At 37.4% G+C, this 72,089-nt stretch overlaps 1 pseudogene; it reads right to left on the reverse strand.

Moving 5' to 3' along the window:
- Positions 1-28,158: 28,158 nt before the first annotated feature.
- LOC101318630 (enolase-phosphatase E1 pseudogene) lies at positions 28,159-28,808 on the reverse strand (annotated as a pseudogene).
- Between the last annotated feature and the right edge of the window lie 43,281 nt (positions 28,809-72,089).

Raw genomic sequence — 72,089 nt, forward strand, 5'->3', positions numbered from 1 at the left:
AACTGCATACAACTCTGACCAGTTTCCTGTGACTCTCATGGGCCATGCTGCAGCCTGAACCAAGCACCCACTCTGACCCCATGTGCTTCACAATGCAGCTCCACACTAGGGCAAGGGCTGCCATATCTGAGGGGAGTGCTTATGTGTGAGGTACAGAGCCAGCCTGGACACAGAATAATATCTGAACGTGGTGGGGCCAGCCATTACTGGTGCTTACAGAGGCAGTGCATCAGAAGAACTTCCATACTCTGAGTGCAGCTGGAACCATGACAGCCCATGCTCAGACCCACACCAAGTGTCCACCCTATCCCCTCTTCCTCTAGCACTGTTACCCTCTGGGAAGGGTGTGCCTTTATTGGAAGTGGGAGAGCACACACTTAGAAGGAAAAGAGCCAGGTCAGACCTGATCCTCAGAGCTTCTGGCTCTAGCAGCTTGGGACCTGATCCCACCCCTAAAAGGTAGTGTTGGTCACTGAGCAGAGAAGAAGCCCTGGCTCACACCTGGCTCTGGGTCTAGCTCCTCCATCTCAGCCCCACCTCCTACCAAAGTGATAGCTACCAACAAACCCTGGGGAAAGACATGACTCATGTTCATGTCAGATCCAACTCTCCCACCAAGACTCATGAAGACTGTAGGACACTTCCACACAGGCACACCATTTAAAGACTGCAACAGTTAACTGTTTCACCTAATTTCACAGAGACAGGGAAAGTTAAGAAGACAGAAGAATTTGTTTCAGTTGACAGTGTAAGAGAAACCCCTGAAAAAACAACTAATGAAATAGAAATAATTTACCAGATAAAGAGTTCCAAGCATTAGTAATAAGAATGCTAACTGAACTGGGGAAAAGAATAGATGAACAGTGAGAATTTGAACAAGGAACTAGAAAATATAAAAAAGAACCAGTCAAAACTGAAAAATTCAATAAATGAAATGAAAAATACACTAGAAAGAACTAACAACCAACTAGATGAGAGAGAGGAACATATAAGTCATCTGGAAGACTGAATAATAGAAATTACCCAATCAAAACAGTAAAAAGAAAAACAAATTTTAAAAAAACAAGTAGCTCTGAAACATCAAGCACACCAACATTCATATTATAGGGGTTCCAGAAGGAGAAGAGAGAAAGGTGTTGAAAACGTATTTGATAAAATTACGGTTAAAAACTTCCTGAACCTGGAGAAGGAAAGAGATATCCGGGCACAGGAAGCACAGAGTCCCAAACAAGATGAACTCAAAGAGACATATCAAAACTAAAATGGCAAAAGTTAAAGATAAAGAGAAAATTCTAAAGACAGCAAGAGAAAAAAAGTCATATACAAGGGAACCCATGTATGGTTATCAGCTCACTGATGGGACCACATTTTCTATGCCCTCACCCAGGCAGCTGGATGTTGATGGCCAACACAAACTTCAGGACACCCCAGACTCCATACCCAAGTGTTTTAGGAGCCACCTTCCCAACCAATGACCTGAAACAAGCTCAGGCTCCTTAGACCCTGAAACCAGAATCCAGGACGTGGCTCTGCCTGCCAGTAGTCCAGCACTAACCCCAGGACCTAGCTTCACCCATTAGAGGGTAGGCAACATCCCCAGAGTCCTCTGGACCCTGACTCCACTCAACAGTAAGCCAACATCAGCACCAAGACCCCTGGGGTTCTGCAGTCAGTCACTTGGTGACCCAGTCCTGCCAATTAGTGGCTGGCAACCTCCACACAAGGCAGGCACTGACAATCAACTGGAATGGTGGCCAACTAAGCCTTCCAGACCACCCACATATTCAGCATGCCACATCAGAAGGACCCATACAGCCAAGGTGGAAACCCCTAGAACATACAGCTCAGGTGACGAGAGGGAAGTGCAATGCTGGGGACACAGAGGAAGTCCCTTACAAAAGGTCACTTCTACAAGATTGGGAAACATAACCAAACTATGAGATGCATAAAAATAAATACAGCAACTTATACAAAATGAGGTGACAGAGGAACATGTTCTAGACAAAGGAACAAGATAAAACACCAGTAGAAGAACTAAGTAAAGTGAAGATAGAACCCCAGAAAAGTTAACACCTATACTTCTTGAACTATCAAAAACATTGCTGAGGAAAGAACACTCTGAAACTCATTCTATGATGCCAGTATCACCCCTATACTAAAAGCAGAATAAGACATCACCAGAAAAGAAAATTACAGGCCAATATGACTAATGAACATAGAGGCAAAAATCCTCAACAAAATACTAGCAACGTGAATCCAACAATACATTAAAAGGATCATACACCATAATCAAGTGGGATTTATTCCAGGGATGCAAGGATTTTTCAATACCTACAAATGTGACACACCACAGTAACAAATTGAAGAATAAAAACCATATGCTCATCTCAATAGATGCAGAAAAACTTTTGAAAAATTCAACATCCATTTATGATAAAGACTCTCCATAAATGGGCATAGAGGGAAAGGGAACATGGCTTCAACATAATAAAGGCCATATATGACAAACCCACAGCTAACATCATACTCAATGGTGAAAAGCTGAAAGCATTTCCTCTAAGATCAGGAACAAGAAAAAGATTTCCACTCTCACCATTTTTATTCAAAATAGCTTTGAATAAAAGTGGTGAGAGTGGACAGCAGTCAAAGAAGAAAATGAAATAAAAGGAATCCAAACTGGAAAAGCAGTAGTAAAACTGTCACTCTTTGCAGATGACATGATACTATACATAGAAAATCCTAAAGATGCTACCAGAAAGCTATTAGAGATCATGAATGAATTTGGTAAAGTTGCAGGATACAAAATTAATATACAAAAATCTGTTGCATTTCTATACACTAATAACAAAAGATCAGAAAGAAAAATTAAGGAAACAATCCCATTTACCATCTCATCAAAGAGAATACAATACCTAGGAATAAACCTACCTGAGTCAAAAGACCTGTACTCTGAAAACTATGACACTGATGAAAGAATTTGAAGATGACACAAATAGATAGATTTACTGCATTCTTGGATTAGAACAATCAATATTGTTAAAATGATCATACTATCCAAGGCAATCTACAGATTCACTGCCATCTCAATTAAATTATCAATGGCATTTTTCACAAAACTAGAACAAAAACAATTAAAATTTGTATAGAAATACAAAAGATCATGAATAGTCAACCTTGAGAGAGAAAAATGAAGCTGGAGCAATCAGGCTCTCTGACTTCAAACTGTACTACAAAGCTACAGCAATCAAAACAGTATGGTAATGGCATAGAATTGTCACAAGGACTAGAATTTTAAAGCTCTGAGTAGCTTTTGTGTGGTAGCACATAAAGATAGCTACCACAGTCATTGCCTTGCCTCTACAAACCAAACATCACAGTCATTGTTGCTGAAGGCCAGAGGTTCTCAAAGTTGGATATTTCAACAAGCAGTGTGAAAATTACCTGGAAACTTGTTAGAAATGAAAATTGTCAGGCCTCAATCTAGAAGCACTAGATCAGACACTCACAGAAATGGACACAGTTATCTTGTTTGACAACCGCTCCAGTGATTCTAACGCATACTAATGTTTGAGAAACACTGCTATAAGATTTGAGTCAACTGCTTCTGCTCCTCAGTGCAAGTGGGAGTTGTGGGAAGGGGCAAAAGATCCCATAACTTTAATGTTGCTCTTCTACAACCTGCTTCCTACCCTACATTAATTAAGAGAAGCCGGCTCTTTTAATCAGAAACTGCTTCCTCCTGGAAGCTAACAGTGATGTTTTCAGGTACAAAGACAGAGGCTTTCATCATCATGACTAAGGATCCCGTTTAATATTAGTGTCTAAGAAGTTTTTTTAAATGAATGATGATGAAATGAGTCAAATGCATTTCCTTCTCTATTAATATGCTATGATATTCTCCTTTAATCTATGAATGTGATAAATCACACTAGTTGATTTTCCAATGTGAAACAAACATACAAACTTTGCTTTCCTGGAATAAAAGCAGGATTTTAATTTTGATATAATTAATATACTGCTAGATTATGTTTGTTATTTTATTGAGGAATTTGCCTCTATATTCACACGTGAGACTGATTGGTAGTATTTCTTTCTCATACTATTCTTTTTAGCCTTTGTTATCAGGCTACTTTCTTTTCCTATTGTCCAGACAAGTTTTGCATATGGAATTATTTATTCATTTAATGATGGTTTAACTCACTAGTGAAGCCCTCTGAGTCTGGCATTTGCTCTGTGGGGTTTTAGAAAGGGAAGGGTATGGATTATGCCAATATTATTCCAGGAATCTTTCTTTCCCTTACCACCTGGGCCAGGTAAGGGGAAAGTATGGAAGATAATGATGAAATATATAAAAAGCGTGTGTTTTGAAAGATGCATTCTCTATAGCACTGAAAGACAGATAATATGAGGCATTAGAAACTTGGCCACTTTGAAAATGAAAACTTAGCAGAAAAGTGTTTGAAATCATTTTAAATATCACTGCTTTAGCATTTCTTGCCATATAGGTATATGAAATACCTGCTTTAGTTGGAATAATATTGACATTTCTGCAAAAGAATTCATTTTATATATATGTGTGTGTGTGTGTGTGTGTGTGTGTGTATGTATATATATACATTTTTAATTCAAATATACTGTGGCGTTTGTGGAACTCTGCCATCTGGTATACAACCTGTCTCTTTTCACTTGTGAAGATGAAAATCAAAAAGAGAGATTGTGAAACACATGACTGACAGTCTAGGTTATTACCATGATTTTCATCAAGGAAGAAAAGAAGTATTACTCATGAGAAGCATGACAATGAGAGGATAGCCTCATCATTTTTCATGATCAAGAAAGGTATTATATGAGATTTATATTTTTATTTATTTTCTCAGTCCCTAAACCCTTCAATAAGAACTTAATCAAATGTCATCATTTGGAAATTATGTTACTGTCACATATAGAATTCTCATTAGCTTAAAAATGACTTAAAAGTAATACTTATGGTATATTTTTTAAACCTCTAAACAATTAATAAAATTTAAAAGTAGTCATTTTTAATTTTAACATTTGAAACATTTGGAGGGATTTAATACACTTGCACCTGTTTCCTTTCTGTCAAAACTAGTGTAGGCTGAGATCAACAATTTTCTTTCCAGAAACGTGTGAACATTTTGTGTACTGGGCAAAGTGAAGCACTGGAAAACTGATCAGGCTGGCACTGTTATCATTACCAGACTTCCACTGTGTATCACAATAGCAAAATTCACACACACACACACACACACACACACACACACACACACACACAGAATAAATATTGAGCAAGACTCCAAATTTTGCTTTCTTAGAAAGACATTCTTATGAAACCCATAACTCTTACATCAAAAATGATGATCAGGGCTTCCCTGGTGGTGCAGTGGTTGAGAGTCCACCTGCCCATGCAGGGGACGTGGGTTTGTGCCCCGGTCCGGAAAGATCCCACATGCCGCGGAGCGGCTGGGCTTGTGAGCCATGGCCGCTGAGCCTGCGCATCCAGAGCCTGTGCTCCGTAACGGGAGAGGCCACAACAGTGAGAGGTCCGCGTACCGCAAAAAAAAAAAAAAAAAAAAGATGATCAAGACACCAATTCTTTATGGACTGATGTGCCTGAAACACGGAATAGAGTGTCTAAAGACTGTCGTCGACCCACAAGAAATTCTCCTGTCTTAGAAGAAATAAGAATGTCTGAGGTGCCCTGGAAAGAGGTAGATTCTTGAACAGATGCCTGAGTTTCATTCCGAATGGCAACAATGTCCCACTGCAAGAAATAAGTACGGGTCTTGTCTTCCTTAACAAAACTGGTTTGTAATGTGTGGCAATACCTGGTGCTGAAATGCTACCCTAAACGGGAGAAGCATTATCCACCTTTTCTCCCAAATCTCTGAGCATCTGATATAATAGGTTATGGTTTCAGCACTTGCAGACAATACAAGAGAAAGAATACTATAAGAAACATGACGTATAAAGTAGACTAGACTATAGAATTTTATACTAGTATTAGGACCGGAAGTAAATAATAAGCCCCATTTAGATGTCATATATTACCAGAAAATAATTTAAGCAACAAGAAAAAGGGAGGCCCTATTTAAAAAGTCCAAACCTGTACTTTTATTATGTGCTGCTTCCCATATAGTCAAATTATTCTCAGACACCCCCAAAACATCATTAAATGCTATTCTCTCTGCAGGATGACCTCAATTATGTGAGGGGAGAGATTTCTTTCTCAGTTGTTTATGATGTCTGAAAAATACTATTAGAAGATAAGCACCCAGGATGGAGTGAGCCCACTTAGTCTATGTCTACCAATAATTACCACTAAAAGTTCCAGACAAAATGCAGAAAGCAACAACCAGGGGTCACTGAAAAGTAAATAAAAGCAGGCCAATTAGGGACCTGGGCCTGGAAAAGATTTATCAGGACACTAAACACACAAAATATAAGGGGAAAAAAACTATAATTTTAGAAAAAATTTGGTTTTATCAAATTTAAAACCATTTAGTCCTTGAAATGCTTGATTAAGAAAACACAAATGCAAGCCAGACTGGAAGGAAATATTCACAGCACATATGTCTGATAATAGACTTGCAACCAGAATATAAAGAAATTTTACCACTTAATAATAAGACAAACAGCTCAATAAAAATAGGCAAAAGATTTGAATAGGTTTTCACAAAAGTAAATCTACAGATGGAAAATAAGTACATGAAAAGATGCACAGCATTATTAGTATCAGGGAAATGCACATTAAAACTAACATGAGATAATACTATACACTCACTAGAATAGCTAATTAAAAAAAAATCACAAAATTAAATTCTGGTCAAAATGTGGAGAAACTGGAATTCTCATACACTGCTGGAGGAAATATAAAATGGCTCAACCCCTTTGGAAAACTTTTTGGCAGTTTTGTAAAAATTGAAACATATGTTTAGCATATGACTCAGCCATTATACACCTATATATTATGCTACAGATATAAAAACATATATACACACACAGAGACTATATATATATGTGTATATATATGTATATATACACAGAGATGGTTTTATTTACAATAAAAAAAATTAGAAACAGCTCAAATGTCCATTAGCAGGAGATTGAATAAACAAAACAAAAATACAATGGAATGATAATTAACAATAAAAGCTAATGAATGACTGACACACACAAGCATATGGATGAACCTTAAATTATTTATGCTAGTAAAAAAAAGCCAGATTAAAAGAGTAAATACTATATTATCTTTTTTATATAAAATTATAGAATCTACAAACTAATCTATAGAGACATAAAACAGACGTGGGGTTGCCTGGGGCAGAAGAAAGGATGGACTGCAAAGGGGCACAGAGACTCTATATCTGGGATGACTGAAATGTTTTTTGTCTTAACTGTGATTGTGGCTTCAGTAGTTATACAACTCTCAAAACTCATTAAATTGTACACTTTAAATAGATGCCTTATAAGAATTAACTGAACTTAAAAGATATTACTGTAAATTTAATTCTAGGAAACAAAAGTTGCAGTTTATTTCAATGTTACTGTATTTATAAATGAGATTATGGGTATTATATAAATGAAACACAATCATAGAATATCGAGAAAGATGACATAATGAAAGTGTACACTTACATGTAAACTGAGATCAAACATATTGATCATAATAATACACATAAATGGGATTAACTACCTTATAAAATAATTTTCAAAAGATTTCCAGACTACCTAGAGGAGCAAATTTATTCTTTAGCCTACCTAAAGCTACTTTTATTATAGAGTCTCTGTTTTTAATAAACCACTATACTATTTATGCAGTGAATACATCTGCATTTTGGTGTTCAAATGACTCCCCAAGCTGTTTACCCTACCTTTACTTAAGAATGTTTATAGTTAAAAATGTAATTATAAAAATAGTCTCACTTGCATGGTTAATATTTTCTTCCCCCTGGGTATCTCTGAATTCTATTTGTTTCTGTAACTGACAATCATATGTTATATTATGCTCCTTTCAGCATGACAGAGCAAGCACACCTGGGAAACACCAAGCTGGGTTTCCTTCTACACCATGTTTCAGTAGGAAAACTGTCAGCTAAAATCTGACTGCTGAATTTTTACAACTGGTTCCATGATACGTTACAGAAAGAACAGAGAATGTTTAAACAAATACCATGCTGACTGAGTATTGACAGGTGGGGAAGCTTGTAAAAACTAATATTGGATCTGTGATATTTACCAAGACTCCATCACCCATTAACCTATCAATAAAATATGACTTGCATGACATAGATGCTGTTTTCTAGTTTCTTGAGAACAGATCTTCTGCTTTTGGTCATATGTCCTTGATGGGACTGATCATTCCGTTTACAAAAATAAGTACTATTAAAAATAAAAATGGGATGGGTTGTCACTAAAAATAAATGGTTGTCAAGCCATAATGTTGTAGAGATTTGCTTATTTCTACCCTCTTATTCATACGGTAAATTTTCAGAGATAACAGTTTGAACCTTTAAAATATTATTCTTGTAAAATGTCAAAGAGATTTTATAGTTTCAGAGAAGTTATTCCAGTAGAATATTGTTAAGGCTTAGGTATTTCTAATGAAGTTTTTAGTTCCCACCTTTCAAATGATCGATGTGAGTGGGGACAAATGAGAAATAATACAAAACCAAACACACCCCAAAAAAGGAAAATGGCTTTTAAAATTAATTGTGAACAAAATTCTGGTGAGAGTTAATATCATAGTATTTTCATGAAAATGCTGGGAATCCAAGAGTTTATAATATAAGCAATACTTCATGCTGTTTGCATTTTTGTACCTAAGTCATTGTATTTGCTTTATGTTGTAAAATCATTTCCTTAATCTTTAAAAAGAATTCCTAAAAACATGCATAATTCTGTGTTAGATATACAAAATAAAAAAAATAATTAATGTAATCACAATATTTGCAGCATCTAACTTTAGATTTCTCTAACTCTCATAATTTTACTTCATTATAAATGAATAGTTGCTATATGCAAAGCACTCAAGTGATGGGGAATGTAAACTACTTAGGAGAAAGTTCCTGTTTTTAAAGAGATTATAATAATGTGTGAAATAACAAAGAGACAAAATAAATATGAGGCAAAACATTCTGTTATAAAAGTTTATTCATATTACATAGGTATATTAGGCCAAAAAATTATACATATTACATAGAATGATAGAATCATAGGAATCATTTTCTTTCTTTCAAAGTGGGCTTAAATGATGAAACAGCTATCATAGGGGTTATGCCACTTAAGCTGATTCTTTTCCAATATACTGGATTTTGATAAGAAATATTAGAAGTGGAATATACTCCAAGAAGTAATAGCATAAGCCAGGACGTGGACATAGTATTTCCTATGTACAAAGTACATTTCAAAAGTGGTAAACCTTTATCACTTTGCTGAGAATGAATGATTTATTTAGAAAATAAAGAAAAGAAAGGCAGGCTAGGACTACAGAAGGAATCTGATATGTGAGTAGCCTTTCCAATTTAAAAACTATTTAGATCTTTTTGAAAGCAAATATAAAATTCTTTGAAAAAAATTGGATAGAATCAAAAGGAAAACACATCACATTTGTGAATAAAAATATTGGGTCGGCCAAAAAGTTTGTTCAGGATTTTTGTAAGCTGCTATGGAAAAACCCGTATGAATTTTTTGGCCAACCCAATATTATGATAAATTCGTTTTATACTCTGCCTAGGAAAAAATAGATAGCCCACACATTCTATTTAGGATATATAAAGCATACTTATATCTTGGATCAGTCTGGAAAGCCACTGAGACCTTAGAATGTTATTCAAAGAATAATTTGTAATTGATTAAGAAAGATAAGAGTATCAACACAAAAATAATCTCTAAGGATTTTTGGAATTGTGTGTAGGGAAAACAAAGATGTTATATAGTTTTACGTTGACAAAAAAAGTGAGATATGTTGCAGTATGGTTTCTTCTGACTGAAAACTGAGTATAAGATGCCTATTTATGACTATAATAGGTTAGTTTATGTCAGACCAACCCTTCCACCAAAACAACTAAAAAATATGACTAACAGATGTAAGACACCTGTTTGAAGGAACTGGAAAGCCAGAAGGAAGGAAAATGCAGAGAACTGAAATTAACATTTGATTCAACTTTAACCAAAGACTGGTTCTTAAATTGCCCGAGATGTTTACAAGTTGAGCAGATCGTTAACAATCACATAAGACTGTGAAAATAAAATTTGGAGATCTAGATGTTTCAAGAAGGAAAGGTTCTCTATACTGCAATCATTCAGTTGGGATTCCCAAAGAGCTGGGAAGAGCTGGGTAGAAACAAGAGCATATTGATTTACATTAGCTCCCATAAAAAGTAAATCTGGGTTTAAAATACTTGGATTAGATTAAAGTTATTTTCTCCTTCCCTAAATACCCTCATACAAAAATATAAATCCTCTCTAGGTAATATAACATTATACAAAGCCACAAATTTTCTCCAAATTTTTTTTATATAAAAGCTCTGGATTTCATTGAATGAAAACAAGAAATGCAGAAAGAAGAGAAGGGAACAAACATCAAGAGAAATGAAAAAAGGACATAGGAAGACTCAGGAGATTTGGGTGGGTATTGGAGGTATCAGACTCACATTTTCAATGAAATAGAAAAACATATTTAAAAGATTAGATGAATTGGAGAATTTCAATAGAAAACTTGAACCTACAAAAAAGAATCAAATGGAAATTTTATGACTAAATTATTTAAGTAAAATTAACAATCCAATATATTAGCTTAATAGCAGCTAAACAGAAGGCTAATGACATGGAAGCTAGGTCAGAACAAACTGTAAAGTAGTATAAAGAAAAAAAAGCTTCATCAAAGATCGTGAGGCAAGAGGGAAACAGTGAGAGGACATCCGTAAGGTTTAATTGAAATCTTTGGAAGAGATAACTGAGAGAAAGGAAGAAATAATAGTTAAGATACTGGAAGATAAATTTCCAACATACTAAGCCACAGATTCAAGAAGAACCATGAATGAAACCCAATCAAAAGCAAATAAACAAGGTTACATTTAGACACAGCAAAATAAAGTTACTTAAAACTAACACCAAAGAGAAAATCCTAAAGGTAGACAGAGGCAAACAATGTAGTTTTTCCAAAGTGATCTATAATAATTACAGCTATCTTCTGAAAAGAAATAATGAAAGTGAGTTGAGAATGGAATGGTATTTTAAAGTGCTAAAAAAGTAACTGGAAACTCAGAATTCTATATACAGCAAAAAGACCATTCATATAAGAGTGATATATAAAAATATAAGAGAAAAAAAGAATTTAACAACAGAAAAGCTACACAAAAGGAAATACTAAAAGAAGTTCTAAGAGGAAAAGAAGAAAGAAATGTAGGGAAGGAGAGAGGGAGGGAGAGAGAACAAGAGAGAGCAGAAAAGGGAAAAACAGTATTTATATACACAAAAAACTACATATGTATGTTTATTCCAACCACATAGGAAAGACAAAAAAAAATAACAAAGGACAAAAAATATAAATATATGGGAAATTTGAATAAACGTTGTTGATAAAAGCCAATAATATCTTGACACAAAAGTTTAAAGGGAAGTAGTTGGAATTAAGTGTGCTAAGGTCCTTGCATTGGTATAGAAATTGTATATTAAACACTAATAAATTATGATTCATGTTGTGATCTCCATTTTGCCAATAAATTAAAAAATTAATAACAGGCTAATAGAAAATAATGTAATAAAATGTATTTAATTTAATTCAAAAGGAGTCAGTAAAGGGGAGTAAAGAAATATAGAACAGATAACAAAATAGTAGATTTAGACAGATAAATAGCAGTGATTATATTACATATAAGCAGATTAAATATTGCAATTAAAGGCAAATATCAAAATTGATTAAATAAATCATATGTTGTTTATTAGAAATATTTTAAATATAGGGATAAAGATCAATCTAAAGATAGATTGCAAGTAAAAGGATGGGTGGAGGGGAACAACATTCAAACACTAACCAAAATAAGTATTAAGTTTCAAAGGTCTTACAAAGTATACAAAATGGGGAAAGCATGTTATCTGACCACAGTGGAAATAAGCTTGAAAAAAAATAACAACTAGCTAGAATGTTTCTAAATATTTGAAAGTGAAACAATACATTTCTAAATAGCTTATGAACAAAGAAGAAATCACAAGGAAACTTAGAAAATATCTTGTACTAAATGATAATGAAAATATATCAAAACACATGAGGGCACAGTTAAAGCCACTATTACAGAGATATTAAAACCTTATAAGCATTTATTAGATAAAAATTTAACATTCTCTGGGACTGATTACATGTTAGGCCACAAAACACTTCTCAGCAAATTCAAGAAGACTAAAACATACCAAGTATCTTTTCCAACCACAATGGTATGAAACTAGAAATCAACAACAAGAGGAAAGCTGGAAAATGTACAAGCATGTGAAAACTAAACAACATACTCTTGATCAATGGATCAAAGAAGCAATCAAATTGGAAATTTAAAAATATTGAAACAAATGAAAATTGAAACACCCTACATCAAAACCTATGCAATGATGCAAAAGCAGTTCTTAGACAGATGTGTAGAGCCATAAATGCATATACTAAGAAAATTAAAATATTTCCAAAAAACAAAATCTAAATTTATACCTCAAGGAACTAGATAAAGAAGAATTAACTAAGTGCAGAGTTAACAGAAGGAATAATAAAGAGCCAGAGTGGAAATAAATGAGATAGAGAACAGAAAAACAATAGAAAAGATTAATGGAACAAAGAGCTGGGTTTTTTGAAAAGATAAACAAAATTGACAAACCTTTTAGCTAGATAATAAAAAAAGAGAAAAGACTCTAATAAATGAAATCAGATGAAAGAAGAGACATTACAAACTGACATCACAGATATGCAGGATCATAAAATATTACTATACACAATTATATGTGTATTATATGCCAACAACTTAGATATGCCAACAAATTAGATAACTTAGAGGAATTATATGCCAACAAATTAGATAACCTAGAGGAAATGGATAAATTTCTTAGACTCATATAACCTACCAAGACTGAATCATGAAGAAGCAGAATATATGAACAGATCAATAACAAGTAAGGATTTTGAGTGAGTAATCAAAAACTTCCCAGCACAAAAAAAACCTAGGACCAGATGGTTTTACAGGTGAATTTTACTAAACATTTACAGAATTAATGCCAATAATCTCAACCTCTTCCAAAAAAATTGAAAAGGAGGGGACACTCCCAAACTCATTTTATGAGGTCAGCATTAACCTGACACCAAAGTCAGAGAATGGCTGTATAACAACACTATATAGACCAATATTCCTGATGAATATAGATGCAAAAATTCTTAACAAAATATTAGCAAACTAAATTCAAAAACACATTAAAGATATCATACACCACGATCAAGTGAGTTTTATCTCTGGGTGCAAAGATGATTCAACATGCAAATCAATAAATGTGACACATCATATTAATAGAATGAAATATAAAAATCATATGATCATCTCAATAGATGCAGAAAAAGCATTTAACAAAATACAACATTATTTCATCATAAAAATCCTCAACAAATTGGGTATAGAAAGAATGTAACTCAACATAATAAAGGCCATATATAACAATCCTGTAGCTAACATTATACTAATTGATGAAAGGTTGAAGACTTTTCCTCTATGACCAGGAAAAAGACAAGAGTTCTCACTCTCACCACTCTTATTCAACATAGTACTGGAAATTCTTGCTGTAACAATAGGCAAGATAAAAATAAATAGGGCAAATAAATAAATTTTCTTTATTCAGTGATAATATGATTTTATATACAGAAAATCTTACAGACTACCAAAACAAGTTTGAACTAATCAACAAATTCAGTAAAGTTGCAAGATAAAGTCAACATACTGAAATCAGTTGTGTTTCTATACACTAACAACAAAATATTCAAGAAATAACTTAAAAATCTATCCCATTCACAATAGCATCAAAAACATAAAATATTTAGGAATAAATGTAACCAAGGAAGTGAAAGATTAGTACAATGAAAAATACAAGTCTTTGATGAAAAAATTGAATATACAAAAAAGAAAAAATAAAAGATAGCTCATATTCATGGATTGTTAAAATGTCCATACTTCCCAAAACCATCTATAAATTCAGTGCAACTTCTATCAAAATTCCCCTGACATTTTTCAAATAAAAAGTAAAAACAACACTAAAATTTGTATGGTGCCACATAAAAACCAAACAGACAAATCAATCCTGAGATGGGGGGGAACAAAGTTAGAGGCATGATGCTTACTGATTTTAAACTATACTACAAAGCTTTACTAATTAAAACAGTATCATACTGATATTAAAAATAGACACATAGACCAATGGAATAAAATAGTGACCCCAGAAATAAATCCCTGCATATATGGTCAATTGATATTTGACAAGAGAGCCAAGAATACTCAACGGGGCACTGATAGTCTCTTCAACAAATTCTGTTGGGAAAACTAGACAACCACATGTAGAAAAATGAATTGAACATTTATTTTACACCACTCACAAGAATTAACTCAAAATGGATTAAAGAGTTTAACACAAGTCCTGAGACTGTAAAACTCCTAGAAGAAAACAAAGGAAGAATATCTTTGACACTGGTCTTGGCAATGCTTCTATAGATATGGTACCAAAAGCAAAAAAAGAGAAAAAAATACAAGTGAGACTATTTCATTCCATAAAGTTTTTGCACAGCAAAAGAAACAGTCAACAAAATGAAAAGGCAATCTACCACAATGGGAGAAAATATCTGCAAACCATATACTGGATAGGGGTTAATATCAAAATATACAGGAAACTCATACAACTAAAAATAAAAACAACAACATACAATCCAATTTTAAAACGGGCGAGAGGAGCTTCAAGGTGGTGGAGAAGTAAGATGTAGAGATCACCTTCCTCCCCACAAGTACATCAGAAATACATCTACACGTGGAACAACTCCTACAGAACACCTACTGAATGCTGGCAGAAGACCTCAGACCTCTCAAAAGGCAAGAAACTCCCCACGTGTGTGAGTAGGGCAAAAGAAAAAACAGAGACAAAAGAATAGGGATGGGACCTGCACCTCGGGGAGGGAGCTGTGAAGGAGGAAAGGTTTCCACACATTAGGAAGGCCCTTTGCAGGCAGAGAATGCAGGTGGCGGAGGGGGAAGCTTTGGAGCCATGGCGGAGAGCACAGCAACAGGGGTGCAGAGGGCAAAGCAGAGAGATCCCTGCACAGAGGATAAGTGTCAACCAGCACTCACCAGCCCGAGAGGCTTGCCTGCTCCCCCACAGGGATGGGTGGGGGCTGGGAGCTGAGGCTCGGGCTTCAGAGGTTGGATCCCAGGGAGAGAAGTGGGGTTGGCTGAGTAAAGACAGCCTTAAGGGGGCTAGTGGGCACAGCTGGCAGGGAGGGAGTATGGGAAAAAGTCTGGACCTGCTGAAGAGGTAAGAGACTTTTTCTTGCCCTTTTGTTTCCTGGTGCATGAGGAGAGGGGATTAAGAGTGCCATTTAAAGGAGCTCCAGAGATGGGTGCGAGCCTTGGCTATCAGCACTGACCCCAGAGACAGACATGAGACACTAAGGCTGCTGCTTCAACCACCAAGAAGCCTGTGTGCAAGCACAGGTCACTATCCACACCTCCCCTCCTGGGAGCCTGTGCAGCCCGCCACTGCCAGGGTCCTGTGATCCAGGGACAACTTCCCTGGGAGAACACACAGCATGCCTCAGGCTGGTGCAATGTCATGCCGGGCTCTGCCACCGCAGGCTCGCCCCGCATTCCGTACCAACCCCTCTCTCTGGCCTGAGTGAGCCAGACCCCATGAAGCAGTTGCTCCTTTAACCCTGTCCTGTATGAGCAAAGAACAGATGCCCTTGGGCAACCTATACGCAGAGGCAGGGCCAAATCCAAAGCTGAACCCCAGGAGCTGTGCGAAGAAAGAAGAGAAAGGGAAATCTTTCCCAGCAGTCTCAGGAGCAGTGGATTAAATCTCCACAATCAACGTGATGTACCTGCAACTGTGGAATACCTGAATAGACAATGAGTCATCCCAATTTGAGGAGGTGAACATTGGGAGCAACAATATATATACATATTTCCCTTTTTCTCTTTTTGTGAGTGTGTATGTGTATGCTTCTGTGTGTGATTTTGTCTGTATAACTTTGCTTTTACCCTTTGTCCTAGGGTTCTGTCTGGTTTTTTTTGTTTTGTTTTTTTCTAGTATAGATTTTAGCGCTTGTTATCATTGATGGATTTGTTTTTTGGTTTGGTTGCTCTCTTCTTCCTTTTCATTACATTAAAAAAATTTAATAATTATTTTTTATTTTAATAACTTTATTTTATTTTCTCTTCTTCTTTCTTTTTTTTTTCTCTCTTTTATTCTGAGCCATGTGGATGACAGGCTCTTGGTGTTCCAGCCAGGCACCAGGGCTGTTCCTCTGAAGTGGGAGAGCCAACTGCAGGACATTGGTCCACAAGAGACCTCCCTGCTCCATGTAATATCAGACGGCGAAAATCTCCCAGAGATCTCCATCTTAACGCCAAGACCCAGCTCCACTCAATGATGAGCAAGCTACAGTGCTGGACACTGTAGTGCTGGACACCTTATGCCAAACAACTAGCAAGAAAGGAACACAACCCCATCCATTAGCAGAGAGGCTGCCTAAAAGACCCGGAATAGCTAAAGCAATCTTGAGAAAGAAAAACGGAGCTGGAGGAATCAGGCTCCCAGACTTCAGACTATACTACAAAGCTATAGTGATCAAGACAGTATGGTACTGGCACAAAAACAGAAAGATCAATGGAACAGGATAGAAAGCCCAGAGATAAACCCACTCACATATGGTCACCTAATCTTTGATAAAGGAGGCAAGAATATACCATGGAGGAAAGACAGCCTCTTCAATAAGTGGTGCTGGGAATACTGGACTGCTACATGTAAAAGAATAATATTAGAACACTCCCTAACACCATACACAAAAATAAACTCAAAATGGATTAAAGACCTAAATGTAAGGCCAGACACTATCAAACTCTTAGAAGAAAACCTAGGCAGAACATTCTATGACATATATCACAGCAAGATCCTTTTTGACCCACCTCCTAGAGAAATGAAAATAAAAACAAAAATAAACAAATGGGACCTAATGAAACTTCAAAGCTTTTGCAAGCAAAGGAAACCATAAACAGGAGGAAAAGACAACCCTTAGAATGGGAGAAAATATTTACAAAAGAAGCAACTGACAAAGGATTCATCTCCAAAATTTACGAGCAGCTTATGCAGCTCAATATCAAAGAAACAAACAGCCCAATCCAAAATTGGGGATAAGATCTAAATAGAAATTTCTCGAAAGAAGACATACAGATTGCCAAGAAACACATGAAAAAATGCTCAACATCATTAATCATTAGAGAAATGCAAATCAAAACTACAATGAGATATAATCTCACACCGGTCAGAATGGCCATCATCAAAGAATCTACAAACAATAAATGCTGGAGTGGGTGGGAAGAAAAGGGAACCCTCTTGCACTGTTGGTGGGAATGTAAATTGATACAACCACTACGGAGAACAGTATGGAGGTTCCTTAGACAACTAAAAATAGAACTATCATACCACCTGGCTATCCCACTACTGGGCATATTCCCTGAGAAACACATAATTCAAAGAGAGACATGTATCACAATGTTCATTGCAGCACTATTTACAATAGTCAGGACATGGAACCAACCTAAATGTCCATTGACATATGAATGGATAAAGAAGTTGTGGCACATATATACAATGGAATATTACTCACCCATAAAAAGAAACGAAATTGTGTTATTTGTAGTGAGGTGGATGGACCTAGAGTCTGTCATACAGAGTGAAGTAAGTCAGAACGAGAAAAACAAATACCATACGCTAACACATATATATGGAATCTAGAAAACAAACAAACAAAATGGTCATGAAGAACCTAGGGGCAAGACAGGAATAAAGACACAGACCTACTAGAGCATGGACTTGAGGATATGGGGAGGGGGAAGGGTAACCTGGGACAAAGTGAGAGAGTGGCATGGACATATATGCACTACCAAATGTAAAATAAATTGCTAGTGGGAAGCAGCTACATAGCACAGGGAGATCAGCTCGGTGCTGTGTGACCACATAGAGGGGTGGTATGGGGAGGGTGGGAGGGAAGGATACGCAAGAGGGGAGAGATATGTGGATGTATGTATATGTATAGCTGATTCACTTTGTTGTGAAGCAGAAACTAACACACCATTGTAAAGCAATTATACTCCAATAAAGGTATTAAAAAAATATATTCTTTTTCAGATTCTTAAAAAAGTAATATTTAAAGTTATTGAAAGAGATGTATTAATAAATAAACACTTCCAGAAAATTGAAAAATAAATAAGTAAATAAAATGGTCATAGGAACTAAATAGACATTTTTCTCAAGAAGACATCCAAATGAACAATAGGTACAGAAAAAGATGCTCAACAACACTAATCACCAGGGAAATGCAAATTAAAACCACAATGAGATATCACTCTACACCTGTTAGAACATCTTATCCTCAAGAAGACAAGAGATAACAAGTGTTGGCAAGGAGGTGGAGAGAAGGCAACACTGGTACACTGTTAGTAGGAATGAAAATTGGTGCAGCCACTGTGGAAAACAGTTTGGAGATTCCTCAGAAAACTAAAAATAGAAACTACCACATGATCCAGCATTTCCACTTCTGGATATACATCCAAAGAAAACAGAACACTGAAAACGTATCTGCACTCCTATGTTTATTGCAGCATTATTCACAATAGACAAAATATGGAAACAACCTAGTGTTTGTCAAAGGATGAGTGGATAAAGATGATTATACCTTTTATACACACACACACACACACACACTGGGGTATTATTCAGCCATGTTAAAGAAGGAAACCCTTCTATTTGTGACAATATGGGTGGACTTTGAGTGCATTATGCTAACTCAGACACAAGTCAGATAGAGAAAAGCAAACACTGTATGCTATCACTTGTATGGGGAATCTATAAAAGCTGATTTCATAGAACAGAATAGAATGGTGGTTATCAGCAGCTGAGGGTGGGGGAATTGGGGAGATGTTATTCAAGAATACAAACTTGTAACTAGTAAATAAAAATTTTTGGAGTGCTAATGTACAGCATAGTGATTTTGGTTAACAATACTATATTATAAATATCAAAGCTGTTGATAAAGTAGATCTTAATTGTTCTCACCACAAAAAAATTATAACTATGTGACATGATAGAGGTGTTAGCTAGTGCTATGGAGATAATCCTGTTGCAATATATAAATGTATTAAGTCAATATATTGTACACCTTAAACATAGACAGTGTTATATATCAATTACATCTCAACAAAAAATAAAGGTTTACTATTTTCTAATAAATATTGCATGAAATTTTATTCATTTCTTATCTTTCTGCAAAAGAGAAATCAAAATGGAATTACTATCTAACTCAAATCTCATACTGGTAACTATATAGGGTAGTACAGTAGTGAGTTGCCAAATAGTAAGAACGAAAGGAAGGAAGAGAGGGAGGGAGGGAGGGAGTCACTGGCTTCAAATATGAGTCTGTCTTTCAAGTATTCAGCAAAGTTACAAGAAACCTATAAGTTTAATGTAACTACCTCAAAGTGCTAAATAAACATCCCCTACAATATAAACCTGACCTCTCTGAAGAAGATATGCCTTCAAATATCTGAGGATTAAAATTTACTTTTAAAATATGAAGAGTTCATTAAATCATTACTCTTCTCTATATGCAAAATATTCTCAGAATATTCCTCCAGCTCTAACACCCTCCTCTTTATTGTTTCTCTAACTCTTGTTTGATATAAGTTGTTTTTTTTAAGACAGATAGCCTGTTTTCATATAGAGTATTATATTAGAACTTCAAGTAAATTCAAAGTAGCTAAAGAAGTCAACCAGAATTTTTTCTATTTCCCATTTCCTACAGATAATTTTACAACTAATATTGTGAATTGTGATGGATGAAGAAAGGGTATTCCATGAATTCAACATACTTCCACGTCCTTAATAAACTAGGAACATAAGTATATATTGTTAATTAAGTATATATTGTTAATTTTTGGTGAAGATGTCACCAAAAACTTTCACAGCAAATATCCTCAATAATGAAACATTTTTATTACTGATATTCTCGGATATTAATCATAAAAAAAAAAGAATGCTTGCCGCCTCAGCTAGGAAGAATCAAGTGGCTGGAGATTTCTGAAATAGCTTGACTAGAGCCATATATCTGGGGCCTTGGTTCTTCTCCAGTTGGTGGCTGGGGTTAGAATGTACTGGGGTTGGAATATCCTAGGAGGCCACTTAATTTTCATGTCTAGAGGCTGGGCTAGAATAGTTGTAATTGCCTGGAAATTTCATCAATGCTTTCTTTTCTTGTGTCCTCTCCACATGGCTAACTTGGGTTTCATTACATAAGAAGTCCCCAGTCCCCGGGCCACAGACAGGTACCGGTCCATGGCCTGTTAGGAAACAGGCTGCACAGCAGGAGGTGAGTGGCAGGTGAGCAAGCGAGGCTTCATCTGTATTTACAGCCGCTCCCCATTGCTCACATTACCACCTGAGCTCTGCCTCCTGTCAGATAGTGGCGGCATTAGATTCTCACAGAAGTGTGAACCCTACTGTGAACCGCACATGTGAGGGAGCTACGTTGCGCACTCCTTATGAGAATCTAATGCCGGATGATCTGAGGTGGAGCTGAGGCAGTGATGCTAGCGCTGGGGAGCGGCAAATACAGATATTATCATTAGCAGAGAGGTTTGACTGCACAGAGACCATAATAAATCAATTGCTTACAGATTCATATCAAAACCTTATCAGTGAGTGGCAACTGAAAACAAGCTCAGGGCTCCCACTGATTCTGCATTATGGTGAGTTGTATAATTATTTCATTATATATTACAATATAATAATAATAGAAATAAAGTGAACAATAAATGTAATGCGCTTGAATCATCCTGACCATACCCACTGCCCCAGTCTGTGGAAAAATCTTCTATGAAACCGGTCCCTGATGCCAAAAAGGTTGGGGACCACTGCCTTACATCATGAGCATCTTGTAGTCGCACTTATTATGTGGTTGCTGGCTTCACCTAGAACGAGTGTTTCAAGAAACTAAGGCAGAATTTGCAGGACTTCTGCTGTAGCCTCAAATGTTACACAGCATCACTCTGCCAGCCCAAATTTAAGTACTAGGAGGTAGAGCTCATTTGTGGGCCATCTTTGGACGGGTAAAATAATTTTTTTGAACACAGAAGACATAACTTGTGAGTATCCAGTGATTTTAATAAGAAATCTGATATTAGTGTGATTTCCTCTTTCCTCATAGAATATTCTTGAAGTCTGAGTATTTTTCTTTCCAATTGTGCCCACAGAATTTAATACAGGCACTGGCATGTAAAAGGTATCCAAATACTTGAGGTACAGTTATACTTGGTTGCAATCCTGCTTTTGATCTTCATTATTTTAGCATGGGTATTTAAAAATTAATGTTCTAATGTCTCAATGATATTGTCACATAATTTCACTGTTTATTATATTAAGAGCCAAAACATCTCAAATTAACCTTCTTTCTTGTTTATCAGAGTTGTCAGTCTAGCCCCCTGATAGTCTGTGGAGAAATATCATTTCTCCTGGTTTTTCCTTTGAGACAATTTCCTTTCTTGAAGTTCAAATTTCTCTCTCAAAAAAACAAAGGAGCATACCAACAAACAAACCTCTTTTCTCTTGTTGACATTTACACTGAGGTCTGCTGTTACTGCATCAGCTGTTTCAGTTAAGTTGCCCAGGCTGTTGCTGGGTAAATGAGCAAGTATCTTGCTTTTAAAAGTGGCTTTATATCTTTTAAACATCAACCAATATGATATAAACAATTTAATGCTACAATTATAGTTTAAGCAGATTTTTTTTCACTCTACATGCCTATTAGCTTAACCTCTTGTTTTACCTTATCACGTCTAGGCTAATTGTACACCAATTACATCTTTCACATTTGCAGTGTTCATCCTATTTCTGAAATAAACAAGATTTTTAATAAAATTTTATATGGTGCTTTTCATCCTAAGACATTAGTGAATTTAGTTACCGACTACAGAACATTTGAGTAAAGTAAGAAAAATTCTTGAAATAGATTTCCTTTTCATTTTGAAATGTATTTACTTATTGGGATGCGACATCTCATTTACAGGAGCAGCCTGTTATAGCCCGTGGTGGGTGTTCAGAGGCTGATAAATTCAATCCAAAAATTCTGTGCTCAAATTAGCATAAAAAGAGCAATTCCAATCACTTAACAGAATACTTTCTTTTGTGCACAGAAGCAACAGGAGTACTTATGTATTTGTATAGTTCAAAAATATCATTTGAAAATAATGGCCCTTAGTCTCGCCTTAAGGTCCAAGAAAAAAGCAGGCTGCCAAAAAAAATTAAAAATCCTCCAGTGGAAAAAAAAAAAAAAAAATCCTCCAGTGGAGGAAATTAAGTTTACAGGCTAAACAGATTTTAAAGAGATTTGAACAGAGCTGATTATAGGCAGAGGCATTAAGGAGATTAGATTTTGTTTTAAATAAAGAGAATTGTAGAATACATAAAAATATCCAAAATGAATTCAAGTATCTCTGACACAAAGAGCTAGTCTTGGCCTTCAAGAAAGCGAAGTACTGGCCGTTTGCTGGATTCAGTGTTATTACAAGAAGAGACAACAGAAAAGCACCTGCTCCAAGGTGAGAAAACACCACATGATCTAGGACGTCTTTTCTGCTTCTATATGCCAGTACCAAAGACTAAAGCCTCTGCCATGGGTTTAAGCACAGGTACACAGAGAGCAAAGTACTAGCATCTTTATATTTTTATTACTGAACGACAATAATATTCAGATAAGGAGGTGAGGTTTTGTTGGGCTTTGTTTTTTTTTTTTCCCCCAGACTTGGAAACAATGGCCAATATAGCATATGCTGCCCAAAGTCACAAACCTTGTAAGCAGCAGAATTAGGGCATAAGCCTAGATATCTTGACTTAACTAAGCTTTCTTAGTTCCCAGTAGTTGCATTTTATCCTGAGAAACACACGCCTTCTTGTCAAATGCTACAATAGGTAATACAGTGAAATCAGGAAATTGCCTGTGTTTATTCACTGAAGCTGGGTGGTGGGCAGACTATGCCTCTTAGATGCAGAAAGTATATACATGTTGATTAGGAGGACAAATTGTAATCCACATTCACACTAGTCTTTATCCATAGGATTGTTAGTCCTGGTAAGGCTCCTGTGGATTGTCCAGCTTTCTACAAGAAAGCTGAGATCCAGGTAGGATAAGTTATCTGATTCCACAAATTAGTGTCAAAGCCTGACCATAATCTTTATCTCCTAACTTCTCCTCATTGCTTCACACTGTTGTCTTGCCTTCATTCAGAGAACTTTAGACAGTAAGACTAAAATTATAGTTTAGAAAATAACTCTTCTCTTAAGTGGAGAAGGCAAGTTTTTGTGACATTTTAATCTAGGTGAATGAAAAAATATCACTCAGGGAAATTTGTTCCAAATTCTATGGTTCATCCAAACAGGACGAACCTTGAAGCTTCATGACTACAGAGTTATTGATTATATGAGATAGGTAATTATCTTCAAAAAATTAACTACTACCAATCACTCAACAATAATTAAACATTCATTTTAGTTGAGTTGGTATAGGAATGAATGAAGGAAACATTTGAAAGATAAAACTATACATTTTAAATCACAGTTTTATAAAATGTTTTCCAATAGCATAAATGAGACAGGAAAATCTCACTTGAAAAACACTGATGTAACAGAAAAGTAATGTGACGTTATTAATGTGTACTTTTTATAGGAAAGAGATGATGAGGGGATAGAATTTAAGATAAAATGTTAGGTCTTAAGAGGCAGAAATGAAAAAAAAAGGAGGTGGAAATGGAAACCTGGAGCACAGCCTGACTGTAATAAATGTGTATTAAAATAATTAGACAAATAATGAAAATGTTATATAAAGCCAGTCAAGAACACTAACATCTGATTTAGAAGGATCACAAGATGTCTTTTGGCCCAGCCTTTAGCCTTTGCATAACCCTATTTTTTTTTTGTTGTTGTTGTTGTTGTACGTGGGCCTCTCACTGTTGTGGCCTCTCCCGTTGTGGAGCACAGGCTCTGGCCACGCAGGCTCAGCGGCCATGGCTCACGGGCCCAGCCGCTCCGTTGCATATGGGATCTTCCCGGACCGGGGCACGAACCTGCATCCCGTGCATCGGTAGGCGGACTCTCAACCACTGTGCCACCAGGGAAGCCCCCATAACCCTATTTTATAGACGTAGCAACTGAGGTCAAAGAATGTTAGCAGTACCAAGTGTGTGTATGTGTGTGTATATATATATATATATATATATATATATATATATACACATACACACACATATATATATTAATATATACTTATTAATGAATAAATACCAACATTTAGTTAAATTCATCAAAGTATTTGCTAACTTGTAGGACCTCTGGACTATGAAATCAAAAAGTCCCTCCTGTGTTTCAGGCACAGCTCAAACTAGATTGCTAGATCGATCTATTTTTGAGCTCAACTTCTTCTTTGTGTCATCTTTAGCCTTAGGCAAGATGACAGGATCCTGATGGCAGGATGCTGCAGTTGCCTGAAGCCCCTTCTGTACTTCCATGTGTAATTCCCTTCACTTTTCTCTTTGCTTACAGAAATCTTTCCCCATCTAACCTAAGATTTGTCTATCTGTGAAGCTGCCTGGATCATTGCAGTTCACCAAGAGCTTACTCAACATCCCTGCTATTCTATAATCTATGCTAAACTGGCTATAATCCCATAACTCCCCATGTCTACGTTTCTGCATATAAGCCTGTCTCTCTAACCAGCCTAAGCTCTTTTAGTTCATGAACTAGGTGTCAGTTCACTAAAGAGCATTTGTTAATCACTACAGGTAAAACAGACCCATAGAAATTCCAGTTTAGTAAAGGAAGGAACATCATTTGACCTTGAAGGAGGTAGAGCCTTCATTAACAGAGGCTTTTGGTAGCAATACCTGTCAGCCATACCATACTATTGTCTTATTTAAGACTCAAAAACAATGCTATAAGCTATACTACTTCAGTGTGGCAGACTGTCATCTCATATACTACACCACCTCTTTTGAAATGTTTGCCAGACTAATAGAGAATATGGACCTATCATTTCTTTGCTTTGCCTTTAATGTCACTAGATTGACTTTGCAATATTAACTAACAAGTATATATTTGGGTATCAGCATTCCAAAAAACTTAGCAAAACAGAATTTAAAATAGTGGCTTCCCCAGGCATAGAACGAACTTATCCCTTAGTACAGATTTTTTTCCTCACTTGCTTGAAGGGTTTCATCATTTCACTGAAGTGCCTACAAATATCTTTGTAACCATGTATTTTCAAGGTTCAAAAATCTAGTTCTTAACTGAGAACTCCCTATGGAAATGGTCACATGGTGGAATGGCTTTAACACAGTTTAAAGCCTTCCTAACTATCTTATAGCAAAACATGCACAATGGGTTTTCAGCTTAAAGAACACTTTTCTTTAGGAAAAAAAGTCCTGTGTACAATGTGGAGTTGTAGACAATGATCCTAGGCTTAACTGAAGTCATATTTTATGTTTCCATTCAAGCCAGTTGATTTAGCTCTCTACAAGCAGAGAACTGTAAGCTGCTACGCCCTTCAGCCTAATTTTGGCGGTGTGGGCTGTAATTCTGTTGTCAGATTTACTATCAATGATAGGATAGGGCTTCCCTGGTGGCGCAGTGGTTGAGAGTCCGCCTGCCTATGCCTATTCAGGGGATGCGGGTTCGTGGCCCGGTCTGGGAAGATCCCACATGCCGCGGAGCGGCTGGGCCCGTGAGCCACAGCCGCTGAGCCACAGCAGCTGAGCCATGGCCGCTGAGCGTCCGGAGCCTGTGCTCCGCAACGGGAGAGGCCATGACAGTGAGAGGCCCGCGTACCATTAAAAAAAAAAAGAGGATAAAGGGGAAATTTGAGGAATTGCATCATATTTTTCACTTCCCAAGCCTTGTACCTACAAAGTTGCCTTTGATGGAAAAGACTCAAAGGCTCTTCATTACAAATAATAACGAAGGACATAATTGTAATGGTCTACTCAGGGAGATTTGGCTAAATAGCTGCTAGATTGTAAGTTCCTGCATTTTGAGTTGCATGGAAAATACAAGGCCAGTATTTTTCCTTTTCCTTAAAACGACATTCCAACTTCAACAGTTCTCTTGTTCATTTGAAATTTACCTATAAAAATCTTTCCTGAATCAGAAGACCACTTGCAAACAATTTTGAAGTCACCTAGAGCTTCAGAGGCCCATTAGTTCACAACTGTGCTGTTTCTATCATGCTAGTACTTATAGCTTTCAAATGTGGTAACCCCATTTTCTTCCCACACCAACGCTTCCAATCCATTCAAGGCTTTCTTTGCATCTTTTTTCTGCTACTAAGACCAGTTATTGTCAGTTGTTGTTCCGCTCTCCGACAATGATATTTATTTATAAGAAACAAAATATTTGTAAACAAAAATGTTGCTGTTCCTTATGCATAACCGTGAGTTTCACAGTAATTCCAAATAGCCCCAAAGATTCAGTTTTACCTGGTTGCAACACTCATGTTCTTACAAGTTGCCTCAGGACTTTCCCTATTTTACCCACATAATTGCAATTTACTCTGAAATGTTAAATAGATAAATCAATACATACCAGTTCTAGTTTAGCACTTTTCGGAGTAATAATTAACTCTTCTATAGTCACTTGGAAGAAATCTTTTTCCAGGGCAATTAGTTTATATATTACTCTAGGAGCTAATGCCCCCTCTGAAACACATCTTGGCATCTTAGTTTGGCCCTTGGTTACAACCAAGCTGCCTTATTCCTTCATAACAGATGAGAACCCTGTATGCCTCAGCTGTCCCTAATTAGGTTACTCTGTATTTCTCCAAGGGGCTGATTAAACATGACTCAGCTTTTTCCAAACTTTTTTTTTTAAAGAAGAAAATGTTTTTATTAATTACCACATGAAATTGACATGACATCCTAGTAGGCTGAACTAGGATAAATAATGCTGTTATAAAATTTACATTTCTCACATCCATTTCAGAAGAAAATGTTAGGTATTAGGGCTCTTCTAGGTCTTATGGACAAATTTCAGTAAACCTTTTGTTTTTTAATAGTAAACAGCAATTAACATATTTCTCAAACTGTGCTAAGAAGTAGTTAGCAAGGTAACTCTGAAATCTGTGATCACTGGCAGGATTAGGACTGTTTTGTTAAACATTAGGAAGCACATTTCTATTTTAGAAATGCTTTAGAAATGTTACTAACGTAATGTTAGTGCATCTTTTTCACTGGTAAGGCAACTGCTTGCTGTGGGTACCACAATGATTAGCAAGTTTCTTAAGTAACAGATACATGAGGAATCAAGACTCAAATTAGTCTCCTTTCCCAACTTTGCTCTCTTTTGGAGCAGAAACAAATAGCTTTGTCATTTGTACATAGGGAGGTTAATAGTTTGAAATTCAGTTGCTGTAATCTAACTCACAATTTAAAAGGGGACTAGATTATTACTAGGAATGTCTTTGAAATACTTCTTCTAGTTTTTAAAATAACCAGGCTTCTGAGTAACTTCTCAAACCTACCTTTCTATTTGGGTACGTGACTTGATAAACATAACACATTTGACCTGTATAGTAGTAATTTCTTCTATCACCTATATTTCACCCTCAATAATGGTTAGAGTTGTGGTTTCAAACAATTTCTACATACAAAGCATCATCTTTAAATAAGTTTCCTTTTCACTGAACTGAGATTCTTTTTCCCACTTACGTGCCTGTGAATGGTAATTTGAACATACACACACTTACTTTAGGATGTGTATATATGTATTTTTTAAGTAAATTACTTTTACCATTAGAATAAAACTAGACTACAGGGACAACTCTGTGAAGACAGTTTGTTCTTCCTTAGAACTCCTCCTCTAGGTTGAGGAAGGCAGGTACAGTTCACTGAAGGATGTGATGAGGCTGAAGTAAGTCTTATCATCATCTGTTAACCCCACATTGCCAGATCTCACCACCACAGCTACATGCATGTCAGCTTCCTCAGCAGCACTGGCCTTTCGGGTAACGTCCGTCAGAAACAAGTTGTTGATTGAGCACCCAATGCTGCTGGCAATCTTTCGATAACTCTCACTCTCCACTTTGTGTCCAATCTCTGTACCAAAGTGACCGTCCACAAGCTCAAGAATATCTCCCTCTGTAGAATGCCCAAATAACAGTTTCTGTGCCTCTACACTCCCTGAAGAATAGATATACACCTTCATTCCCACCTCTCTCCATTTCCTGACTGCTGGAACCACATCTTCAAAGAACTCTGCTTTCATGCTCCCAGATTTGAATGCTGCCCTCCACATGTGGCCCTGCAGGTGTTTCAACACCGTGGTCTTCCGGTCCAGAGACATCTGCCAGCACTCGTTAACTACCACGGCCTGGATCATCCGCTGCAGGTCACCCACCGCATTCCCGGATGCTGCTGGGATCGGAACAGCCCCATCCAGGTGGGAGTCCTCTTCAGCCTGTTTCCTCAAAAGATTGACCCCCTGCTGGCACTCCTCTTCTTCCCAATGTGTCTGCAGATACTCTTTAACATTATCTTTGATGTAAGGAAATAAAATGTCCTTCACGAAAGCAATCGGGGTTGTGGTACTTTCAATATCTAACAGGATCACAGTGACTTCGGCGGGCACCGAAAGCGCACAGCCCTTTCCCCTACGGCTGCTACTACGAGAATCGACCTACTGGTAGGGAAGGCGGAGGGCAGTGCCAGCTGCGCCCAGCAACCTGCTGGGCTTCCGACAGCCCCGAAAAGAGGCCCAGAGCGCACAACCACGCGCGGCCTGATGCACGAGGCGGAGAGGACATGTCGGCGCCCCTGAAAATAGAGAAACCCGCAGCACAGGGACCCTGAACTCGCAAGCTGCCCGGGGCTCGGATTCTTTTTTTTTTTAAAGGAAGAATCAGACCATTTTGTCAAATTCCCCAAATTGTGCTGAACAATCTCAAGGACAGATCTGTTCAGGACCACTAAATAGATTTAATCAAAATTTATTAATCAATTTGAAGAATCTCAATTTATTGAAATATATACACAAAACATTTTTTATTTTTCCGGTAGTTGCTACCGATGGTGCTTTAAGAATTTTCTTTTATCCTTCATGGTGAGCTTCATTAACAAACGTTTAGAAACTTTCCATCACTCTGGGGGTACTTTCAAACTATTTAGTACAGATTATATTTTAATTTTATATTGGATGCAAAGCCCTCCTCATTCTGCCTACCAATACCAATTTATTAGTCTTGCTAATAACTTTCTTACTCGTGAAACTTGGGCTGAGATGGAGGTAAATATGGTAGGATTTTCCCCCTCCTTGTTTACTATGCTTGCTTCTCTGGAGTTGTATCAGAGAAGGGGGAACAGCCCTTGTTAAGCTGCCTGTACTTTCTTGTAGTTGCAATTACTATTTCCTTACATGAGCATCGTATGTACATGGTGGTAAGGTTGTTGTTCCCTTTCCATCGGTTATCAGCTCTTACTAAGCTCATTGTCTGCATGGGTAGTATATCCCAAGCATCTCACAAATGCATTTTTCATCCTGCATAAAATTCAACTTCATCTCCAGCATGAGACATGATACTGCAATCTCAGATGCAACTCATTTTTGTCCATATTGTGGCAATTTCCAGTAGCCTCCAAGCTCATCTATTTCCAGAATCCAACTTTGGGCCTAAGAAAAATGTGCAGAATCTCTCAACAACCCAGAAATTGCAGAAGTAGTTCTTTTCCCCTCACTGTATGACCATATCACCCATGCCACCTCTCATTAGAACTTTCTCTACTATCAGATTTTGGAGAAGTTCAACAAGCCCTATGGCTGAGGTAACATCCTTGGTATTATGAGATATCTGGCACCCCTGAAATACAGAGTCCTGCAAAACTCAGATGTATTATCTCTATATTTCTTGCTGCATAAGAAACCATTCCAAACTCATCCCGAACAGCAGTCATTCATTATCACTCACACAGAACTTTGTTCTGAACATGCTGCTATTTCCACTATAATTTCTGCCTGATTTGCTAACTTCCAGTAATAAAAACTGATCTCAAACAGCATTTCACAACATCCTCTTGCAAGTCACAATGGAGATTCTTCTAGTTAGAAAATTTTCCTCTATTGAAATGATTTCTAATAAAAGAGACCAAGGTTACTAGTGATACAGATAAAATGTAATTTAAGATGGTATTTCTCAAAATACTAATCTCTCATCATGTATCATTAAAGTGCCCTGTAGTCAAACACTTCTGGAACAGAGCTGATAAGCTATTTCTCCTGTGTGAAGATTAATAAACCACAAATGTGCATTTAGGTCACTGAGCAGTCTTCTAGTGAAGACACAGGGTTATACATGCTCTGCTGAATTCCTGGCACTACCATTCAGTACCTCGGAAGTGGCAAATGCCTCGGATTCTTCATCTATGAAATAAGACCAGTAATAACTTTTGCTTCATAGGAAAATTGAGAATGAAATAATGTATATAAAGCTCTAAACCTGACCGATACATACACTTAGTAAATGCTCACTGTTAAATATGAGTATTATAAATATTTCTGAAACTTATTTGACCACGGATATCTATTTTGAAAAGTTTTGGATTAGGGATATATTTAATGAAAAACAATTGTGTGTTTGCTTTTCTTTGGCTCATTTGATGCTGGGCATTAAATATGTCACTTTCCATCCCTTGCCTTGAACTTGAGGGCACTGAGGTTGCTGAGAAGTCAAACATAACCTGCTTCATTCAAAAGCAATTTTTTTCCATAAATGAAAACAGAAGTTTCTAACTTCATACTCTTAGATGGCCAATAGTTATATTAAGTAAGGCTGACAGAAGGATAGAGAGAGTAAACACTCATGACCTCAGAAAAGATTAAGGAATAGCCAAATGAAAATTGGGTGAGAGAATCTGGGAATCATATTCATAAAAAGATGGTCCCAGAAGCAGCTAAGGAGGAGTATGGAAAAAAATGTTTATGAGATTTCACTAACAGGGTCAGCCCAACTAACAGCTGAACTTGGGCTTCTTTTCTCCCTTCTTTGTGTATTATCCTATGGTAAACAAAAGGAAACGAGAGGTCTAGAAAGGAGGCGATGGTGCTGACTATTTATTCCAGGGTGAATATAACAGAACCAAGGTTGGAATAAACCTTAAAAGTGACAAATCCAGATCCCTGCCAGATCAAGAGTTCTCTGTCCAACATCCCTGGCAGATTGTCATTCAGACTCTAAAATATTTTCAATAACAGAGACTCACTGCTGGTTCAGGCAGACTTACAGACTACCTCTAATTATTCACAATTTTTTTTTTATTAAGCCAAACTCAGCATTCAATAACCTGCCACAATCTGGTGTGCTTCTATCTTCTAAAGAAAAATAAAATAAATCTAACTCTTCTTTCAGTGGGCAATCCTTTGAAAACAGATATCATGGCTCTCAAGTTTTTGTTTCTTTAGGTTTAATTTATCTAGTTTATACAGAGTCCACATGATCTTCTGGATAATCACTAATCTGAATTTCATCTAGTGGCTGCAGTGTCATTTTCAACTATCTCACTTAAACATCTTCACTAAGGATAAATGTAATGTGAATATATTCATCTTTCTTGTTTTGCACTCTATGATGAATTCTGAGTCTGCCTTCAGATATAGATAACAGATATTTATATACTAGGATTTCATCACTGGACCTGAGTCAGAAAAGAATCTGAATATAATCCTCTGAATTTGTACCAGGTAATGCCAATCTGCTGAATTTCAGATATATATTGCTGGTTCATACAATGGAAAATTAGATTTTTCTGTCTGGTTACTTAGAGTGCATGACAAATAGTCTAAGGCAGTGGTGACTGACATCATGGGAATTTTTCTGACATATTGTGAAGACTGCTGAACTTCAACTTGATTAGGAAAATCCAATAATCTGAAGGACAAGATGATTTAAAAATCAAAGCAGTCAAGTATAGTTGATTACTAGGCAAAATCAAGCAAACAAACAGAAACAAAACCATGGTTTCAGTTCTGGTGCTAATCAGTCTTTGATTCAATGAAGTAAAGGACATGGTAGGTCATGTTGCCTTATCTTTCACATATTTTGAGCACCTGACTCCTTATGCTCCAAGAAATAAATATCAAAAGAAATAAGAGCAAAAAAGTCTTTAGAATTGCAAGAGCAAACACTCATCAGCTCTACCTTGACCACACTCTTGAAATGTTTTGTTTCCATTGGAAAGGGGAAAAAACTCTTTTTAATTCAAGAAATCTATTGATAGCACGATTAGTGATTCAAAGATGAGTATTATGGGGCTTCCCTGGTGGTGCAGTGGTTGAGAGTCTACCTGCTGATGCAGGGGACACGGATTCATGCCCCGGTCTGGGAAGATCCCACATGCCATGGAGCGGCTGGGCCAGTGAACCATGGCTGCTGAGCCTGCGCGTCTGGAGCCTGTGCTCCGCAATGGAAGAGGCCGCAACAGTGAGAGGCCCGCATACAGCAAAAAAAAAAAAAAAAAAAAAAAAGATGAGTATTATGGATTTCAGAATAATTCAGGGAAAGCTTTTCTCTTGATTTTTTAACTGGAGGTTCAAAAGTAACGGTGATCTATTTGCCTTTCCTTCTGCAGTTCAAGGTTAGTACACAGAAAAATTCACTGATTGGATGAGGATAAAAGTAACAGCATTGACATTTTTCTGTATACATTTGTATGTTTTACCCAGAATCTATCTACCATGATTGCATTGAATGTGTTGCAGAAAGAAAAATACTAAAACCATTACTAAAATCAGGCTCAGTCCCAGGTCCCATCACTCTGTAACACTTGAAAAACCACTGCTTTTTGTATCTGCTTTAGTCTTCAGGCTGCACTCAAGCTCAGCACATTTCAAAGTACTGCAAAGTACCTCACTATAGCTGAAGAACATATAAAGTGTACTAATAAAATGACCTTACTTAACTGGAATATCTTAGTTTCATGCTACTACCAAAAGCAAAGGAAATTAAATTTTAAGAACACATTTGAAAATGACCTGAAGGTTCATTGTTGAATCTCGATGAAGGAAATTACAGCAAGACTGCAGTTCCCACAATGTACTATCTTAGCACCTTATTTTATTGGCAGGCTAAAGTTTCTCACATAATCACAAAATTAATAAAAACTAAAGGCAACACAAGAAACTAAAGCTAAAATTCTAAATAAGCATGAGTCCAAAGTGAATAGCACGGAAGTTTATATTTTTCTTAAAAAGTTAAAGGGAGATACCAAGGAGGCAATGTAACTGTATTTTATGTTACAGCATAAAATGGGGCTCAGAGATATAGCAGTGATCAAAAAATGGGGGCTTGCCTACTTAGGAAATATTTTACAGTTACTGATTTTTAACAAAAGTAGCATTTCCAAGAACTCTTCCATGTTTCTCTAGAAATGCTGCAGAGTAAAATGCTGTTGAATTTATTCTTGGTTTAAACTTGCAGAGTCAGGGTTTTCAAGGCACTGAAAAGATGAAAGCAAAGAAATTGTTCAGAGACTTGTGAGCATCAATTTTGTTTCTTCCCTTTGAATGAGCTTATTGCTTTATTGTGACTTGCAACTGCTCCACTGTGACTTGCAACTTTTTTAATGTAGATTTTTCCTAAATAGTGACGTAAGTCTGTGTCTCTCTTAGGATAGGCAAGATTCTTTCTGAGCCAACAGCTATGTGCCTCATAAGGAAGCCAAAGTTATGGAGAAGTCTACCAGATACGCTCCACTGGCTCCTGCTTAGTGTTGCTACTTTGCTCCTGTTGTGTTTAAGATCACTGACCAAATAAATGTGGAACTTACGGCAGATTGTGTGTATTTCCCCGCATTCTCTACCTATCTGCAAAGGTGCAGAACTTCATAATGGACTTTCTTTTCCTGTGAAGAAGAGGTTAACAGCAGGCATTGTTGACCTACTTGCTTATATACTGGGGGAGAGAAAATTAGAAATCTTTGGATATTTTTCCAACAAACTTCAAGAAATTACTTACAAGAACGATAGGAATTGAATGTCATTCAGTAGGAGACCAAGACACATCAAAAATACATCTACAAGTGGAACGACTCCCACAGAACATCTACTGAACACTGGCAGAAGACCTCAGACTTCCAAATCTGAGAAAATCTCCACTTAACTGGGTAGGGCAAAAGAAAAAAGAAAAAAAAAAAGAGACAAAGGAATCGGGATGGGACCTGCACCTCTGGGAGGGAGCTATGAAGGAGGAAAAGTTTCTACACACTAGAAAGCCCCCTCACTGGTGGGGACCGGGCATGGGAGGAGCTTCAGAGCCTCAGGGGAGAGCACAGTAATGGTGCAGAGGGCAAAACAGAGAGAATCATGCACAGAGGATTAGTGCCGACCAGCATTCCCCTGCCTGAGATGCTTGTTGGCTTGCCCACCGAGGCAGGTGGGAGCTGGGTGCTGAGGCTTGGGCTTCAGAGGTCAGATCCCAGGTAGAGGAATGGGGTTGGCTGTGTGAAGACAGCCTGACGGGGCTAGTATGACACAGCTGAGGGAGTGTGGGAAGAAGCCTGGGCCCACGAGAGAGGCAACGGACCATTGTTGGGGGGTGCATGAGAGGGGCAGGCCTGCCTTAGGAGCTTCTTTCTCCGTGCACTCACAGACAGCAGGGTACCACCTACATGAGCTCCAGGGGTGGGTGTGAGCTAAGGCTGCTATCTCAGAACCCAGAGGTGAGTCCTCTACCGCTGCCACCACTGCCACCAAGGGTCCTGTGAGGAAGTGCAGGTCACTGCCCACACCTTTCTGGAGCCTGCACAGCCCACCGCTGAGGATCCTGTGATCCTGCGCCAACTTCCCCAGGAGAGCACATGGTGTGCCTCAGGCTTTGCAACTTCCTGCCAGCCTCTGCTGCTGCACGCACTCCCCACACATCCCAACTGTGACTGCCGTATCCCTCCCTCTCCCCAGCCTGAGTGAGCAAGTGTGTGCTAATCAGCCGCTGCTTTCGCCCCCTCTCACCTGGGCGGGGAACAGATGCCTGAGGGTGGCCCACATGCAGAGGCGGGTCCAAAACAAAAGCTGAACCCTTGGGGCAGTGCGACCAAAGAAGAGGAAGGGAAATCTCTCCATGCAGCCACAGAAGCAGCAGATTTAATTCCCACAATCAACATGGTAAACCCTGCATCTGTGGAATATCTGAATAGACAATGAGTGTTCCCACACCTGAGGCTGTGGACATTGGGGGCAACCGTGCACTTTGGGGGCAAGTACATGCAGGACTTGGGCCAGGTCAGAGTCTCAGATGGCCCCAGAGTAGATCCGGAAACCGACCTAGAGATATTGGAGGATTTCCTGGGAAGGCAGGGTTTGGCTGTGGCTCACTATAATGGCAAGGACACTGACAGCTGAGGCCCCAGGAAAATACTATTATTATTACTATTATTTTTTGTTTCATTTTGTTCTGGTGTTTATTATTCTTCTAATTTTAATTTATTTCTTTTCTTTTTTATGCTTTTATTTGTAGTACATTTTTTATTTTTTTCTATTTACTTTTTCGTTATATTTTTACTTGTTTTTTCCCTTTGTTTTGCTTTGTTGTTATCTTTTTCAAACTATATTCTATATTTTTCTATTTTTACATTACTTTTTCTTGTTTTTTCCTTTTGTTTTCTTTCTTTTTCTTTTTTAATCTTTTTGTGTGTTTGTTTTATGCTTTCTTTGCCTTTTTTTAGTTTACTTTCTGCTCTTGATTTGTATTTGGTTTTTTGTTTTTGTTAATTTAGTTTTATTATTTGTTTTCATTTTGGGGTTCACTTACTGTTTGGTTGCTCTCATCTTTCTTGTTTTCTGTTTGTGTGTGTGTGTTTGTATGTGTATTTCTTTGTGTGTTTTCATCTGTTTGGTTTTGCTTTTACCATTTATCTCGGGGTTTTATTTGTCTGCTCATTTTCTTTTTTTTTCTTTTCTTCTGAACCATAGAGCTTGCAGGTTCTTGGTGCTCTGGCCAGGGGTTTGGCCTGAGACTCTGAGGTGGGAGAGCTGAGCCCAGGATGTTGGACCACCAGAGTACTCCTGACCCCAGGGAATATTAATCTGCGAGAGCTCTCCCAGAGGTCTCCATCTTAACACCAAGACCCAGCTCCACCCTATGGCCAGCAAGCTCCAGTGCTGGATGCCTCACACCAAGCAACTAGCAAGAGAGGAACACAATCTCACCCTTAGCAGACAGGCTGCCTAAAATCATACTAAGCTCACAGACACCGCGAAAAACACCACCTGACATGGCCCTGCCCATCCGAGGGACAAGATCCAGCTCCACACAATAGAACAAAGGCACCAGTCCCCCACACCAGGAAGTCTACACAAGCCACTGGACCAAACTCACCCACTGGGGGCAGACACCAGAAGTAAGAGGAACTAGCTACTGCATCCTGCAGAAAGGGGGCCCTAAACACAGTAAGTTAAACAAAATGAGAATACAGAGAAATATGCTGCAGATGAAGGAGGAAGGTAAAAACCCAAAATACCAAAAAAATGAAGAGGAAATAAGCAATTTAGCTGAAAAAAAAATTCAGAGTAATAACAGTAAAGATGATCCAAAGAAGGAATCAATAGCAGTATAACTGAGGCAGAAAAACGGATAAGCGAGCTAGAACATAGAATGGTGGATATAACTGCCACAGAACAGAATAAAGAAAAAAGAATGAAAAGAATTGAGGACAGTCACAGAGACATCTGGGACAACAATAAACACAACAACACTCAAATTATAGGGGTCCCAGAAGAAGAAGAGAAAGAGAAAGGGTCTTAGAAAATATTTGAAGAGATTACAGTTGAATGCTTCCCTAACGTGGGAGAGGAAATAGTCAATCAACTCCAGGAAGTTCAGTGAATACCATACAGGATAAACCCAAGGAGAAACACGTTGGGACACATATTAATCAAACTATCAAAAATTAAATACAAAGAAAAAATATTGAAAGCATCAGAGGAAAGGCAACAAATATCATACCAGGGAATACCCATAAGGTTATCAGTTGATTTTTCAGCAGAAACTCTGCAGTCCAGAAGGGAGTGGCAGGATGTATTTAAAGTGATGCAAGGGAAAAACCTACAACCAAGATTACTCTACCCAGCAAGGATATCATTCAGATTTGACAGAGAAATCAAAAGTTTTACAGACAAGCAAAAGCTAAGAGAATTCAGCATCACCCAACTAGCTTTACAACAGAGGCTAAAGGAACTTCTCTAGTTGGGAAACAAAAGAAAAGAAAAAGGCCCAGAAAAACAAGCCCAAAACAATTAAGAAAATGGTAATAGGAACATACATATCGATAATTACATTAAATGTAAGTAGATTAAATGCTCCAACCAAAGACACAGACTGGCTGGATGGATATAAAAACAAGACCCATATCCGAGCTGTCTACAAGAGACCCACTACAGACCTAGGGACACATACAGACTGAAAGTGAGAGGATGGAAAAATATATTCTATGCAAATGGAAATCAAAAGAAAGCTGGAGTAGCAATATTCATATCAGATAAAATAGACTTTAAAATAAAGACTGTTACAAGAGATAAGGAAGGACACTACATAATGATCAAGGGATCAATCCAGGAAGAAGATATAACAATTATAAATATTTATGCACCCAACATAGGAGCACCTCAATACATAAGGCAAATGCTAACAGCAATAAAAGGGGAAAACGACAGAAACACAGTAATAGTGGGTGTATTTAACACCTCACTTACACCAAAGGACAGATCATCCAGACAGAAAATTAATAAGGAAACACAAGTTTTAATGACACAATAGATCAGACAGATTTAATTGATATTTATAGGACATTCAATCCAAAAGCAGCAGAATACACTTTCTTCTCAAGTGCACATGGAACATTCTCCAGGATACATTATATCTTGGGTCACAAATCAAGCCTCAGTAAATTTAAGAAAATTGAAATCGTATCAAGCACCTTTTCCAACCACAACACTATGAGAGTGGAAATCAATTACAGGAAAAAAACTTTAAAAAACACAAACACATGGAGCTTAAACAATACACTAGTAAATAACCAAGGCATCATTGAAGACATAAAAAAGGAAATTAACATATACCTAGAGACAAGTGACAAAGAAAACACGATGACCCAAAACCTATGGGATGCAGCAAAAGGAGTTCTAAGAGGGAAGGTTATAGCAATACAATCCTACCTCAAGAAACTAGAAAAATCTCCAATGAACAATTTAACCCTACACCTAAAGGAACTAGAGAAAGAAGAACAAAAAAACCAAAGTTAGTAGAAGGAAGGAAATCATAAAGAGCAGAGTGGAAATAAATGAAATAGGGACTTCTCTGGTGGTCCAGTGGCTAAGACTCCACACTCCCAATGGAGGGGGCCTGGGTTTGATCCCTGCCCAGGGAGCTAGATCCCACATGCCACAAACAAGAGTTTGCCTGTGGCAACTAAAGTTCCCACATGCTGCAAATAAGACCGGGCAAAACCAAACAAATAGATAAAAGACTCAAGAAATAAATGAAATAGAAACAAAGAAAACAATAGCAAAGATCAATAACACTAAAAGCTGGTTCTTTGAGAAGATAAGCAAAATTGATAAACCTTTAGCCAGACTCATCAAGAAAAAGAAGGAGAAAACTCAAATCAATAAAATTAGAAATGTAAAAGGAGAAGTTACAATGGACACCACAGAAATACAGAGCATCCTAAGAGACTACTACAACCAACTCTATGCCAATAAAATGGACAACCTGGAAGAAATGGACAAATTCTTAGAAAGGTATAACCTTCCAAGACTGAACCAGGAAGAAATAGAAAATATGAACAGACCAATCACAAGTAATGAACTTGAAACTGTGATTAAAAATCTTCCAACAAACAGAAGTCCAGGACCAGGTTGCTTCACAGGTGAGTTCTATCAAACAATTAGAGAAGACATAACACCCATCCTTCTCAAACTCTTCAAAAACATTTCAGAGGAAGGAAAACTCCCAAGCTCACTCTATGCGGCCACTATCAGCCCAATACCAAAACTAGACAGAGATAATACAAAAAAAGAAAGTTACAGACCAATATCACTGATGAATATAGATGCAAAAATCCTCAACAAAATACTAGCAAACAGAATCCAACAGCACATTAAAAGGATCATACATCATGATCAAGTGGGATTTATCCCAGGGATGCAAGCATTCTTCAATATAAGCAAATCAATCAATGTGATACACCATATTAACAAAGTGAAGAATAAAAACCGTATTATCATCTCAATCGACGCAGAAAAAGCTTTTGACAAAATTCAACACCATTTATGATAAACACTCTCCAGAAAGTGGACATAGAGGGAACCTACCTCAACATAATAAGGCCCATATACAACAAACCCACAGCAAGTATCATTCTCAATGGCGAAAAACTGAAAGCATTTCCTCTAAGATCAGGAGTAAGACAAGGATGTCCACTCTCACAACTATTATTCAACATAGTTTTTGAAGTCCTAGCCATGGCAATCAGAGAAAATAAATAAATAAATAAAAGGAATCCAAAATGGAAAAAAAGAAGTAAAACTGTCACTGTTTGAAGATGACATGATCCTATACATAGAAAATCCTAAAGATGCCACCAGAAAACTATTAGAGCTAATCAATGAATCTGGTAAAGTTGTAGGGTACAAAATTAATTCACAGAAATCTCCTGCATTCCTATACACTAACAATAAAAGATGAAAAAGAGAAATGAAGGAAACAATCCCATTCACCATTGCAACCAAAAGAATAAAATACCTAGGGGTAAACTCCCCTAAGGAAGTAAAAGACCTGTACGCAGGAAACTATAAGACACTGATGAAAGAAATCAAAAATGAAACAAACAGATGAAGAGATATACCATGTTCTTGGATTGGAAGAATCAATATTGTGAAAATGACTATACTACCCAAAGCAATCTACAGATTCAATGCAATCTCTATCAAATAACCAGTGGCATTTTTTACAGAACTAGAACAAAAAAATTTTAAATTTGTATGGAGACACAAAAGACCCTGAATAGCCAAAGCAATCTTGAGGGGAAAAAATGGAGTTGGAGGGAACAGGGTCCCTGACTTCAGACTATACTACAAAGCTACAATAATCAACACAGAATGGTACTGGCACAAGAACAGATATACAGATCAATGGAACAGGATAGAAAGCCCAGAGATAAACCCACGCACCTATGGACACTTAATCTATGACAAAGGAGGCAAGAATATACAATGGAGAAAAGACAGTCTCTTCAATCAGTGGTGCTCTTCAATAATACTGGACAGCTACATGTAAAAGAATGAAATTAGAACACTCCCTAACACCATACACAAAAATAAACTCAAAATGGATTAAAGACCTAAGTTTAAGGGCAGACACTCTAAAACTCTTAGAGGAAAACATAGGCAGAACACTCTTTGACATAAATCACACCAAGATCTTTTTTGAACCACCTCCTAGAGTAATGAGAATAAAAACAAAAATTAAAAAATAGGACCTAGTTAACTCAAAAGATTTTTCACAGCAAAGGAAACCATAATTGAGATGAAAAGACAACACTCAGAATGGGAAAAATATTTGCAAATAAAGCAACTGACAAGGGATTAATCTCCAAAATATACAAACAGCTCATGCAGCTCAATATCAAAAAACAAACAACCCAATCAAGAAATGGACAGAAGACCTAAATAGAAATTTCTCCGAAGAAGACATACAGATGGCCAACAAACACATGAAAAGATGCTCAGTATCACTAATTATTAGAGAAATGCAAATCAAAACTACAATGAGGTATCACCTGACACCAGTCAGAATGGCCATCAACAAAAAACCTACAAACAATAAATGCTGGAGAGGGTGTGGTTAAAAGGGGACCCTCTTGCACTATTGCTGGGTATGTAAATTGATACAGCCACTATGGGGAACATTATGGAGATTCCTTAAAAAACTAAAAATAGATTTACCATATGACACAACAATCCCACTCCTGGGCATATACCCAGAGAAAACCGTAATTCAAATAGACACATGCACCCCAGTGTTCATTGCAGCACTATTTACAATAGGCAGGACTTGGAACCAACCTAAATGTTCATTAACAGAGGAATGGATAAAGAAGATCTGGTACATATATACAATGAAATGTTACTCAGCCATAAAAAGGAATGAAATTGGGTCATTTGTAGAGACATGGATGGGCCTAGAGACTGTCATACAGAGTGAAGTAAGTCAGAAAGAGAAAAACAAATATCATATATTAACACATACATGTGGAATCTAGAAAAATGGTATAGATGATCTTACTTGCAAGGCAGAAGTAGAGACACAGACATAGAGAACAAATGTATGGATACCAGGAGAGAAAGTGGGGGTCGGAGAAATTAGGAGATAGGGATTTATATATATATATATATATATATATATATATATATATATATATATATATATACTATTGATACTACGTATAAAATAGATAATTAATGAGAAACTACTATATAGCACAGGGAACTCCACTCAGTGCTCTGTTGTGACCTAAATGGGCAGGAAATCCAAAAAAGAGGGGATATATGTATGTATGTATAGGTGATGCACTTTGCTGTACAGTAGAAACTAACACAATATTGTAAAGCAATTATACTCTAATAAAAATTAATTTTAAAAAATAAAAAAGTGGCCATATTAACCAAAGCAATCTACAGATTTAATGTGATCCTTATCAAAATACCCATGACATTTTTCACAGAGCTGGAACAAATAGTTTTAAAATTAATATGGGGGGAGGGATAGATTGGGAGTTTGGAATTGACATGTACACAGTGCTATATTTAAAATAGATAACCAACAAGGACCTACAGTATAGCAGAGGGAACTCTGCTCAATATCCTGTAATAACCCGAATCACTTTGCTGTACACCTGCAACTAACACAACGTTGTTAATCAACTATGCTGCAATATAAAACTTTTTTAAAAATAAGAAATATTAATATGAAACCACAGAAGACCCTGAATAACCAAAGAAATCCTGAGAAAAAAGAACAAAGCTGGATGTATCAGGCTCCCTGACTTCAGACTATACTACAAAGCAACAGTCATCAAAACAGTATGGTACTGCCCCCCCCCCCCAGCAGACACATAGATAAAAGGAACAGAACAGAGAGCCCAGAAATATACCCATGCACTTGTAGTGAATTAATCTAAGACAAATGAGGCAAGAATATACAATGTGGAAGACACACAATAAGTGGTGTTGGAAAAACTGGACAGCTACATGTAAAATAATTTAATTAGAACATTTCCTCACACCATATACAAAAATAAACTCATAATGGATTAAAGACCTAAATGTAAGGACAGAAACCATGAAAACTCCTAGAAGAAAAAAGTAGATAGAACGTTCTTTGACATAAATCATAGCAATATTAAGTGTAAATGCATTGGCTATATAGAGTTTATAATAGAGAGTACCATGTATTATTTGTAAACAGTATGCTACACATTCTTTATATTAGTAAAAAATATTAATAACTCATGTGTATATATATACACATCTTTTTTCAGATAGTACATTGTTGAATATTTACCAGCACACCACGGAGTAATATGAAGATATTAAAGATGCAGGAAGGTAATCTATAATAGAACAGGCTTCCTAGAGGGCACCATGATTTTATTGTATGGAAGGTCGGCAGTACAGCAATGAAGCCTTGGTAAGAATCACTGAACAGTATGGGAATTAAAGAATAGAAATATAGGTGCTCAAAAAACAGAACTTTGGGTTTTGGAGGAGGTTGATCACTGCATTGGGAGGTATAGATGGCTTTGACTGGTCCTGACTCTCTAAGGGCAGTTTGGACATAGATTGTTTTGGTGTCAGAAAAAGATAAGATCCTTGGGGTGTGGGTATTGAGAGCCTTATCACGTCTGTAGTCGGCCTGCAATAGCAGGCAACCTGAGCTCAGGAGTTCCAAGCTGAACTTTAATGAACGAATAAAATAATCTTCACATAGTTGACAGTCCAAGAGACCCTCAGTGTGTGCTAGAACAAAGAGAAGCCTGTGTACCTGGTGTATAGAAAATATTCCATTCCATTATTCAGCATTGTGTAGGAATCCTAGTTTCCTTTACCATCTCTCCCAGACTGTTTCATATGGTTTCAAATCTCTGTATCCCAAGTCTTTATCTACAAAGGATTGCTATTACTCTACTCCTACCTCCTAAGGCAGTCGTGTGTTTAAATGAGAAAATACAGCAACTGTAAGACACTCAGATGAAAGGCACAAGGTTAGTTCAAAGCACTGCAGCCAAAGTACTCAGCACCTTTGCCTGAAAATAAAATACAAAAAGCTTTTGAACTAAAGCCTAATTTCCTGCAGCTAACAGTGGGAAGTTAGGCTATCATTTCTTGGCCAAATATTAAGATTCAGGCAAATAAGAATCTACCTGATACATGAGAAAATGATTATGTATATAATAAAAGTAATATAAATTTTTCAGAAATTTAGTACTGTGTGATAGACTAATTATAATTTTAAAGAAAGGCAAGGGACAGGGCAACACATGCAGTCAGGTTCACACAGAGATTATGGAGGTCAATATATCATTGACCTCTACAACATGGTAAAACCCTTCTTGCTCCTGGTACTCTGATTGTGATTATAATGATTTTTCTGTGAACTTTAGGGTGTGAGCCTATGCAACAGGGCCTAATGTTCTAATCACATGCATGACCACTCCCATTTCACCACTCACTCCACAAATGTCCCAACTGCCAGTTATTATTTCCAGTGGCTGTGGAAGAAAGTTTCCTAATTATGTTGCCTAATTGTAGACAGAAGAAAAACCTTTCTCAAAGGAGGGACAAAACTAGCAAAGTCATGGAAAGGACACCAACAAGTATTTATTAAAATGGCAACTCAGGTGATAATCACAGAGGCCTCTAGAGGGGGCTTCAAGAAAACAAGACACAAGAGACAAAATTCTCAGCCTCACAGATAGCTGTTCAAATGTTGATAGGAGATAATGTGCTACAAGGGAGCAAGTAAAAATTTGGAAAACTTATCAAAATTCTATAATATAAGGGCCTTGAAATGACCACCTTCACCTAGCTACGTCCCTCGGAAACCATTTGAAAAATTAAATGAGGTCCTAAACCACCAGATGGAACATTTTTTTTCCCCAGAACCGAAGTATTCCCTTTTAAACTTCATATGCAGACATGTCAGTGTGCCTCACATGTCATCAGACATCTTTTGTCCCCAGGGCAGCAGAAGCAGCTCTCTTCTATGTCCCTCAATCAAGGAGGACAAATAGAAACCCAGCCTAATTAAAGCCCATGGCTGTGCCCAAAATACAGTTTGGAACAGAACTTTTATTTCATTTTCAACACCCCTGAACTTGAACCTATCTTCTCAGAGCCTTACCTACCCCTCTTCAATATGACATGTTAAGGGTATTACAAATCATCCCAGGAAGTGTTTGCAGAAGTAAGCTTTCAAGCTGCCTCCAAAGTCTTTATCACACCGCCGTTGAGAGCACCTGGACAGGCAACAGCCCTCTGTGGTCACACACTGCAGCAGCATGCTCACCAGGCACAGGACCTGGGCATCCCCTCAGCAGCCTGTCATCCCTGATAAGGCCCTGTCTGTGGCCTCTGCAGGGAGGGGAGTCTGTCTCTCACTATGGACCTTAGTACGAGTGTTATATTCAGCAGCCAGTCTATACAACTGCCCCATGCTGGCCATCTGTCAGCCCTCAGTAGGATAGAAAGGATGACTTTGAAGATGAAGCACTTCAATGGGAATTTTCTCCCCAAATATCAAAGGCATTATTTCTTTATAATGGTCTTTGCAGAGAGAGAGTCCACATGGGCAGAACAATGTCCACATACCAGTGTCTGAACTCGATTTCTTATCCTGCGGATACAGGTTTTTATTTTGGAAAAAAATTTAAATATACACACAGGCCCCTGGTCTCCTAGAGTAATCTGCCTATGGAAAAACTGCTTTAAGAAAATAAAGATACTATATACTGGTCCCAAAACAACCTATACCACCACAGATCGCCTCCTTTTGGAGGAGAATATCTGAGATGATAACAGCTAACAACACACTCTCAAATACCTGAGAGCATTTTTCTATAGGGCTTGGGTAGCCTGTACTTATTAATTTTCTTTCAAGAATATATGTCCCCATGTATGTATATAGCTGCTTCACTTTGTTATAAGGCAGAAACTAACACACCACTGTCAAGCAATTATACTCCAATAAAGATGTAAAAAAAAAAGAATATATATCCCCAAAGAGATGGCACTGGGCCCACCGAGCATGTGGGCCGAATACTCAGAAGAGGTAGCATATGGCACTCCATTAGGCTCTCATTTCAAAAAGGCAGTATTGGAATTATCTTCTTTGGAGGGATGTCTCCAGTTGTTGCATCAGAAATGGAGAGTGGATAACTCCCACGTTCCCTTCCAAAGCACCAGCTACATCTCAAATATGACTCAAATAAGCAACTGATGGTCTGTCACCTGCACAGCAGCCAGTGTTTCCCGGGAAATGAGGCAGTCACAGCAGTTGCTAGGGGGGAAGTGACTCCATTATTCTGGCATGATAGGAAGTTTGAAGTACTAACTTGAGGGAAATGCCTTCACCTGACAGTAATAGGACACCGTTGTGGGAAGAGCGTTCAATCCCCAAAGGGGATCTGGTTTGAGCTGAGGTAAAGAGAAGACCCCGGAAGCACAAAGTACACTTTTCTAGGCTTCATTCCCATGTCACCACATCTGCCATTCTTGGTCAATTATCAACTGACTCTGTTGGCACTAGGAATTCCAGCACCAAAGATTGTGATTTTTCCTATGATTCACCTTCCAATAACAATCCTCCCCAAAACAAAACAAAACAAAACAAATCCTCCCATCTCAGTTGACTGTGGAATGGGTTTCAGGCATCCTTAACAGCATAACATAGCCGACTAGAACACTTATCAGTGTAGTGGTGACTCTAACACCAGAAAAAGAAAAGAAAGTTCCATGGTGTCATAGCTAACTAATGTGTCTTCTTGACTGGGCTATGGTGCCCAGGTGTTTGGTCAAACATTAGATGTTTGTGAACATAATTAACATTTACAATAAGTTGACTTTAAGTAAAACAAATTGTTGTCCATAATGGGGGCCTCATCCAATCAGTTGAAGGCATTAAGAGGAAAGACTGAGTTTTCCTAAAGAAGGAGCAATTCTGCCTCAACACTGCAACATAAACGCACTGCCTGATGTCCCAGCCTTCTGGCCCACCCGGAGATTTTAGACTCAAGATTGCAATATCAACTCTTCCTGAATTTCTAGCCTGCTGACCAGCCCTACAAATTTCACACTTGCTAGCTCCTACCATCTCTGTCATAATAATTAATAATAATAATAGTTAATATTAGTAATTAGATAATAAGTGTCAAGAGAGTGATATAGATATATATTTACAGATATGTATAGATATCTACATAGAGATATTAAGAGATCTCTATAGATGTATATTTAGATAGATATATAGGGTTAGGAGGGAGGGAGGGAGATAGGAGAGAGAGAAGGAGGGAGGACAGAGCTATCATACTGATTCTTTTTCTCCAGAGAACTCTAATAGAGATGGGATCATACAAATTCCTGTTTTATTACACAGACCTGTCTTAATAGCAATGACTTTTATCAGAACATTATACAATGCCTGGTACAATACTTTTGTTTGACATAGCCTTGCTAAGTGAAGTTAAAACAACCCTTTCTTTTATAAATAAGGAAACAGATTTGGAGAGTTTAAATAATTTGCTCAAGGACATTCAAACTAAATGGATCTAAGTTTTTTAAAGCTATGCTCTCTAAAACATCTCTGAAACATCTGCATTCTCAACGAACATCTTTCTGACTAAATAGATGGTGGAAATATTAAGCTTATAGAGATGTAAGAAAAATAATCCGTCACTGTAAAGCATTTTAACATGCAGTGCACAATGAAAAGAATCCATACAAATAGATGAATCATCCCATCTCATTGCAACCCAAATTTATTCCAGGCATCAGTACTATACTGAGACGACATTTTCTTTTGCTTCTAATAGAACTCATTTTTAACATTAAAATCATAGATCATCAGTGTTAAACATTCTATTTCATTCTGTACAGTTACAACAAAATCAGAGTCACTGTGCTTAAAAGACACCTAGAATTTATATATAATATATGACTAAGGTTATATCAACAATATCAACCATTTATTGACAACGTTTAAGACAAATCATTTAAAACAAAGTTTGCAATGTAGAGGTTACTTTTGTCAGCTTAAAAACCCAGAATGCTCTGAAATAGGGCTTCCTACTTTCACCTTCTCTATTTCTAAGCAACTTATATTAGAAAATAACTATTTTTAGCATAGAAGTTGAGGGCACAATTTTAAGAGATATGCTAATGCTTATTGGCTATGTGAATTTGCATAAAACGAGCAGTAAAATAGTCCCTATCTCAGGGATTGTAGTGGGAGTTCCATGAGATGATATACATACATCACTGAACTCATGTCTGACATAGGAAATAGCCAATAAATATTAACTCTTACTATAATACTGGATACCTATTTAACACATACTGTATACTAGGCAATGATGTAAGCACTTTATACATATTTATTAAATATGTATAATACTCTTCATAGTAACACTCTGAGGTTTATAACACTCTTATTCCCGTTTTGCTGATGATAATACTAATGCACATGGAGGTTAAGTGACTTCCCGAGGTCCAAAAGCTAGTAAGTGGCAAATGCAACATTAATTCCATCAGTCTGGCACCAGAGTCTACCCTCTTCTCACTTCAAGGTGTTAGTAATGCCTGACTTGTTCTCTATTTCTAAACACCCAACACAAAACTATGATCCTTGTGCAAACTCAATCTATTGTCACTAACAGTGTATGTTATTTCAGCTTCAGGCTGGGTAAACTACTTCTACAAAGCAAACCACAGGGAGGAAGCTCTCCATATCACCACACCCCAGCCCTGTCTCCTGACTGTCATGAGCAGAGAAGGCAAATGATTTCAACACAAAACTGTCACACTGTTATAGGTAGCTAGGATGACCCAAATTCTAAGATTTTCCTCTTTATTTAGAAGTCATGGAAATACAAGTCACTGGTTATGTTCAAGGGGAGATCTTTTCATGGGAAAAATTAGCCTTAGATTCTGTACCCTTTGAACCAAGCAGGTGTTTGGACCACGTCTATCCTGCTTCAAAAGAATGTGCTCTGCTCTCAATTATGACCTATATGGACTGCAATCTTCAGTTTTCCTATCTGTAAAATGGATATAATAAAATATACCTTGACTATTTTATAAGGTTACCTTAAGGGTCAAATGAAAAAATATATATCTTTTGCAAACTCTTAAATGTTCTGCAATTGTGAGGTGGTGCAATCAGCGTGGGTGCTCATGGGATTCAATATTAAACTGAAATTAGAGACTTTCCAGATGATAATACCCTAAACCACCTCTCCCCACTCCCCATACATATTTTTACAGATGCAAATAGGAAGGCTAAAAGAGGGTAAAATACAAAGTTAGTTAGTGGTAGACCTGGCACTGGAATGAAGAATTAAAATCCCATGAAGTCCACTAATTCAAATGTTTAAGATGGCTAATTTCCTTCTGAGATGTTGAAAGAAAACAACCTAAAATTAAAGTGCTCTGTCACCACTTACCCTCCGTTTAATAAAAAGCTAACTATACCTCTTTAACGTGACTGCCATCTATATCAAGGAGGTCCTTTTAATAAACATTATCAGGAAAATGTTAATTAGGAAACCTAAGTGAAGCCATGGAAAATTTGGGAAAACAGGGCAATGCAGGGCTGTGAGGGCACTCCCTTGTTGATCATACACCCTTTAACACTATGAGAGGGACAGGCACTCATTCTTGGTCTCATGAAAGATTTCAGAGATCACTGCTATCATTAAACATTTCAACAAGTGGCACTAGATGATAAAGATATTACAAACATTATGATGCTCAGTTATAGCAGTAGATAAAAAAGAAGTACTATCTAAGCATTGGTATTTAATCTCCACTCACAGTTATCCAGAAAACACTAAGGGAGCCAGTGTAGTTGAGATCAAAATCTTTTTCTTTCCCCCAAATCCCTCCAAACTCTATTCTGCAAACTTACCTGAAATTTTACCTGAAAAGCATTAGTAATTTTAAGAGTAAAATGCAAAAGTTGACCTGACTTGCTTCTATCTCCCACGTGATCGTAGAGTGTGTCCGCAAGAAGGCAAGATGTCAGGAAGTTGCAGGACCAGTTCCTGGGTACCAAGCGGTGATGACTAAAACTGCCATCACTTTCCTCATACCATCCACGATGTGTATTTCTATCCTTGTTAATTCTGAAGCTTAGATTGTGAGCTGTTCTTAGAAATTCTTACTAGGTATCATTAAAATAATCATAATTACATACATGAAGCACCTGCATCAGGGGATGAAGCTCTGATGGGAACAGTGAAGTCACTAGAGGCACTCTGTCAAACCTCCTGAACTATTCAAATGGCATAACCCATGTAAGCGTCCTACATGCCGCACCTTGACATTTCTACTAGTCTATAATCAATCGGGGTTAATCCAGTGTCTTTTATATGCTCAACCTGTGTCAAGCTCTATGTGGGATTAAAAAACATAATAAAGAACCTCTGCCTCAGAGAGTTCATAACCCTATTGGAGGATCATGGCTTACATCATGAAACAACAAAGAACAATGCAAGACACAAGATAGTTAAATGTGAAGGTGTCCTCAACAACCACAGTGTGGGTGCTCCAGAGAGAGGGAAATCTGCAAAGGCTAGGTAAGTCAAAGGTGGAAAATTAAATAAGTCAGACACTTGGATCTACATAAAGAAAGGAAGACTATCATAAAAGGAATAAATAAAGGTAAAATAAAGTATGTTATTTTCTTATCCTTATTTGATCTAAAAGATAGTTGTTTAAAGTAATAATAATAACGATGTATTGGGTGATTATACCATATGGATAAGTGAGATGAATGACATCAATATTATGAGAGAGGAAAGGGAGGAGTTGGGAAAGGGTAGAGGCAAGTTGACTTCTACAAACAGATATTTAATTAAGTCCTTTTTTTCCATTCCATTTCTTACCCTCTACTCCCATCCCTGGACTTAATAGGCATAGTGTTTCTGGTTCCCAAATGAAATTAATATCAAAGAGAACTATGTTTAAGAATAGATTAAATGTTAGCCCTGGGCTTCCCTGGTGGCGCAGTGGTTGAGAGTCCGTCTGCCGATGCAGGGGATGCGGGTTCTGCACCCTGGTCTGGGAAGATCCCACATACCACGGAGCGGCTGGGCCTGTGAGCCATGGCGGCTGAGCCTGCGCGTCCGGAGCCTGTGCTCCGCAACGGGAGAGGCCACAACAGTGAGAAGCCCGAGTTAGCCCTTACAAACAAGTTACCTTTTACTGGAATAGCCTCCAAGGATCTTTTCAGAAAAGGATACCAGAGGTGATGAGGCTTCTCTTTTCAACCTCTAGTGTCCTCACAGAGGATGGCATGATGGTCATTTTTCCAGGGTAAGGTTATGTCAGGAGGTGGGAAGCCTCTTAAGCCTTCAAACAAACATATCATCCAGAAATTCCAGCACAATGATTTATATGGTGGCAAAATATCTTTAACAAGTCATATCACCTGGATCTCACAGTTGGATTCCAGGTACAATTTCTTAGTATGTCTCCAAAATGATCTCACTATGTGGTCCTGTCTTGTTGCTTCTGTGTAATGATGGCCAGACAGCCATTTGCCTCCAGCCTTACAAACCTTGGGAGGAACTGAGCAGAGGGTCCTGGCCAGGGCTGCCTCTCAGGCCAGCAGCTCCTCCTCATGCACATTTTAGGCTGCTGATTCCTCCACCCCTCCCCGTGCACCACTCTTGCTGCCTTCCATCTTCTAGACCTGTATTTGAACCTCTCTCATATGCTGGGGACTAAACTCCCCCCTCCCTCCTCTTCAATATCTATAACTCACTGTTTTTCCGTTCATCTCACTTAAATTGTTCTTGGGAGAGAGCTGTAATGTGGCTGTCTAAATCTATTAGAATTTAAGTTCCATGTGGGTAGGAATTTCGTCTGTTTTGTTCACCGATATATCCCCAGAGTCTAGAACAGTGCCAGGCACATAAAATGCTCTCCACATATCTGTGTTAAGTAAACCAATTTCCAACATACTAGCAAGAGTACCCATTTTTCCCACCCTTACAAACCTTATGGTGATAAAAACACTTCTCCAAATACTTCTCTATCCCCTTCTTACCCACACACCCAGGCCCACCTCCATCTCACTCCTGAGAGCAGGGAGAAAAATGTTAGCCTGTATTTTCGAATTCACCTGTAGCATCAATAATTGTGCTGATTCTTTGCATAATTTTGTCTGTTCCTTACAAAATGTCTCATGGTCCTTACCATTAGCTTAGGTGTAAAGTTGAGGACGTATGATGAGACGGATATGAATCACTTGCCCAGAAGCCACAGCTAGAAACTCTTGAAGCCTCAGTTCCAAACCAGACCTCTGCCTAGTACTAGTAGCAGTAAATATGTATACTTATAAAAATGCTTTACAGCAAACAAGGAATCTGGAGGTAGGGGAATCTATAAGATTTAGAAAAGAGACAGGGTTTGCGTGCAGGTATTAACAATCACAGCTGCTGGGCTGTGAAGTTGAGCTAGCTGCTTGAGTATCAACTGATGCAAATCACTGCCGCTGCTCAGACAGGTATAGCAACATATCTGCAGTACTAAGCCAGGCTGAGGTGACAGGAGAAAGGAGAATGCGAATTAATCTGAACTGTTACTGATTCACAGGCACTAAAAATGAGAGAGGATAAAAGGAAATTTGAAAAGCCTGTCAAATAATAAAATTCATTATTTGCTTGGAAAAAAGGGATCAATTTTCCCTTAACAGCTGTTCACTCTAAGAATATGTTTAATAAACCTTTCCATAAGGATTGTAGACAAATAGAGCTTTGTTTAAAATGCATAAACAAAAGCATCTCTCTGAGATGATTAATGATGTTTGCAAGAGGAAAAGGACCGAGAGTCCTTAGCCTATAGTATTTTTGCCATAGTTCTCTTGTCCTATTACCTAAATAATTCCAGTAGCCAAGAACAACCCTAAAGACCTCACACTATAAAATAGTATGCACACTTCATGTTGTTCGCTAAGACTGAATTTTATTTCAGATCCTTATTTCTTATTTGACCTCAAAAGTGAGATCAAAATGAGGTGTTTTGCAAACTGTAACCTAAGCTGTATTGTTACTATTTTAAAAAATAATTTCTTTGTCAAACAATGGACAAACTATTCATCTAGAATAAACATGGCATTTTCAAAACAGCTTTTTTTTTGGATTGGAAACAGTAGGACATTTCTGCACAATTAATGTATTTGTACTGAAACATTTGGAGGGATAAGTAGAAAAAAATTCTCTCATAAACCAGATTCAAAATCTTGCGTGGAGCACCAGGAATTATTATTAAATGCACTATGTGTGAGTATCTTATTTAATCATCCTTACACAACAGACTGGGGAGCTAACTATTACCTTCCCAGTTTTTACTAAGGAAACAACTTCAGAATGGTAAAATTGTTCAGGATATCATAATAAGTGGTAAAGTCAACACTCAAACCCAATATTTGATCCCAAGTCATACATTCTTCACTAACCATATTTTTGTAGTTAAAAGTGTAGATAACTACTATACACAGGAGTAAGAGGAAAGATAAGTAAACCAGCAATCCACCTATTTATTAAAACTATTTCTTCACCAGACTTTGGAGGAAAAGATAAGTCAAATCACTAAGGAGTTCACTTTCTCTCTCTTCATTTTCATACAAGAAACCAAGCCAAAAACTTAGTAAGTGGAAAATTACTTATGTAAAATTATCTCAGAATCAGATGGAAAAATGTATTGCAATAGAGTTTTTATAGTCAAGTTTCTTTTTAAAAGTTCTGTATATATAACAGGCTGTTCATCAAAAATCAAATGAGCTGAAGTGTGGAAAGGAGTTTCAAAATATATTGAACTCCACAGTTTTGAAAAACATGTTCAAAAGAAAATTTGAAGAATTTTCCTTATGCAGTATGCATGTCTTAGAAATTCTTCATTATGCTAGAAATGTTAAATTGTTAGAGGTTTCTTGAAGCAAATGCTTTGTTAGTCCAGTACTGACATGGATATAATAGAACAACATGTTTCTCTTGAAGGTCTGTTGTATACTGTACAAAACTGGGAGAGTTCTGATACTGCCTACCTATATTCTCTTTGCCAATGTTAATTTATTATATTTTGCAAGAGAATGAAACAAACCATGAAGACTCATCCAATTTCCTATGGAATTTTTAGGAGTACTACATATTAAATGGAGTATAACTAAATAGCCCCAGAGAAATTAGGCCCTTCACTGGCCTAGCTATAATAACCATTTTTATCTTATCTTATTGATTAGGTTGTAACAAAAAGTACTAAAGGAAATAAGTAGTTTAATAATATCATACAGTAGGATATCTTTCAGTGTGATTTGTATCAGCTAAATCAAATTTTATGTATTTATTTGTTTGTTTGAAACATAGTCAATTTATAAGTGTGAGGAAGCTTAGCTAAGTAGAATCAGGGGTTCCAGGTTAGGTCCTGAGAATGACATTACTACCCATTGTGATGGTTCATGGAGCCCAGAAACACTTGTTATTGAGTCTGTTGGTCAGAACCTGTGTCAACAGTTTTTCTAGTAGTGAGGTCTCTGCTGCATTCTTCATTGATTGGACATAAGACCTCACATTCCATTGCCCCAGTAACTAATTCAATTAAATCAGATGTTAGTTTTTCAACACAAATCTCATGGGTACTTGAACAAATCCTCAGATCCAAGATTAGGCATTGAATGATTTAAGCTAATTAGCATATATTCTGACTAGGTAGATTGGTTCAGTGAAGGGGAGTTGCCCCAATTCAAGCTAACTAGACACAGGCCCAGAACTTCTGCTTGACTGTTACAGGGAAAGTAGACCTAACATCCCCTTCAAACGTGAACATGAAAGAATGTGATATTTGAAGCTGCTACGGACATCCCTGTGAACACAGGAGAAGGTCCATTCAATAGCAAAGTCAACACAAGTTAAGACGGAGAGTTAATACTGATAGAACTATGTTCTGGTGACAGGATTTGAGTTCCTGCCTTGCCTACGTCAGCCTTCCCCCTGAGTTTCCCAGATATTTACTCCAATAAAGAGCCTTTTGAGTAAGCCAGTTGGGGTTAGGTTTTCTGTTAGTTACCACCAATATCTTTCTTATACTTACAAAACCTTAAGAAGGAAAGAATATAAATACAGGGAGGAGTCTAGGGAATTGTTAACTGAAATGTATGTTCTTCTGATAAATTAGCAGGGTGGACCATCTATTGAAAGTAGGATAAAAGTAGGGGAAAATGTTCGAATTTGTAATATCCACTTAGATGTAACTAGGCAGATTGTTGCAGGACTGGAGTTTTGCAGGGGAAAAGAGTCAGGAGAAAACACAAAAGAGTAACTAAATTGAAGGACCAGAAGATCTAGTTAGATAGCAAAGAAAAGCAAATTGGAGAATAATTGATATATTAGCAGATAGGTGACTTGAGATGTGAAAGTATAATATGTTGAGAATAGGAGTAAGAAGAGTAGCATAACAGTTGGTGTTCCAGTAGAAAACATATAGAACTCTCATATTGAGTAATTATGGAAGCATTTAGTAAAACAACTATTCACAAATGTGTATCCAAGGGCAAGATGTATGGAAACCATAGAAATAATTACCTGGGCCTAACAAAAGCAGGGTAGTTTGACAATGCCTTAACATGAAGAGGTAGGTGGAGAGAGTAGTTACCAGAAACAACGGAGGACAACTATATTGAAAGGGCCTCCTGATAGCAACTCCACATGGTGCATGAAGAATAAATTCCCTGACTAGATTCTTCTTCCTCTCTCAGATCCGTGATTCTCTATTGACTGAAACAAACTGGAAGCTAGAGACCAAGGGAACCCATTGATGGAGTCTAAGTGGGTCTGCCTCTTGGGGCACAGACAAGGGTAGAGAAGTCTGAATGCAACAGAATGAATGTTTGTATCCCTGCCAAAATTAATATGTTGAAACTGTACCCCCCCCCAAAGATGATGGTATTAAGAGGTGAAGATTTGGGGGAGATGCTTAAGCCATGAGGATGGAGTCCTCGTGAATGGAATTAGTGCTCTTAGGAAAGAACCACAGGGCTCCCTAGCCTTTTCCACCATGTGAAGATGCAGTGAACCAGGAAGCAGACTCTCAGACACCAAATCTGCCGGTTCCATGATCTTGGGCTTCCCAGCCTCCTGACTGTGAGCAATGAATTTCTGCTGTTTATATGTCATCTAGTTTATGGTATTTTGTTATAGCGGCCTGAATGGAATGAGACACTGAATGATGGATCCGAAGGGGAAAACACAATTTCTGTAAACTGAGGTTTAAGATTTAGAGATGGGGCAAATTTTAAGGATTCAAAGTTTCTGTGTGTAATTTGGGATAAATGACTAAGGTGGGATAGACTAGGTGACCACTGCAGTCAAAGAGGCCTGGGCATTGTTAGGCTCGAGGACTGTGAGTACTCAAGTCGCCACAGATACTGATGGTGCCCAAGTAGAGAATAAGCGTGGGCAGGTCTCAAAGCCCTCTCTGATTGTGGGTAACAGGAGACCAGAAGTCAACAGCAATTAGTGGGGAAGAAGGGTGGCCCAAAGCAGTTGTTTTATATAATGGATGATGAGGACCACTGGGCTCTCCTCCTTCTCCCATCTGTCCATTGTAGAATATGAAAATGAACAGCTTTCCTGGAGAAGTCTAAATGCAGGTCTGTTCTAGGAAGGAAGCAGCTTCTAGGGATGGCAGATAGGAGAGGGAGTCCAGAGCTATGATATTCTGTTTTAACATTAAACAGAAATACCTGAGATCTTTTGCACTGCAACCTGCAGTGCGACCCAGCTGAAGGACATTACACCTCTCAAAGCTACTGTTTAGAAAAAAATTAACTTACAAAGATAGATCTTAGGGAGAGAAAAGAAAAGGTACATGAAATTTCTAAGAAACTGTGTTGGGACAGACACTAAAATCCAAATAATGGTTTACAATGACTGAAGAATTTTCTTTTAAAAAATATCCTGGTAAATGAACGTGCAAAGCAGTCTATGCCAAACACTTCCCATTGCCATGGCAAATGAAGAGGGAGAGGAGTTAATACTGATTTTCTAAGCAAATGCTCTGCATAAGCTTCTGCTTTCAAAAACATTAATAGTGGTGAGTAGCCAAAACCAGTACACGTATGGAAGGAATATCACAATGCAGTAGGTCACGAGGCCATGTAAGCAGTATGGACATCTCATTTCCATTACTTACCCCAGTATGCCATAATTGTATGTTCTGTCTTCTTGACATTGCTTAAGGCCAAAGATAGTGTTTCCTTTATCCCCAGAAGAAAACAGTGTCATGTGGTTGGCATATAGTTGATCAGTAATTAAATGATTTGAATCAGATGAGGGAGAGATCATCCTGAAGAGGAGGAAGCCTCAGCATGGAATCCAAGGGCTTCTGTAATCTGGCTTCATCATAACTTGCTCTATTGTCCCCCATTGGCCTTAAGATAAAGCCAAACTGCTATAATGCAGGTAATGCAAGGTTATGTTAAAAGAGCAGTAGATAGTTATTTGAGATTCTGACACCTATCTATCTCTCCAGCTTTCTCTCTTTGCATGTTCCATTTTTGCTGAATTACTTGCAATTTTCCAGGCAGCCACCATATGTCATGTCATTGTGCTCTCTCTGCATCTTTTGTCTGGGATGTTTCTCTGCCTCCTCATTTGTCTGTGTAACAAATTTCAAAGCTCAAGCATCTTTCCTATCTAGCCTTTCCTGTAGTCCTACCAAATCCATTCGTAACAGAATGGACCATTCCTTGGTTGGGTCCTCTATTGGCTTCACCATTGTACTATTTCTCACTGTTTCACTTATTTACAAGTCTGTAAAACACTAGTGGATCCCAGGTTCCTTTAAGGAATAGTCTTATTCATCTTGTATCTCCAGTGATTAGTGAAATAGATATCAATGCTTAATATATGCTGGTGAATGAATAAACAAATGAATAAAATTTCATACCTCAAACATATATTCATGGAACACAATGACAATGAACTTTCCCTCCTGTGGAAAGCAGAATAATACTCCCAGCTCCAAAGATATCCATGTCCCAGTCCCAGAGCTTGTTAATATGTTAGGCTTCAAGGCAAATAAGGCTACAGTTTGTTAAGGATGCTAACAAGCTGACCTTAAAATAATGAGTTTGGGGCTTCCCTGGTGGTGCAGTGGTTGAGAGTCTGCCTGCTAATGCAGGGGACACGGGTTCGAGCCCTGGTCTGGAAGGATCCCACATGCCACAGAGCAACTAGGCCCGTGAGCCACAACTACTGAGCCTGCACATCCGGAGCCTGTGCTCCGCAACGAGAGAGGCCACAACAGTGAGAGGCCCACGCACTGCGATGAAGAGTGGCCCCCACTTGCCACAACTAGAGAAAGCCCTCACACAGAAACGAAGACCCAACACAGCACAAATAAATAAATTAAAAAAAAATAAGGTTTATCCTGAATTACCTGGGAGAGACCAATATAATCACATTAGGAGGCAGAAAAGTAGAGTGAAAGAAAGATATGTGATGATAAAAAGCAGGGTCAGGAAGATGCTATGTTGCTGGCTTTGCAGATATAAGGGGGAGGCCATTAGCCAAGGATGTGGGCAGCCTCTAAAAGCTGAGCATAGCAAGGAAATGAATTCTTCCCTAGAATCTCCAAAAAGGAATACAGCGCTGTTGATATCTTGCTTTTAGCCGAGTGAGACCTGTATCAAACTTCTAACCTTCAGAACTATAGATAAAAAATGTGTGTTGTTTTAACCTACTAAGTTTGTGATAATTTACAACATCAGCAATAGGAAACTAGTACACTCCTTCAAGTTCTTTCTGTGTTTGAATTCTCCTAGGTCACTAACCTCTTACTACTTAAACAGTGACCGCCTACTAAGTATATTATGGACAAAACAATGTACTCAGCATTTTAAAGAATTGTTTCATTTAATATCCACAAACACCCTCCTCAAAGGAAGCTTATTCCCATTTTTTTAGATGAGAAAACAGAGGCTTAAAGAAATTGACTTTCCCAAGATGACACAGTTAATAAACGGCAGTTTAAGATCCTTAAGTTACAAAAGCCTTACTCACCTTTGTGTGATCCAGGGGTCTCCAAATCCTCTAATCTTCTGGTAATCACACATACTTCTGTCACATGAAGAAGGAGGAGTCCAGTGTTCCCTCAAAGTGTCTCGTAGGCTCCTCTGGAATGTATATTTTTCTGTTATCCTCCCACAACTAATTCCTCAAGAAGCAAAATTTCAATCATTGCTCTTAATTGTTAATGAGAAAGCTTTCTCTGACTTCTCTTTCCTCCTCAAAAGGGCAACAATACCTTAGGAAGGGACAAAATTTGAGCACGTATTTTTGGCTTCCCGTTCCATCCTTTTTACTTGCTTCCCCGCTAGGAGGAAAGGAACCTTCTGATGGGCGAAACTGGTTGAATCTGATATCCACTGGGTCACGTGTTCCGGAGGGCGGGAAGTAGGGCGTGGGGGCAGGATTACTGCCCTGGAAAAGTAATGCAAACCTTTTTCACTTGGGCCATGGTAACGGGGCGGGCAGGGCGGGGCGTGATAGATCAGCTTTACACTTCTAGCTTCCACAAAGTAGATCAGCTGTTTTCAGTGTATGGGCCCCAGACCAGCAGCATGAGCATTGCCTGAGAATTTGCTAGACATGCACATTCTCCATTCCTACTCCAGACCTACTGGACCAAAACTCTGGGGGTGGGACCCAGCAATGGGATCTAACAGGTTCTCCAGGTGACTCTGATGCACACTCAAACTTGCAAACCACTGGAATAAACAGATCATGCAGCCATACCACCCCTACCCTGGCAGACCCAATTAGAGCCCTTTTCAGCTTTACAGCTAGCAGTCAAGAGAATTAAGTTGGTAGCACATGCTTTAAATCAAGCAGCAGTTTTCAGTACCGTTGACTCTATAGCTCTGTATTTTGGGGCTTGAGTATGCTTCCTAGCCATTAATAAAGCCAATATTTTGAGCCCTCTCTATTATCATTATGTTTATATTCTACTAGTTAGAACCAGTATGATAAGAGGAATAAATGTTTCATATTATCTAATCTTTGTCACATGGGGCATTGAGCAGAAAACCTCCTGAGAAAAACGAAAACGAAAAAACACCAACGACTGCTAATTGAGATCAAGGATCACAGTGGCGTATGTGGACTTTTTGAACTGTGGAGGTTATAGCAGCTTGACCACAGCTGCTAGTGCAAGCACAGCTGTGGTGAGTTTTTTATTATTTAAAAGTGACCCAAGGACCACTTAGAAACAAAAATAAGCAGAGTTTATGCATACACATGTTTTAAGGTATTAGGAGATGGACCTTGTATTGCATTTCAATCCAGACTTTAGGTCTCAAGGGCAATAGTAGATATTCCTAGTCACTAGAGGGTGAAATTTAGGACTAAACTTGGATTTGTACAATATATCAACAGGTTAATAGATTTTCAAAAACCATCCACTCCCCCCAACACAATCACCACTTGTTCTCTAAACTCTCTCTTGACTGTTTTGGGTTTTTTTTTGACATAAATCACAGCAATATCCTTCTAGATCCGTCACTAGAGCAATGGAAACAAAAACAAAAACAAATGGGACCCAACTAAACTCAAAAGCTCCTACACAGCAAAGAAAACCACAAAACAAAACAAAAAGGCAACCCTCAGAATAGGAGAAGATACCCGCAACCGACAAGGGATCAATCTCCAAAACAAACAAACAGCCCAGACAGCTCAACATCAAAAAAAAAAACGACCCAATCACAAAATGGGCAGAAGATCTACAATACATAGATATTTCTCCAAAGATGACACACAGATGGCTCTCTTGACTGTTTTTGATGAGAGTTATGGATTTTAGGACTTCAGACTGAGTCCAACCCATGATTAGTGTATTTTATCAATAAATAGGGAACATGAGGGTAACATCATTTCCTAAACCAAAGTGCAGTAAGCCTCATGCAAGCATTCCAGTTCCAAAGGTTAAGAAAGTTTAGAAATTTTTGTCTCCAGAACACCTTTCTCTAGGAATTGAGATTTCTCAAAGACTCAAAAAGGAAAAGAATCACATTAAAAATATACTTTGTTCTTTCAGTCAAGTCAGGGTTAGTAGAAAGGTAGGAAAAAGAAAAAGAAAAAAAAGAAACCTGGCCAATGAACTAGAAAAAAGAAGAATTTCCTCAAAAGAAAGATTAATTTATTGAAGTACAGGCTAGCAGGATATGACATGGAAAGGAACACAGTTAGAGTTGTTACTAGGGATTATACATTATGGAGTGTGACTGGAGAAAAAAGAAAGGTTCTTAGAGAGCAAACCACCATAACTGCCCCCAACACAGTCCAGACGCAGGGAAACCATACCTCAATGCCACTCGGAAGGTGGATGCAGAAGACAATGCTGTTGTTGCACTGCAGTAGCACGGGTTAGTTGGGCTTGAGAAATTCCAAAATGGAGTAAAGAGAAGGTTTAACAGAGGGTCACATGGCAGAAAGTGTTGGTTCTGACTAAGCCTCTGGGGCCTCCAGCTGTGAAACAGCAAATTGGCTTCATTTACTTCAGGAGTTTGTTGAGGGTGAGCTATCTCTATTTATTACAGATAAATATAGATATTTATTATATTTAGGTATTAAGAAGATATAGATATTAAGAAGAAACTCTGTAAGAGGAGGAATCCATAGGTCTTCCAGCAGGAGAGAACAGTCACTGTAGCAAGAGTATAAAAATTCCTTGGGGTCTTGATGGAGATGGGAAACTACAGAGAGAGAAAGTGAGAAAGAGAAAGGCATTCTCTTTTTCAGGGGAATCCTGATCTCCTTGAACTACGGGCTGAAACTTCAATTTTCTTTTAATTTAATGTATTTTCTCTTTTCATTTCCCACTGTACTGACAACATCCTTTATCTTGGTTTCAATACAAGGAAAGTATTCACAGAAAGGACTAATAATTTGGGACATGAATAAATTGGTTGGAGCCAGTTAGAGAAAGGACAAGATGTTACACAGCTGATGGTAGCTTGAGAGGATAGCAAGCCCTAGACTCTCAATCTCTCCCCCTTTATCTTCCCTGCTATAAAGTAGGTGAGAGAAAATGTTTGTAACTTTGAGGAGAGGTACATGAAAAGGGAACGATGACAATAACTTTCAAGGAATCCAAATCACAGTGGCTGCCTATGAGGTGAAATAGAAGTTTACCAAGCAAAACAGTCTAATGAGTCATCTTCTGAAGCTTCGAGTGGTCAATCCCCAGCCAAAATCCTTTAAATTAACTAAGCCTTAATGTGTCTATGGTTTCATTCTTTACAATGCTCTCAGTTATGTATAGTTTTGATTAGCTGTTTTCAATTTTCAGGGTTAATTTTTTTTTCAGAGTTAATCTGTTCCTAGTTAGGAGATATCTGATTGTTTAGAGTCATAAAGAGTTTTACGACAGTGCCATATCACTTTAGAAAGCTATAGAAGGTTTTTATTCTAATTTTATTATATTAGCTCATTTCTCCCCTTACTGGGTATTCATTTCATACAGCTGATCTTATACATGTACCAATACATACAACACAGATTTTGGAAAGACAGTTTTAGACAAATGTATGATAGTTGAAGATTATTTGAGATAACTAGAATCTTTAAGACAAATTATAGGAAAACCCATGATCTTCATAAATCAAGAAAAGAAAAAGGACCACAAATATGTCCACTTAAGTCAACAAAAATTATCATACCAATCAGAAATATGAGTTGCTTTTTTTGTCCTATTACTCTGGAGCAAATAAACATTGGATACATCCCTTCAATGACTCTTTTTACATAGTTGTTCTTATATTTGTCAGAGTATTAGAATCACCAGGGAGCTTTACAAAGTATTAGGGGCTGGGCTTTTAAAAATCCTGAGGCTTCCCTTTTTCCCTAAACATAATTTTATTGCAGCACCTATTACACTTTATGTTCTTATCTATTTACTGTCTTTGTCCTCCAACTCCTAAGCTCCTTGAGGTCTGGGACTTAATGTCTTTTCATCTCTGATGCCTCATCTATAAAGGCTACTTACTACATTTTTATTATATGGATGGATAACATTCATAATGGCTTTAGAGATACTTTTCTGTTCCTAGTTCAAAATTAGATTGTGCAGCTTCCAGCTTTCAGAATTGTTCTTACTCTGTTTACCTCCCAGTTAGTAAGGTATCTTTCTCCTTTATCTCCTTAGCAAGCAGAAACAGACTATAGTTTCCTTCTTAATATCACATTGTCCTCTCTCCTAAGAGCCCTTCGGAATCACAGAGAAGTCAATGGAACAAAATAATGTTTGTTTCTCAAACTTTCTCAAATATTCTAGAACTTGTGATTTTCAGTGTCTTGAGTGTTAGTATTCACTGTATTCTTCAAATTTTAAGATCTGCTTCTCAAGTTTGGTTTGTTTACAAAAATTACAAATGCTAATGCTTTTATTAACCCAAGATCACTAAAAATAAACAAATTCAATTTTTTTTTCACCAAGGGGAGCAATGTGATTTCCAGGAAAGCTGAACTTCTTACCTAAATAGGAGTTGCTTTCATAATACTAAAATAATATTTTAAATGTATGTTTGTTTATACACATACACATAAACAGATGATAGAGATATTCTGTAATTTCAAAAATAAAGGATACATGTTTGTGAATTCCAAATTCAGTGCCCATCTCATAATCCAAAACTGTACAGGAAAATGCTATTCAAATTTCTAACCAGGCATATAAACTCTAGTTAACAAGAACTTGGAGCTAGGAGGTAATCTAAATATTTTGTCTTCATTTCTGTCAAACAATTTCTAAAATGCGCTATATCCTGCTATAAGAAGCATAACATAGAAATTAAGCTTTTTTTCTCTTAGTTGTGATTTCTGAGTGCCCCCAAGACCTCATTATACACAGCTAAAAAATACCCTAAGTGATTACAGATTCCAGATCCCTCATTTTGCAAGGAAAAACCTAGGTAGTTTAAGTCCAAGGTACACAGAAAGTAGGTGACAGACCCTTGATTAAAACCTTTCTTCTGACTCCAATTCTGCTGCTCAAAGATACTGATGTGAGAAAGATTAATATTTTAGAACTCTAAGATGTGAGTTCTTTTAGTAATATAAAGCCATATATTTATATTTATATCCACCTATATCTACAATTGTTCTGGTAAATTTTGTTTCTACTAATCATTGTGCTATTTTTAAGGAAGAGGAAAAATGTTGTGAATTTTTTTCCTGAAATTTCTACTTTAGTATGACTCCAGACTTATATTTCCCCAAATGCCTAACTCTTCATTAAAATACAGATGAAGATATGACAAGGAAGATTGGGGAAGCTCTGAACGAAGGAAGATGTTTGCAGATCAGGATGCATTTCTGTTAAATAAATGCAATTAGCATTGGGGAATTCAGTCATGACCTACTACAGGCTTCATTCTGATTCTAACACACTGTAGCAGCAGCATCTGACTGGAGATGAAAGAAAAGGGCCCACCCTCTCTTATGATCTGTATCAACTGGAGTAGCCCATTGCTCAGCTGATGCTTCATTCTGGGGGAGTTTAAATTTTATCTTTGGGCTGCCTCCACCATCCTCTTACTCTTTCCCTCCCCACTTTCTGTGTTTACCCAAGGGGAAAGAGGCCCAGGTCATACAGGATAGGAAGTAGAGGAGGGAAGACAGAAATCTCAGGTTTTTCCCATGAAACACTAAATACTAGAAGGCACTGGAAAAAAATATATATCAGCAGTGTTCCTGAAATGCAATAAGGGCCTCCTGCATGAGAATCACCTGAGGTACTCAGCAAAATCAGGTGTTTTGTGTTCACCTGACATCTCCTGAATCAGAATCTCTGAGACATTAGGCCTAAGAGTTTACATTTTTAATGAGCTCCCAGGTAATTCTAACACACTCTGCAGTTTGAGAACCACAGGGGTACAAAGTTTGACAAGGGATTAAAAAAAAATGTTATAGCAGAAATGTGCATAGATTATAAGTGTACATCCTGATGAATTTTCAGAAACTGAACACATCCATAAAACCAGAACCCAAATCCAGAAACAAAAAGTGGGGATTTTCCCCCAAGAATTTCGTCACGAGATAAGTAGTCTCTGCAAGAAAACCAAAAGGAACTTTCAGATATGGATCATTATTTGCAGAAAGCCAAGAAAATACAAATAAAATTTTAAAATATATTCCAGTTGAGTAAAAAATATTAAAATGCTTGGGTACAAAATAGATGTCCAAATATTAATTGTTTAACTGTATAGTAACAAAAACCAAATCAAAGATATTACAAAAGAAAAAACAAAACCTCATTCACGGGCTTCCCTGGTGGTGCAGTGGTTGAGAGTCTGCCTGCCGAGGCAGGGGACACGGGTTCATGCCCCGGTCCGGGGGGATCCCACATGCCGCGGAGCGGCTGGGCCTGTGGGCCATGGCCGCTGGGCCTGTGCGTCCGGAGCCTGTGCTCCACAGCGGGAGAGGCCACAGCGGTGAGAGGCCTGCGTACAGCAAAAAAAAAAAAAAACCTCATTCACAATAGCAACTAAGAACATAAGATACCTAATAATAACAATATTATAATAATATATAAGAATATTATAGTTCTTTACAAAGAAAATAATATAACTTCACCAAGAAAAATAAATCTTGACCAAACATAAGCTTTTATGTTCCTGAAATGCATAAATGTTTTAAAAATAACAATTAAGTTAAACTAAATTCCTTGAAAATCTCAGTAAAATTTCACTATTTAAGTTGAACTAAATTCCTATGAAAATTTCGGTAAAATTTTCCTTTGAGCATGAGAAAATTATTCTAAAATTCATCTAGAAGGCAAAAAGCACATTTTGAAATTATAAATAAAAATAATTAAAATAAATCTTATTCTACTAGGTAAATAAAACAAAAATGACATGAATTAATATCAATGACAAACTAGCAAAAAATAATATATAGGCAATGGAACAGAATACATCGCTTAAACACAGACCCTACTATAGCGGTTTTCACACTTAAGCAGTCATAAGAATCACCTGGGGAACTAGGAAACACTGCTGACACTGGATCCCACACCAGAATTTTAAAATCAAGTCTTGTAGATGGTTCCAAGTTCTGTATTCTTGCATGAGCCACCCTCCTGGATAATGATAATGGCAGAGAAAATAAACTAAACAGTTGACTGTCTTGATGTCTCTAATCTCAGAGTAATTCTTAAAAGGAGGTGTACAAGGAAAGTGAGATGCTGCCTTTTCCAAGAACTTGGACTTTTGGTACAGAGAGGGAATGTGGATGAGCAACTACATTGTTCATAAACGACACTAACCTAAAGAGGAAAGTCTCCAGGAATGTCTACGTGACTCTGAAAGAGTGCTTGAATGGATATGGCTATACAAACCCACATATTTTGTCTGTTGTCTCTCTTTTTGACGGTACTTATTGGGACATTAAAAGGAAGTATTTGGGGTCCGCTTTTTATATGTAAATCCAAGCTTTCATGTTTATTCTCATTTACACTGTCTTCCCATCCAGTAAAACACTAGGGTAGTTTTATGATTCTACCAACTATAGCAATAGGGTTTCTAGGATTTTTCATTATCATGTCATTCAAGGGACTGAATCACTATTATGGGCTAAAATAACAAGCCCTTACATAGTCCTTCCTTTGTCATAATACAAACTCCAGTTAGCTTTTTTAAAATGTATGCAAACCATATTAAACACTGTTGTCATAATTATGCACAGAACCAGAGTTTGCTTTCTGCTTTATCATTTATACAAATGATTTAATGGATCAATCTGGATTTTTCAATACTTCAAACTGGAATAACTGTGTTTGGAATTTTAAAAATAATCATGTTACCATGCCCCATCAGATAAAATACTAAAATTTTCGATAAATAAAAGAGATAAATAAATATAAAGACGCCTGTAAGAAAACATGAAGTAAATATGCGGATCATAAAACCTCTTAAGAGTACATGTAAAACTTTTGCATTCATAAAAGCAGTGGAAGATCTTGCCAAGGAACAAGTGAAAGATTGGACATCAATAAAATATGAAAAAAAATCATATTTAAAAACAGAAAATAAACTGTAAATTTTTTCTTAAAATAACATTGCCAGATAAATTTTTATTATAAATAATATAGAGAGAGTACATATTAATTAATAAGAAAAGTAAGTTGGCAATATGTATGAAGAGACACAAAAGTAACTAATACCCCCTCACTTGTAGCCCATAATTTCACTTTCAGGAATCAGAAGGAAGGCAGAATGCACAAAATGGGTGTCTTCCAAACACCCTTTTAAACAAAATAGGTGTGTTCCAAATACCCTTTTAAAGCAAGTAATATCCTGTGGCCAGACAGGGTTCCAAAATTACCTTGGCAGTTAACAGGCTATGAGACTGAGAGAAGTACGGCTGAGCTCACAGGACAATCATCTGGGGGTAAGTTGAAATCAAGCACCAAGAAGACAGCCTAGTAGAAACACCCAAAAAGGGGTATGATCTTCATCAACTAGCAGACACCCATTGCTCTACTGGTTTTACACTCAGAGGCAATGAGAGTTTGATCTGCCTGACAACGTTACCAGCCACACACTCTTTCCTTATTGTCAGAAGGTTAACAAGGAGGTAGAAAGAAGTGAGATGGAACATATGAGGCACCAAGTTGGTGCCAAGAGAGTCTCAGGCACAGGGGTTTGTAAAAGGGCCTGTGGCATTGCAAGGGATGGGAGGCTGGGGAGGTCCCGGGAGACACTTAGCTGTTTAGAAGGAAAGAGGAGTTTGAGGGTATTATCCTGGTTGGTGGGACTTCAGGGGTTTTTATTTTCTTCTTTCTACTTTTCAAGGTTAAAAAATTTTTCAGCAATGTCCATTTTATTTTTTATAATCAGAAAAATCAGTCATAAAATTAAAAAAAAATTCTTCTTCCGTATTAAACTTGAAATTTTTGATTCTGCCCTGGTATTCCTTAGGGAAAAGAATAATCTCAAATAATGTTCTGTTAGAGGTTAAACATTTATACTGTGAAAGGGCAATAACTACAGAAGGATGTTTTCTCCTTTTATCAATAGTCTGTCCTAAAAGGACTAAAAGTCCTATGAGAATGCTAGACACCATGCAATAAATACAATTTATTTTCTAAGTCCCATTCACACAAGCACCTTTTTGTTTGTATTTTCCAAGGACAACATTTGGGAAGGCAATAATAAAGAGGTAATGCAGCAAATGCATATTTTAAGTAGGATTATGAGAAATAATTTTTCAGTAAATACAAGCAAAAGAAAAGCCCCGAGACATTGAAGCAACTTGTTATAGAAAATGTAATGAATTATCCAATGTATCCTATATTCTTTTTTTAAAATTTTATTGGATTACAGTTGATATATAATGTTGTGCTAGTTTCCGGTATACAGCAAAGTGATTCAGTTATACATATATGAGAAAAGAATCTTTTTCAGATTCTTTTCTCATATAGGTTATCACAGAATATTGAGTAGAGTTCCCTGTGCTATACAGTAGGTCCTTGTTGCTTATCTATCATATATATAGTAGTGTGTGTATGTTTAATCCTAAGCTCCTGATTTATCCCTCCTCTGACACCTTTCCCCTTTGGTAACCATGAGTTTGCTTTTGATATCTGTAAGTCTGTTTCTGTTTTGTAAATAAGTTCATTTGTATCATTTATTTAAATTAGATTCCACATATAAGTGACATCATGATATTTGTCTTTCTCTGTCTGACTTATTTCACTTAGTATGATAATCTGTAGGTCCATCCATGTTGCTGCAAATGGCATTATTTCATGCTTTTTGTGGCTGAGTAATATTCCATTGTATATATGTACCACATCTTCTTTAACCACTCATCTGTCAATGGGCATTTAGATTGTTCCATGTCTTGGCTATTGTAAATAGTGCTGCGATGAACATTGGGGTGCGTGTGTCTTATCTAATTATGGTTTTCTCTGGATATATGCCCAGGAGTGGAACATATGGTAGTTCTATTTTTTAGTTTTTTAAGGAACCTCCACACTGTTCTCCAAACTGGTTGTACCAATTTACATTCCCACCAACAGTGTAGGAGGGTTCCCTTTTCTCCATACCCACTCCAGCATTTATTGTTTGTAGATTTTTTTGATGATGGCCATTCTGACTGGTGTGAGGTGATATCTCATCGTGGTTTTCATTTACATTTCTCTAGTGATTAGTGATGTTGAGCATCTTTTCATGTGCTTTTTGGCCATCTGTATGTCTTCTTTGAAGAAATGTCTGTTTAGATCTGGTGTCCATTTTTTGATTGTGTTGTTTGTTTTTTGACATAGAGCTGCATGAGCTGTTTGTATATCTTGGAGATTAATCCCTTGTTGGTCACTTCATTTGAAAAACTTTTCTCCCATTCTGTGGGTTGTCTTTTTGTTTTGTTTATGGTTTCCTTTGCTATGCAGAAGCTTTTAAAATACCTAGGAGTAAACCTACCTAAGGAGACAAAACACCTGTACTCTGAAAACTATAAGATGCTGATGAAAGAAATCGAAGTTGACACAAACAGATGGAGAGATATACCATGTTCTTGGACTGGAAGAATCAATATTGTCAAAATGACTATACTACCTAAGGAAATCTACAGATTAAGTGCAATCCCTATCAAATTACCAATGGCATTTTTCACAGGACTAGAATAAAAAAAATTTTTAATTTGTATGGAAACACAAAAGACCCCAGATAGCCAAAGCAATACTGAGAAAGAAAAACGGAGCTGGAGGAATCAGACTCCCTGATTTCAGACTTTACTACAAACTTACAGTAATCAAAACAGTATGGTACTGGCACAAAGACAGAAATATAGATCAATGGAACAGGTTAGAAAGCCAGAAATAAACCCACAGACCTTTGGTCAATTAATCTATGACAAAGGAGTCAAGAATACACAATGGAGGAAAGACAGAATTTTCAATAAGTTGTGCTTGGAAAACTGGACAGCTACATGTAAAAGAATGAAATTAGAACATTCTCTAACACCATACACAAAAATAAACTCCAAGTGGATCAAAGACCTAAATGTAAGACTGGACACTATAAAACTCTTAGAGGAAAACATAGGCAGAACACTATTTGACATAAATCACAGCAACAGTTTCTGTGACCCACCTCCTAGAGTAATGAAAATAAAAACAAAAATATATAAATGGGACCTAATTATCCTATAGTCTTTAGAAGCTAACATTTAAGATACTTTCTGTATATCTATTTGGCTAATTGTAAACATTGAGAATTCTGTCAATTTAATGGAGTAAAAAAAAGTAACATGAGATAAAGCTTTATTTGGGAGAAAATTCATTAAGAAATAATTTAACAAAACAATTAAATAGATCATTATATAAGATAGTACAAAAAAAGTAGGAAAGTCTTATTTAAAACATATTGGCTATAAATTATTTTATAATTATGTTTTGAGAAGACCCAGGTGCAAAACTCACTTCTCACTGCTAAATGAACTTTGGCAATTAGTTTACATGTTTCAGACTCAATTTTCACATCTGTGGTCACATCACAAAATTTTAATAAGAATCAAATAAGAAAATATATGAACATCCCTTGTCATGTATAAAGCATTTTGTGCAATAATATGCTTTATAACTATTCTCAAAGAAAGGCAAAATATTTAATGTAAAATAATGAGACTCATTAAAACAATAGTCTCCTCTCTATTAGAAGTAGTAGACTGAATCACTCCTCAGAATGATAAAATTAACCAGCTTTTAAACAGAGCCCTAAATTGGTCTCTATGGTATAATGAGTTATAATAAGAAATACACAGCCTTCATCCCATTTATGGTACAAAGCTCCTAAAATTTACTAAGTGATAAGAACAATAAAGTGTCTTTTGATGTGCATAAGAAACCCCTTTCAACCACACCTGTAATGATGTGAATTTTGGAAAGTACCTATGGACGGGGCCTGGTTGCCAGGGGAACCAACCGCAATTAACGAGATGGAACTTTTAGCTCCATTCCCTAATCTCTGCGGAAAGAACAGAGGCTGGAGATCAAGTTCAAACACCAACGGCCAGATAGCAGGAGGTAATGTCATCAAGATGGAGGCATAGGTGTTCCTGACTTCAGTTCCCCTCATAAGAACACCAGATAGCAACTATCCATACACAAGATACCACTGTGAAAATCCGTGAACAGGGCAGTGAGGCCGAAGCACCCCTGTGGACCACAGAGACTGAGAAGGACTGCATTAGAAGAACAAGAGGAACAGCTACATTCTAACTGCATCACCCCTCTTCCAGGCTGGCACAGTGCTGCAGGGAGATGCCCACACACACACACACCCTCTTCCCCATCCCCCACCCCCCACACCAGTGCCTGTGATTTCTCCAGTGGGAAAAGAGAGCCCAAGGTGAACATCCAGTTCCCCCAACATTGTGGGTCTCTCCCTATCATGGTGAAAGAGTGAATACTTTTCCTCTAAGATCAGGAAAAAGACAAGAGTGCCCACTCTCACCACTCCTATTTGACATAGTACTAGAAGTCCTATCCAGAGCAACAGGGTAAGAAAAAAGAAACAAAAGAAATCAGAATTGGAAAGGAAGGAGTAAACTTGTCTCTATTAGCTGATAACATGATTTTATATATAGAAAATCCTAAAGATTTCACCAAAAACCTATTAGATTTATCAACAAATTCAGTAAAGTTACAAGATACAATCAACATGCAAAAATTAGTAGCATTTTTATACACTAACAACAAATTATCTGAAAAAGTAATTTAAAAATCCTATTTATAAGAGCATCAAAAACAATAAAATAACTAGAAATAAATTTAGCTAAGGAGGTTAAAGATCTGTACACTGAAAACTATAAGACAGTGATAAAAGAAATTGCAATTGACATCTGAAATGGAGGTAGTCTGTGGGACTGAGCCCTTAACCAGAGGGATCTGACAGTATCTCTAGGTAGGTAATATAAGAATTGAGCTAAATTTATAGGACACCCAGCTGATACTACAGAATTGCTTTCAGAGCGTAAAACTACCACATATTTGTTGACCAGATGACAGATGTGTTAAGAGTATTGGGTGTAGTGTGAAGAAAAAATGATACTTTGTTTCTTCTTCAACCTTTTTCTAAATAGAAGCATTCACATCATCCTGAAGAAAAAGTGTTCATTTTTAATCCAAATAGCTTCCTCTTTTGCTTCTACTGAGCTGGAGTAAATTAAGCTCTTATTTATATAAAGAAAAATAAGCTAAATAAATCAAAAATTTGAAAGCAATAATTTGAAAGGAAATATTAACTGTATTTTGTAACATTGATTAAAGTATCATTTCATGAGAACTGAGATTCTCCTTTTTCCCTGATTAGCCTGAATATCTGGTAAATAACATTTTTCAATCACGTCCAGAATATTTTCTTTCAGATTCATAGC

The sequence above is a fragment of the Tursiops truncatus genome, chromosome 3, assembly GCF_011762595.2.
Source record: "Tursiops truncatus isolate mTurTru1 chromosome 3, mTurTru1.mat.Y, whole genome shotgun sequence".
In the NCBI taxonomy this organism is placed as follows: Eukaryota; Metazoa; Chordata; class Mammalia; order Artiodactyla; family Delphinidae; genus Tursiops; species Tursiops truncatus.